Source organism: Lagopus leucura, unplaced genomic scaffold (genome assembly GCF_019238085.1).
Source record: "Lagopus leucura isolate 7727_CA_CO unplaced genomic scaffold, USGS_WTPT01 97-20_obj-0_obj, whole genome shotgun sequence".
Taxonomy (NCBI): Eukaryota; Metazoa; Chordata; class Aves; order Galliformes; family Phasianidae; genus Lagopus; species Lagopus leucura.
The window spans coordinates 1-61,616 of NW_024964936.1; the positions used below are offsets into that span (position 1 = coordinate 1).

The following is a 61,616-nucleotide window of genomic DNA, read 5'->3' on the forward strand; positions in this document are numbered from 1 at the left end:
GGGGGGGAGGGAAGCGGGCCGGGGGCGCCGCGGGGAGCGGCAGCCGCAGCGCGGGGGCGGCGGCTGCGGGAAAGCCCCGGGTCCGTAGGGCCTCGGCGGGGCCGAAGTCGTGTCGGCGCGGGGCCGCCGAGCGCTGCCCGCCGCCCGAGGACGCCGCCCGCGCGGCCGGGGCTCGGCGCTATAAATAACCGTGGGGCTTCGATGCCGTCATTGACAGCCCGCGCCCGGCCGGGCCCGGTACCCGCGGCGCGGAGCCGGGGCCGCGCCTTTGTCCCGCGCGGCGGCCGCCCGCGGGGCTCCCGCACGGGGCCGGCGTGCCCGTGGCTCACACGGCGCTGCGGTCTGAGGCGGAGGGGACGCGCGGAGCGGCGCGGCCTGCGGGCTCGTGGCAGCGACGGGCGAGCGGCGCGTTCCGTCCGCGGTCCCCAGCCCCGGGGCGGCCTCTCGTGCCGCAGCGCTCTGTCGGCCGCGGCCTTCGGGCGGGGAGCGGAGGGTTGAGTTTCCGGGCTCGTTAGACGCAGCTGTGGCGGCGATGCCGCTCAGGGCGCGACGCTTCGGCGCTCTCGTTGCTGTGCCCCGGCGTCGTGCCCTGGCACGCGCCCCGCGCTTCTCGTAGCGCACGCCGGCCGGGCCGACGTCCCGGTTTGGCTGGGTGGCTCGCCGCCCCTCTGCGGCCAGTGGACGCTTTGCTGAGGGCTGTAGTGAAGAGGTTTGACCTCCGGGCAGCTCCTGTGTAAGGGTCCGGCCAGAAGTCGGTATTCGAAAGCATAGGGAAGTCAGAATCCCAATTATTTTGTGTATCCTGAGTCGGTCACGTGGTCTAGAAGAAAGACATCTGTCATGAGGTCTTCTTTCTTGTGCCCCTCGTGTTTCTTTGTAGTTCTTGCGCACGCAGCTGCAGGACAGGTGAGCTCTTATATGCTGCTCACTGTAAGGAGCCTGGCAGCATTGCTCCCAAAGAGCTGCTTTGTGGTGCCAGTCCTTCAGGTCTGCCTTCTGCTCCTTCGTTTCCACTGTGTCCACAGGGCTAGTTATGAGGGATGTATTGTTGGCTGTGGCTATCAGCCCTGCTCTGGGTACGCTCCCCATGGCTTTGGATGCTAACGCTGCTTTTATTCTGTGCCTTGCTGGTATGAACATCGGTTTCTGTTCCTTGCTGTGCTGCGTAAGGCAGCAGGAGCCCCTTGTCACCTTCCCCTTTCGTTATCTGCTGTAGCTCCTGCAGAAGGTGCTTGAAGCTTTTTTTTTCCATGGAATTTCTTAGAATAGAGTGAGTGGGTGGAGAGGGCAGTGGAAGAAAGAAAGAAAAACTTAAATTCATGTTCACCTGCAGAAATAGGTCTTTCTACTTATCAGTGCTATTTTATGTTTAGCGAGCATTTTTTACCTGCACCTGTCTTTAGCTTTTTACTTTCCAGACACAAATAGTTAAACTTACCAGGGGTGAAGCCTTCTGTTACTTCTTTGTGCACTTCTGTTCACCTCTTACTGCTCCACCAACTGCCATTCTCATTTAAGATATTGGTTGCTGTCATTGGGGCTGGGCAAACACAGGTGATGTTGAGCCTTGTCTCAGCTGGTTGATGCCTCTCCTCGTACCACAGCTCACTCTGTATTGGAAAAACATGAGGAACGTGAGGGGAAGTATCTGTGGTTCATTAACACTTGGAGTTTGGAAGATCTTTTCCAGGTGTGATTGGTGATTGGGCATGAACGTCAGCTGTGGCTCCTGTGCAGTTGACAGCAAATGTAATGTATGATCTGTTGGGGATAGAAAGACTTTTCATTTTGTGTGGTAGGTTGGACAGGCTCGCCTTAGTGGTACCCTCAGATATCCTCACTGTGTTCAGGGCATTTGGGGAAATTTTAAGTGTTTCTTCATAATTCTAAGGGCAAAGAGAAGGAGCTTTCCAAGGGCTTTCTCAGAGAAATAGAAGCAAAGCCTTTGGCTTCTGAAAGGGACAGGTTGTGCCTGTGCAGTGGTAGGTGTGCTTTGATCCAACTTGCTGCACACCTGCGTTTTGCTTTCCTATGAAATCATGTGTTGCAGTGTGGGATTTGTCCAGCCCTGGGGTACCATTTCAGCACCACACAGATTCCACAGCCTGAGCTTTCTCATTTTCTTTCTAATTCGAAGCATTGCAAGTTCTCTGGCCCCTCAGAGGGTTCACCACTGCTCTGTGGTGCACACATGCCCAGGTGGCATTGTGCACCTGCCTTGCCACGTCACCTGTATCCAGGCTCCATGGGCAGTGCTGGCAGAGGGGTGGCAGTGGTGGGCCTCCTCTTCCTTTCCTAGAGTAGATTGGTGCTCTTGCTTTATTTGGGAAGGGCATTCAGAAGTACTTCCATTCAAGGGGAGCGGAGGGTCTTACGGTTTCTTTCCTCTATTCCCAGTCGTGAAGGAGAAAATCCTCCAGATGAGAAGGCTTCCATGCAGAGCATGTTGGTGTGACCTGCAGTGCCCACATGTCAGCTCACATCTGTCAGGTGCACCAAGCACTGCTGGCTGCAGCACAGGCCGGTAAACTGGGGAGGGAAGAATGGAAGTGGCATGATTAAAATCCCTTTTTTAATGTCTTTTGCCTTCATGGGCAAGAGATTATGGACTTGGATTTGGGATGTGCTTATAGTGTCACTAGGAAAGCCATCAACTGTGTGTTTGCAGAAATGGAGGCTTGGAAAGTGTCTTTAATTGCAGTTCTGCTCTGCACAACACAGATTGTCATGCTTTGAGCTCAGGTTTGTTTGTATCAGGGACAGACATTGATACCACAGCTCCTATCGGGGTATGAATATTTCAGTGACTGAAACGATGCCTGCCTGCTCCAGAAAAGAGCTGCTTACATCCGCGTTTGATCTTCTAGTGAGCCTTGCAGGCTTGGCTTGGCACCCTGATTATTTATTTCCTGCAAATGTGGTCTCTGTCACCATACTGTTACTTGCCCCTCTTTGTTGCAGATGTTCTGGCTATCCAAGATGGGAAGAGGTGAGATTTCCAGCAAGAAAAAACACCATAGCAGCCAGAATTTGCTCCCTGTTATATTGCTGAAAAAGCACTTTGCACTTTGTAGGATGCACAAACCAAATGAAGCGGGTTAAAATTTGTAAGTCTCTGCAGTAATCTGAGGGAACAGTTTTCTTTTGCTTCTGCCCCACATCCTGCACTCTGTGCCTTTCCACATTCTGTCAGTCTTTCCCTACTTCTTCCTGCTCCGCAGGAATGCGCAGTCCTCCTCTCCAGAGAAATTAATAATGAAAAACGACTCCAAAACACCTGATTAGGGGGCACTGCCTTCCATGATCTGTGACGCGGGCAGTCACAGCTTTGAGTGCCTTGTTCTCCAGGCCATGCTCTGTCTTCTATAGTCTTGGAGCACTCTGCATGCTCAGGGTCAATGCTGGGCTCCATATAGTGGAGAAAAATGATAGGGATCTGGATATGGGGTGGTTTTCCCAGAAGAAAAAAGGTTAGTTATCTGTTGTTGTTTCTTTCAATTTTTTATTATTTTTTTAGTTGTATTTCACATTGTTTGCGTTGCTGTTCTCCAGCAGAATGCAAGAGCTTGGCCTTGTGGGTGCAGCTGGACAAACACGGTCCTGTCTGTTTGGGGAACATGTCTGTTGGAGCAGATATCCTGCACCCTGAAGATCCCAAAGCCTGCTTTTCTCTGAAAACTGTTATAAAGGTTTGCAAGAAATGGCTAAAATTGAGGCCTGGAGGAAAGGCAGCGGAGTCCGGAGGGCTGGCTGCCAGTGACAGATGCTGTGGGTGCACAGCTGACTGGGGATGCTTGGAAAACCCAAGATGAAGTTAGATGGCTGCAATCATCAGCAGGGAGCCAGCAGAACAAGGGAAGGTACCAGAGAGAAGTAAATGTGATTGGATTTTTGTGCTGTCTGTGGGGAGAGGGGGACCTGGTGTGGCAGGGAGCACACAGGCCTGCAGGTGCTGAGATAACAGACTGTGGGCCAGCAGCAGCTACTGTGAGCGGCTTTATGTGGCATGCAACTTCGTGTGTCCTTTCTGAAAGCAGAGCTGTGGCACTTCTCTCTGGCAGTGCCTGCTGGCCTGAGACCCTGCTGCTCGTTTGGGGCACGTAGCTGAGAAGGCGTGCTGGGTGATGGGTTGTTGTTTGATGTACTGGGTGTTAAATGCATCCGATACGAGGAGCTTGTGGAAGGAGATTGTGCTCATGTGTAGCAGAAGTCTTGTGTTTTGTGACTCCCACTCGCTTCTGCTGAGCTGCCCCTGCAGGCCGCTGTGATGGCGTGGTGAGGTGGCTGTGGGCATGTCATGTGGTGGGTTTGTAAGGAGAGAGATGGGGGGAATCTCTCAGGGCTGGGGATTTGAGGGCTTTTTAGATGCTCTGCGTTGCGTTTCACTTGCACGTGTCTGGGAGAGGCGTCCCTGTATGCATGTATCTCATATGCAAATGCATTTCGAGATGCTGTGCGTTTTGTCTGTATTTAGAAAAGGAACGATTTGGAGAAAGAATCCTCCAGGAAATGTTGATTTTTTGCAGGCACGGGGCTCCTGGCAGTGGTTTGGGGGGGAGGGAGGGGTGGGAATGAAGCTGAGGTTTTTCTCTTGTAGCATTTTGGGCCAAGACCCACATACAGTCAAATGAATCAGCCTTCCATTTTGCCATAAGTAATTGGCAGCTCTAGCTGCAGTGCAGTTTTGATGTATGTCTAATACACTTCTTCTAGGTTGATTGAGGGGAAAGCCTGCAGTAGCTGCTTGATACTGAGTTGGCCTTTGTACTCAGAAGTCTCTGAGCTGGTAGGGAGACATTGTGGGCATCTTCTTGAAAGGCAAGCATTTGCTGCTCTGGTGTTAAGACTGTCATTGATGTTCGTCAGCTATAGAAAAGACATTTCTTGTTGCATGCAAGCACAGAGGGCAGGCTGAGCTGGCACACGGTACTGTTGCTTGGCACAGGGTTTCTGTGGAAGAGTCTCATTTTATAACAACTTCAACAGAATATTCATGTTCTTAGAGGAATGACTGTTCCTGTGCTGACAAATGAAGCCTTTTGGCCTTCTCATATTCCTGTAGCAAAATGAAATTCACTTGTTTTCTAAAGCATCTGGTGCCAATTCAGACTCAGAGCCCTCTGTGTCTGCTGTGGGATTTCCAGTGGGCTTGGGAAACTTACCAGACAAGCTCGGCATTCACCGCTGGAAGTATCTGGGGTAACTGGAAGGCTTTCTTGTCCTGGAAGCAGGACATGTAGGAGCTGCCCTTGGCAGTCTAAGACTTGCCAAATGCCTTTTATTTCCTGTTGGGAGCATAATTTTACATGGGAAGATTGTATTGCTTACATGACCTGAGTGTCTGTTGGTAAATATTGACTTTAATAGCATACGCTTCACCTTAACAGGATAACAACAGTGAGGGATGAATGCCCAGCAGTGTAACTTCTGCATTCTTTACAGTATTATAAATAGTAAATACCATATGTATTTTTTTTTTTGTTGCATTTGAAAGTCCATTAGAAACAAGTTACTTTGAGTAAGCTGTAGTCATCTATGTGATTAGTTCAGCATTGGGGTTTTAGTCATGGCCGAGACTTTGCCGAGCTAAATACTGGCTAAACAGGGGAAAAACAAGGCTAGCCTGGAGGAGCTCTTCCATGGGATCGTCTCATGTGGGCAGCACGTGGCCTTCCTCCCTCTGTCATCTGTGGGGGAGGAAACATCCACAGAAAGTGCTAATGTGTAGTCCTCGTGGGGACCAAATAACACGGTTGTCTCCACAGCATTTTGCACCTGAAATGAAACACAAAAATGGCTGTTTTTACCATGCCCCTTTATAAGGGAGAGAGGAGATTCTTGGATCTACAGAGAAGCAAACACAGAGAACACTCTGCTTGTTTGGGTCAGTGTTTTTTGCGTAGCTGGAGACAGATTGTAGCCAGGCCAGTTGGGCTGAAGCTTGCTGTTTCTCTCTCCAGTTCATTGGACAAGTGTTTTATGTTTTCTTCAGCATAACTTTAAATGGGCATTGCTTTACCCTGTTCTGGAAGGGAGCTGGTGTTTCTGCAACTCACGCTGTCATGTAAGTAACCTTTTTCTTTTCTGAACGAGGTCATTACATCACGATGCAGTAATCCTCCTGCATGTGGGATAAACCATCCTCTGTCTGTGTCTGTCTCCTGCTCTTATCTGTGTTTGTTCTCTCTTAAAGTGTTTGTGGGGGGAGGAGAAATGAGTGGAGAGCAGAAGTTCTGATTCTGCTCTGTTAAACTACGTTTAGAGAGAATAATGCATGGGTTGTGCCTGTGAAGGGCTGTTGTCTCACAGAACTATTGCTTTGATACTTTATCTGCAAAGTGAAGTTCCAGAGCCTCAAGTCAGAAGAGCCTGGGGATGAAATTACACCTTGGCCGGGCTGTGACAGGTTAAACTTTACAGAGATGCCGGTAGCAAATTATCCACAGGCTGAATTGCAAAGGAGGGCTTTCAGATGGGCTCTAAAAACCTGTTGAGGAGATTGAGTGGATAAAAATAGTAAGTTCTCACGTCCCTCTTTTTGTCTGTTGAGTTAAAAGCAATCTCCAAAGAGGGGACCGTATCATTATTGTGCTGTCAGCCCAGAGGAACCTGGGGCTGGAGCAGTGGGGCAGGTCAGCATGGAGCCGGCGGCCTGATCCCCTGTCTGGCCTTCAGACCAGGTTTCTTACCTGCTCCCTGCAGTTTCTAATTTGTTTGGGTGCGCCCGTGTACTTCTTCCAGAGTCCGCTTACACCACAGTGTAGCATTTTTAGCCAGTCTGAGGTGTGCCCAACGAGGTATGGTTCATAACTTATTTTCAGCTCATTTATGAGGGGATTAGGTCATGTGGTTGCCTGGACAGCAGGGACTGTGCTTGGTGACCCCACACGTCTCTCCCAGTCCTGTGTTTCTGTGTAACTGGAGGAGATGCCATCTAAGCTGCATCAGTATGCCAGTGATGTAATTTCAGCCTGTCTGGCCTGAACACCACAGAAGTCAGGGAGGCTGCACACGTGTAGGGGACTGAGTTTTGTCTTCTCTGTTTCAATAGAGAATAGCAGGGTTTGATTCAAAAAGAAACTGGTTAACTGAGCAGAGAAGGAATGGATGTACAAGTGCTTGATTCCACCTTTTACCTGCTCCAAGAAGAAATAGCCCCTCAAAAACTTCAGTGCAGCTCTGAGGTCTCTTGGAGAGTGTGGTGAATAAGTAAGAGATCAGGCGATAGGGTCTCCACAAATGGCTTTAAAAGGAGTCAAGCCCTCGTTGTTAGTAGATGTTACAGTGTTGGAGCTATTGAGATAACACATTTAGAATCTTGTGAAGACTCCGTGGTTACTAGCATGCCATTCTGTACCAGTTCTGGGCATTGTGGTAATAGAGCATGTATCCAGAAGCTGGAACTTGTGGACATCCTGAGCTGTCAGCAGGACCGGGCTCTGCTGGATGCCACGCGGTGCATGTTGGTGTGGGAGTGGTTCTGTGCTCGTGTGCCTTCGCAGCCATCAGAGCAGATGCAGGCAGCAAGTTGCTTGGAGTGCGAGCAGAGGAGCTGGGTTGTGCTGTGCCCATCTGTGGCTGAGCAGTCCCCTCTCCAGTCCATGGAGATAGTGGTAACAGCCTCTGTATCCTCATGGTAACGTTTCTGTCCGGGAGCCTTCCCATAGATGTGCTGCTGACGTGGCCTCTGTCCGTATTTCAGCTGTGCCGCCTCCGTTGGTGACAACAGATTCTGGTTTTGTGGAATGTCTGAACGTTTCAGTGGAGGAGGGGAAATTTCCTAATTAGATTAGTTAATTATCTTCTTCAATCACTGCCTGTTATTAGAAAGATTATAGCAAATTGGTTTGTTCTGCTTCATTTGTGTTATTGGTTTGCTTCGGTTGAATTCTGGCGGAACTGTTGGATCCAGGTTCCAAGGGGATGACCATGTTGTATAAAAAATAGAAAATAAAAGAAGTGATCACAGTAGGACTTTGCAGCCATCAGTTATCACGGCTTTGGCTTTTCTAACAGGGTACATTTCAGAGAAGCATTGATTTTTATTTCTTAGTGTAATTTGTGATTTGCTGAGTTATAGCTGTGACAGCAGCTTCTCCCTGTCCTTAAGGGTCATTCTCTAGATGCTTGTGATTGAAAACTGCAGAATCACAGCTTAAAGTCCTCTAAACATGCTTAGCTGAGTGTAATACCTTTCCTTTTGCACGCAGTTTTAAAGCCAGATGTCATGAAAAACAACTTCTGGTGCTTTCATGTGGGCTCATAATTTTCTCATTGATGCTATTCATATTGCATGCCCACTGCTTTGTGATGGGTGTGGGTGTTCGCTGACTGCAGCCATCTGGGGGAGAGGAGCAGCTTCCTGGCGCAGAGTAACATCCCAGCCAGCTGTGGGTGCCAGAACCACATCTTGGACACTGTCCCTCTGGGCTCTCCCTTCCTTGTGCTTTGCCTCAGACAGCGCTGAGCAGTTCCTGGTACTGGGATCCTGCAGCCTGCTGAGCTGCGTTTCTGTGCTTTGCACTCCAAAGACAAAAGGTAGAGCCCAGTTCATGATCACACTGGGCTCATGTCATCATCCTGGGAATTCAGTATCCCTGAATTCGAGGGACTCTTGTAGTTAGAGCTGTTTGACTGTGAAGCAGTTACCAACTGCAGTTACCAATGCCCTTGCTTTCACTCAGGCTATAGCCTGAGACGTGGCATCTCTTTCTGTACCCTTTCAGCACAAGTGGTGCTTTATAGCTGTGCTGAAAACCAGTGAGCCTGGAGCTGCAGCTCCTGCCTGACAGTTTAAGGGGTACCAACTTTTCTGCATTTGTTCTTGTAACATTGGAAAAATGTCATTGCTTTGCCCTATAGCTTTTGTTCTTGTAAGTGTGAACAGGTTAAAATTGAGAGAGGTGAAAATGAAGCCAACTCCACACAGCATCCCAGGTAAGCTCCACCTGTAGAGAGTTGTTTTTTTTCCCACATGTTAAATAATTTTGCAGTCAAACTTCTGAGAACTAAATGGATTTGCAAGCTTGTGTCAGAGCTCACTGGTGAGATCACTTTCAGCAAAAACCAATTTGTCGTTAGTGCTCTCTTAGTCTGCAAGGGGTCTCAGCACAGCCGCTGTCCTGGGAAGCAGTCCTTACAAAAAACAATGGCCTTTGGCCAAACCCTGCATCCAGTTGTGGGACCCGACCTCAAGTTTTCATTTAATTTTCAGAACTGATGTTTATAAAATAGCAGTGTGAAATATTTGCATCAGTTCCCCTCTCAATCTGACACCTTAGGAGTGTTTGCAGTAGGAATGTGGTTTCAAGATGTCTAATGTTTCCCAGCACACATTCAGCCTTTCTGTAGTGCCCGTTCAAATTGCTCTCCCTCTCACAATGTTTCCTTTCTCAAGCAGAGTTCTTGGGATGGGTGTTCTGCAGATGGCTGCAGGTGTTGGCCAGTCCTTCAGAAGAGGTATTTCCTTATAGACAGGAAAAGAACACCCAGTTCTGCCATCCAGACAGCCCGTAAAAGAACAAAAACTTATTTCCTTGTGGGCAAAACAAACCTTTTGTAAAGACTTAGGAAGAGATTTCATCTCCATTTGTGCAGACTGGGAGTGTGTGTTGCACTTGGATATCGTGCTGTTGAATGTGAATCAGATCAAAGCATTCATCTACAGTTTGCAGCAGCCAAAGTTACATTAGTGCTGATGAAAACTGCTAAAAAAGGTGTAATGGTCTGCTTGGGTAACCATGTCTGAGGTCCATCAGTAATGTTGAGAACTTTTGTTCTGACAGTAGCCCAGCAGTCAGTGGTGAGTTCTGCTGAGCTGAGAATGGTGCAAGACAAGAAAACTGTCCCAGAATCTGCCTGGCTGGCCAGTCACATTCTAGCACAGACAGACCTGTGGGATCAGAGGCGGATGATGTTAGAACTGCTTGTGCTTCTCTTCTCCCTCAGAGAAACTGATGAAACTAGTCAAAGGTTTAGGGTAAGAGAAACCTCCCTCTTCAGCCCATCAGGCATCAGAGATCTGTGCTGTGTGGTAAGAATTCTGTTTCATACTTGAGGGAATGCAGCCCAGGTGCTTTAGCAGCGCCTGATGTTGCCATTGGAAATACCAGAACCACAGCTTAGCCCCTGCTGTGCTGACCACTGGGGGAGGCTGGGAATTGGATGGGCTGGAGAAGTGCTGGTACCCTCCTTACTCATAGAGGTGGCTTCTTGGCACTGAAGACGTCAGTTTTGGCCGTGCCCAGAAGCTACGTGAATATGTGCTGAGTGAGTCTGAGGAACTCCTGTTTGGCAGTATTTGCTCTTCATGTGGCTAGTGGGAGCTGAGCTCCGCTTTCTGCGTGCACCTGCAGCAGCTGCTGCCTTCTCTGCTGCATTACCACATCCTATTATATTCTCTGAAAGCAAAGGAGTGAAGTTACAGCCATAGCTGTCAGGAAATTCGGGGAAAAGATGTTAAGCACGGACATTTTGTTTCAAGGATGTCTAGGCAGTAAATGAGGGAATGGTTTGGCTGCAGGTGGAGACCTTGCATGAGCAAGCGAGGTTTGGTAGTGCTGGCAGGTCAGGTTGGTATTTCTTTCTGTGTGAAGGTTGATGTGAATTTTGTTTTGACCAAGAGAGCTTGGAGGACCTCTGTTTCTTTGATTGATTGTGTTTGTTGTCTTTCTAAAGACTTTGACAGAGAAGGAATTAATATGGTGAAAAGTGTACGTGCTGAGTAAGACATGAAGAGATGGAGGCTTGAAATATAGTTGAATATTCCTATGAGAAGCATTCTGTTTTCAGTGCACGCTTTAATGCCAGATCTTAGATTTTCCTTGATAGCATTCCTGCTGGATAGTGTTGGTAATCATCAGGCCCTTATCTCCACCAGTATTAGTTGCAGCTTTATGGCATGTTACTATATTGGTTTGTTATCACGCAACTTGCCAAATTATTTATCTCTTGGAAGGAAGGAGAGAAGAATGCATTGCATCTCTGTCTCTTGTTCTGTAGTGCACGTGTGTATTTTGCCAAAGCCTTGGGGGAGGAGCATAATCTGGCATTGTGGGCAATGCACACCTAGGAAGGAGGTGTTGCACACTGCCTGCACTGGTACTCCAGCCAAATATCTTAATACCCTGTTACCCCATATCTGCATAATTTGGTAGGAAGGAGATTAATGAGGTAGCTTGATGATGTGCAGTAATTTCTGTTCTGTGAATGTAGGGCATTCACATGCACGCCAGTTGGATTTTGGTTGCTTTTGCCAGCAGGTTATCACTGGGGATTTTTCCTTGGGTACAGGCAGGTGAACAGTTGACGTGAGTGAATCCTGGGGAACTAGAGCAGCTGCAGTACAGCCTTCTGGGGGCTGAGCTGATGCTGCAGCAGGAGGGGGGGCTACAGCTTTGCCCCAGAAGCCGGCCCAGGCCGGGGGCTCAATGCAGGGAGCAGGCTGTGCTGGCAGCCTGCTGCGTCTGAGAGCTGCAGGGACAGCTGGGGCTGCAGAGCAGGCATTTGTTTGGTCTTTTGACTTACAAAGAAATGAAGGCAATTCATCCTGTCAGTCTGGGAGGAGTAAGCTCTGAGCTTGTCAGAAAAGTGGCAGTGGCTTAACTGATTCAGTTGTAAATCACCTGCTCCAGTGGTGTGGATGACTAGATCTAGACTGGGTCTAAACGTGCTTGTGCAAATCCCAGCCTTTGCTTCAATCCACTTTGTGCTGTTGTGTCATCAATTTAAGTAATGCTGACTGCTGAAAGAATTAGGCCTGCTTTAAACATGTCAGCCATAAAGCTTAGATTGTAATTAAATGTTTTCTAAGGAGAATCTGACCGGTGTCCTCAGTGGTGTCAGCTTGGGTGTGGAAGCTGAGGGAAGGCAGGTAAGCAGATCCCAATCCTGGTGGTCCTCTCCTCCCCATCAGGGGAGTTAGTATGCTTAGGGCCAGGCTGGGTGAATGTGCACCCTGCCTGCGTCACAGCCCAAATCCCATCCTTGGAGCTTCAGGGTGAGTCACCAGGTGCTGCACATAAGTGGTCTGGTACAGACACACCTTCCCTTCTGCCGGCTGAGCAGTAGCTTTGGTGCAGATGTTTGCATGGGACAGAGCTGTGTAACGTGGTTGTGTCTGTGTGCTCAGAGCACGTGGCCCTGTGCCCTCCGTCTCCTGAGCACTTCTAAAAGGTTCTAGGCCAGAACGTTGCTCACGCTGCGCTTGGAAGAGCTGATTTGTGTTGAGTCCAACCTTACAGGTTCTCTGGAAGGACAGATCCAAGTTGCCTGTGGCATATTTGTCAGAGATCCACAGTAGAAATAGGAAATAATGGCAGTAGCACCTTCTACCTCTTCCAAGCACTCCCCGGCTATTAGCTAACTAATAATTTGCAGGAGATCTCTGGGAGAAGGCCATGGGCTGCAGTCCCTTGTTGGAGAAAGGCTGTGCAGAGATCCCAGATTCTGGGGGCTCCTTTGGAGCGCAGCATGTGGTACTGCGCTCACTGTGTGCCCTGAGCTCTTCTCCTGTGTACAGGAGATGGTTTTCTCTGCTGTCTCCATTGCTCTAGGACATTTTAAAGCTTCTCAGACAAGAAAGAGTGGAAGAAATTCTATTATGAAACTTACACAAAGGACTGAGGAAACTATTCCTGGGGAATCTGGAAGCCCTGTGACAGGTAGGAGCTCTGAACCCAGCTTTCCCATGTTCCTGTTAACGGGAACCCATTTTCTTCTAAGGGAGCAGAAACTTGAATTTCTCTGTTGCATCCAGAGATGCACCCTTCTGACAGAGCCTTCCTGAGCAGTAGCAAGTTCCCATGAAAACTTTCTTTTCCAAGCTGCTGACATGTAACTTCCTGAAAAATTAATGACCAGCTCCAGTTGGAGACCTTGGTGCTCCTAAGAGCGCCTGTGCCTGCTGGATGATGATGTGTCTGCAGGGAGGCAGAAGTACAGCATTGCTCCCAGGTGGCCTGGGATCTGTTACAGCATAATTGTAGTCACTGAGAAATGAGGGAATTGAGGCACATTATAATTATGCAATTGGCTGGTGCTCCCGTGTTAAGTTGCTTTCGGAGTAGGAGAGGGCATCCAATTCCTGGTGTTTCCTCCTGTGCTCTTACGCAGGGAGACAGGATGGGAAAAACCTTCTCATTTTGGATCTATTTGAATATTGAAAGCAGTATTTATTTATTTATTTATTTTTTAAAACCTCAGCTCCATTTGAGAAGAGTAAAAATTATGGGAATGCCAATAGTGGAATGAATCAGTGATTTGAAAGTAGTGAGCCACTGAATGATAGAGCTGAAGGGGACCAGAGGCTGCAAACACACAGAGGGGATGTGGTCAGTGCCTCTAGCAAAGGAGCATTCAGTGGGTGATATGAACAGCTACACCACCCTCTGTGGATAAAGGCAGGGTGCTTGAATGCCACGGTATCAAGGTGATAGAGCAGAGAGGATGTGCCTGTACAAGGATGGGACAGCTGTGTGGCACTAGGACTTAGAGCTGCAAGCTGACTTGATTGTTTGAGGAGAGAGGGATGATGGAGCTGATTTCTCCATAGATCTTTGTCTGGACTGGGGTGTTCTGAGTGGTGGGTAGCTGGCAAGTGCAGAAACATGCTAGAGCGAAAGATTTCACTGTCTTCAAATGGCAGTGACTGCTGTTCTCTGGAGTGTGGGAGATGCTTTGTGCAGTTGAATTCAGACTGTAGGTTTGACACGCGAAGGGTTGTGCATGCAATTTGTGGAACCTGGGAACTTGGCAGGACAGCTCACAGTGCTGCTGGTCAATGCTGGACAATAAGAGGGGAGCTGGGCTCCTGGGGCATGTGGCAGGGACAGGTGATGGCATGTGCTTGTTAATTTATCTTGGTTTTACATCCACACATTTATTAGGCCATTCTGAACTGTAATTTAATCTCTGTGCTTTGATTTCCTACTTTGCAAGCTGTGTGCAGGCCAGTGGCCATGTTCTGAAGAACACACCTATTGCTCCAGGAGTGCGTGGGGATTATTGGAGGTAGGGATGAGCCTTACTGAAGTGTACCCATGTGGTGGTGAGGGATTTAATTAGCTATTGCTGCTGTACAGCTTCGTAAACCTGAGATCAATGGCTCACCAAGTGCACAAAATGTTATCATTCTTTATAAATCTTTTGTAGATAGTAGAAGAAAAATATTTTAGAATGTAGAAAGTAATACAGAAACAAGTCTCAGGAAGTGCTGCGTTTATTGTGGAGCTGTTGCGGACTGAATTGGAAGATAATGAGCTAGCCATAAACCATGGTGTGGTGGCCCCGTTTCCCAGCAGAGGCTCATTCAGCATGCACGCCATTCTGCGTGGACCAGCTGGGGCTCTGGGCTGAGCTGAGCAGTGCCCAGTGGAGCGGCGGGACATCATGTGCCTGGAGCACACAGCAGTGATGCTGGGCTGCCTGTCTGGAGGCCTGGGCTTGCCTTGTGTTTGCTTTCTTCCCAAGGTTTGTGCATTTACTAGCTGGCATCCTGGCACTTGGCCCTGCTGTGGCAGGCAGCCTGCTTTCAGCATGCTGAGCCTTAGAGATGCCCTTGACTTCAGTGGGAGCAGGGGGAACTGTCCTCGGAGGGCCGGGCCAAGTGTCTGAGTCAGGGAAAGGGCAGGCGGCCAGGGCCTTCCCAACAAGGGCAAGGAAGAGGAATTCAGTTCTTAAAGGAGCGTTTAGCTCCCCAGCTTGAAAGAGCCCATAGGAACCTGATCCAGCATTGCTGGAGTCTATTCTGTGACTTCAATGGGAATTGAATAAGACTCTAAGTGTGTTAAAGTCTTTGCACTTTTAGCCATAGTGATGATGCTGATAAGCAGAACTGAATTAAATGATACACTGTTATCTAGTTTCTCATGACAGAAAAGTCTGCATTTAGATTATTTTTGGTTTGGTTTTGTTTTCCCATGGTATCATACTCTGTTTAATAAATAATTTGTGGTTCTTTGTGGCAATTTTCTTTACTCCTGAAGAGAGCAGATCCAGTTTCGTATCCTTTCTGGCTTCGAGGTGTGTAGTTGCAAACAGCTTCTGCTCTTTCCCTCTTACCATTGCCTCCCGTTTACAGTTGTGCCTGCACCTTGGGAGAAGTTTGCTTACTATAAGGTAAATATTTGCTTTTCTCTGTTGTACCAATCTTTTATTGTCTTATTTTGTTTCTGATGGCAAATAAACATTTGAGCAGCCAGGAATGATTAATTTTGTGAAAGAACCTGCATCTCTTGTCAGTGAGGGGATGTTTGCTTCCAGGGGTGGAGTCTGAACAAGCAGTGTGGATGGTCACTGCCCCTCTGTAGAGGCTGTTCTTGGGTTTCCCTCTGAACTTACTGCAAGAGGGGGGAAAAAACAGTCCTGAACATTGGCTTTTGTACATCCTTGGCCAATCTTCCCCTGCAGCACTCTCCCAGCCCAGGTACACGTGCTGTGCTGCAGTGAGGCAGAGCCCCGTCCTGCTGAGCGGGGCTAGCAGAGCTGGGACTGAGCAAATGTTTGTTGTTGTTGCCGAAACTTGTTTCACCTGCAGCAGTGGCACACTAATTAGAACAGTAGGCAGTGGTGCATATTATCAGCATAAGTTCTGAGGACTTTACTGGCTGCTATATCATGACATGCAGTCTTGCAAAGAGAAGATAGTATTTTCTGCCTGTGATCTGGCCCATCATGGAGCCAGTGCTTTATGACTGCCTCCAGAACTCTGAAATGCCTGGAGTCTCCTATTAGAGCAAGGCAGTAATTTGGTGAGTTTATCTGTTGTCATCTTTTCCACTGAGATGTGAGTGTTGTGTTCTGTTCAGCCTCTCATTTCTGTGCATTTGCTGCTGTTAGTGACCATCTGGGCAGCACCCTATGCTCGTGCACTGTGAGAACAGGGCAGTTATCCTGTGGATGTGCTCCTCAGAATGTTTGCGTTGTCTCTTCTCCTGGCATGAGACCCAGACAGTGCCTGTGACTCCAAGGTATGGATGGAAATGTCTTACTCCAAGGAGCGTAGCCGGTGGCTCCTTCACTGTCTGAGCAGGTGTCCTTTGTGACCTGTCAGCATCAGCAGATAATGGGGATGGCTCACTGTTTTCCATAGCTCTGTTCTCAGGCTTGCTTCTAGAGGCATCTCGATGCTGCTTGGAGCTGCTGTGTAGGGACTCGGGTACCTCAGGACTGGGCAGGGAGAAGCAGGCACCTGCTTTGGGCTGCAGATCAGAGAGGAGCTGACACGTCATGGTGGCAGAGCAGCTTCTCATCCAGCAGCTCCTGATGGCAAAGAGATAGATGTACAGCCCCTAGCAGCTGCCCTCTGCCCCCGGCTGCTGCCTCCAGGCTCACCTGCATCACAGTGCTAGTGGTGGCTGGGCCTGCGGCTGGGATGTGGGCTGGCCCTGCTGGCTGAGCTGCTGCTGAGCACCTGAGGACTGCACTTCATCCCTCAGTGCTGTGGGTACCAGAGCTGTGGAGGGGTGGTGCTGGGTCTGCAGGGCTCTACCAGCTCAGTACTGCAAGGTGCCCATGATGCCTTTTGCTCTAGGAATTCCTTCGTTAACCTCAGAGTAAGCACAGGACTGGGGATTACTCTCAATAGAGATGGGCTCACTCACTGGTAGTTTGTATTCTTCGAGACCTGATAATGTGGTTTTTAATTTGTTTTGTGTGATCTGTGGTCTTCTTTTTGCTGTTTGTCTCTTAACCAAAGCTTCTTGTCTTCTGAGGCCTCAGGATTCTTCCTATGACAGTGACATTATTTCTACCTCAGATAATTCCACGCTCGCATGGCCTTGCTGTCAAGTAGTGGATGGCTCTGTGTGTCAGTGCCTGTCAGGCTGGAGCAGTGACGCCACTGGTTTTGTTGGGTTTTATCAACAGCTCCTATTTGCCCACTGACCTCAGAACAGCCCTTGTTCTACATTTTCAACACTTGGTGGCATTTCTCTAGTCTAGGATTGCCTTTTATCTCTGCAGCTGGCTCTACAATTCATCTGGAATCAAATTGGGCTTTGATTTAATGGCACAACAGCACACGTAGCCTGGAATGGCTGGCAGCTCGTGCAGAGCGTAGCAGAGCCTGTCTGCCTGCCCCACTCCTCCTTTTGCAGGAGCACCCCCAGTCACTGCATGCACTGTGGGGAGCTGCATCCTAAGATGCTGTGTTTCCTGTGTCCATCATCTTGTCACACTGAGTTGAGTGGGTTTTTTTGTACTGCATTCTATACTGTGCTCTGGACCACAAAGCCCATGTGCTTCCAACTCCGTGTTTCCTGGATTCCTCTCCCCACGTTCTCACCATGTGCAGATGCTACTGCCCTGAGCTCTGGCCCTATTCTGCCCCCCAGCTCACTGCTGCGCTGCTCCCAGTTTCTCTGAAGCTCCCCCGGTTCCCATTGTTGGCACAGGGCATCTCAGGCAGTTGTCTGTTTCTCTGGGAGACCTCGAACCCCTCTAGAGTTACATGCAGACGCTGTGACGCACAGTTCTGTAACCAAAGCATTCATTCATTCTTCTGCTTTGTGATATTACCTAAACAATAGTGCCTTTAGACAGGTTCATTTTGTCTGAGGCCAAACAATATATCACTTGTTCTTGTTCAGCTTTTGTAGCCACTGTCCTTGGCAACAGTGTCTTGCTCGTTCCTCTTAGTTTGCTGCCACTTAATAAAATAATTCCACTTCCATTTTTCTTGTCTTCTCCTCCTCAAGGACAGCACAGTGAGCAGGTTCCCTTTGTGCTGCTACTGACTGTCCTTCCAGCCCAGCAGTTCCGGAGGGCTGAGCCTCCTGCTGGCTTCCATTTGCTCTGTGCCCAGCTGGCACCTTGTGGGCCTCTTCCCTTTTTTCTGCTTGCTGTCCAGGCTGCAGATGCTATGTTGCATGTACTGTGTGCTGCCTAGCGACCTGAGTACCTGAGTAGTTGTCAGGGTCCTGAAACTAAATCAGCTCATTATTAGGTTCCTTTAAGTCTGATCTGGAGATATGGAAACTGCACTAACAGCAGGGGGAGAACTGAGTTCTTTGTGGGGAAAAATGGACACGGTGTGTGGCTGTGTGATGCCTGCAGTGGGTGCCCCATGCTCGCAGCTTCTGCACGTGATCCCACCCTGTCTGTGTCCTACAGGGAGAGGGCAGGGCAGCTCTGGGCTTCTGTGCTTTCATACTGCTGCTCTGTTTCCTTGCTTCATCAAATCCTTAATCAGTTTACTTCAGTTTTCTTTTAAGGCCTGAAGTTGGTGTAAATGGGAAGCAGAGTGTGTCGAGCGGTGATGGGCTCCTTCCAGCAGTGGGGTAAATGCTGATGAGCTGTTCGAAGAACAAGTGTCTTTGCTGAGCTTTTATGCTATAGATCTGACACGTGCCTGGCACCAGGAATCTATTTTGGGTCCTGCTGTTGTCCTCTTTCCTGGCTGTACCTGTTTGTTTACTTGTTTCCATGCTTTTTGGTGGTTCCTTGTTTTTGGTAGTTTCTTTGACAATATGGGATTGCATTGGTGTTAGTACTGCTCTGGAGTTGGTACTTTTGCAGGGATTTGTGTGAGGAGCTCGGGCTGCTATAGGAGCACACAGTGAGCACTGGAGGAGGTTCCTTATGGAAGCAGCAGGTGCAGGTGGTTCTGTATGGTCTGGACAGGTGAGCAGATGTAGCTTGGCTCCTGACTGCTTACATCAATAGATTTTGTGTCCTTTTGTGTTGATGACTTTACCACGTGTTTCCATGTTCCCCAGACAAGGCTTCTTTGGCTGTAAAAGCAGCAAAGCGTTTTTTTCTGCTGAGAAGTTGTGGGAAACTGGAATGTTACACAGAAGTGAGAAATACTTGCCTGCCTGCCATGGTTTTTAGCATGGACGCTGCCGTGTTCCAGAATCAGTGCCCTGCTGGCTTGAGCATTCCAGTACAGTGCCTGGGGCTGGGATGTCCTTGGAGTGCCCTGAAGTGCTGCCACCTCCTGTGGCCATGCTTTTCTGCTCCAGTGTGGCATGGTAGCTGAGAGGGCTGCAGATTCAATGTGAGGGCCCTATTTAGTTCTCTGAATGCAGGTTTCATCTCTCCGTAGCCTATTCAGGAATGGCATTTGTGTGTTGCTCCTTGGGCTCCTTGCTCTTCTGCTCTGAACCAGGGTCCAGCAGGTGCTGGAGGCATGCATACAACTGCTGCAGGCCCGTGGTGCCCCGCAGCAGACATGCCATTACCCACGATAAGATCACTGACATAGCAGACAAATATTAGATATATGAAGCTAGTCAGCTGTAAATAAAGGGCCTGGCAAAGAATAAAAGGCAAAATGCTGTCCCTGGGGAAGTGAAGGGGATATGAATGCCTTCCTGCCCTAGTGCCCTACAGAGATGATGCGGAATCTGGAACACATCCACCTCCTGGTGAACAGCATGTGACAGCTGGGGCTTTGGCACCTCCTCACCTGCGGGCAGGCACTGGGTCCTTCCACTGTGCCTTGCTGCATTGCTGGGACAGCTCAGCACAGGCTGTGCTGGTGGTGTCTGGAGGCCTCTGAGTCCTCCCTGTGCCACCTGTGGAGGGGTCCTGCCCTGGTGTGGGGGAGCAGAGGGCTCCCATTGGGTATTTCTCTGCCTTGGCCTTAGGTACACCTTTCAGACATGGCTTCATGTTCTTCTTCTGTCACATGGGCTTAAATAGCGTTGTTTACTACAGCAAGGCAGACTGGACATTGCAAAGGCAAAACAAGCCAAAAGGTGACTTGGGAGGTGCTGGGAAAAGGCAAGTGGTGATCATTTTCACTGGCATTAGACTGCTGCTTCCCAGTCCCTCTGTTCCACGGTGCCCTGCAGGTGCCTAGCAGGAGCAGCCCAGCACTCTGGCTGTGCAGAGCTGTGTTCTGCATGGAGCAGGGGTGTACACAATGTCCCATTGCTCAGTGGGGCTGTGTCCCTATGAAAGAGATAGGGCTGGTTTTTGGCACACAGTGTTTGCATGGGCCGGGCTGGAGGTCAGCGGGGCCCTGTTGAGCTTATTGTGATGCATCTGCTGTGAGAATGTCATGCAGAGAGCAAACGGGAAGAGTGGAGAAAGCACCCGTGCCTGCATAGAACACAAGAAACAGGGAAATGGAGCCTTTTGTCTTCTTCTTTCCCTTGTTTTCTTCAAAATTCTGCTTTTTTGTTGTTGTTGTTGCTTTGGTTTGTTTTTTTTGTTTTTGTGTGTGTGTAAACAAAATGAAAACCATTGCAGGCAAGATGCCAGCTGGTATATGAAAAGCAGTCTCAGTGTATCAGCTGCAGTTCAGTAGGAATTTAGGGTGCCCAATAAGTACGAAGTCAAGGACTTAGGTGTATATATAGAATGTTTGCTAGAGAAGCCTATGCAAGGAGAGGCTTCCTTGGCTATTGTTTAAATGTGAGAGAGGACAGCGATGGGAGCAACCTGCCAGACGCTGCGACTGGCGCGCTCTGCCCGGGTCGCTGTCTGTTCACACAGGCAGAGCGGGTTCAGAGCTGAGCCTGAGAGCGGCCGAGTGCAGCTCCGTGCCGTCAGCCTCCTGTCACGGTGGGCTGCAGGGCTCTGCCTTTATTTGGGGTGGGTGCAAACTGTGGGGTCTGTGGGTGAATGTGTGCCAGAGACAAACCGTGCCTCCCCCAAAAGCACAAGCACTGGGGAAGTGAGATGGCAAAAGGAAAAGAACTATCAGTTCTGCACGGCTGAGGCACGAGCTCTGAGGTAGGAATAATGAAGGCTATGTGGAGAATTACTTGAGTGTATTTACAGAGATTTAAATCCACACTTCATTTCACACAGAAGCTTTCACGAGTGGGCAAGGGATGCTATCTGAGAGAATGTGGGATATTTGATGGGCACAGTGGGTTTGGAGACATCCTCCTCTACTTCGTGGAGTCCTTCAGCTGTGTAAATAAAAAGCAAAAAAGGGGTGGAGTGGGAAGAATGTTGTTTTTGTTCCTCGCATGTGAATACCTTCTCTGGGTATTTTTCTCATTGTTTCCGGTCAGCCTCTCATCAGGTGGTTCTGGGAGCTCTTGTTCCATTTTGGTATCCTTGTAACTTGTAACCATTTTGGTATCCGCTTGTAACTCCTCTAGCTCTGTCTGAAGTGTCTGCAGTGTACACAGGCAGTGGCTTAGAGCACAATCTTTTGGGTACGCCCTTTCTTTTGCACGTTGTGCTCCACAGCACAGTGCAGAGGTTCCCTAGTGGCTGCTGGGCTGGGCAGCGGAGCTGGCCCCAGTGCAGAAGGCTGTTTCTGCCCACACTCTCTGTGCATGTGCTTCTTCTTCCCCATGGTGAGCCCATCACGAGGCTCAGGCCAGGTGGGTGGCCAGGACCCTGGCACAGATTCAGCCTGCTCTCTGCATTTTACAGCCTGATTGGGTGGCTCCTGGGGTGCAGGGAAAGGACAGAATAATTTAAATCTGTAAAAACGCGTAGTGAAATAAGGCCATTAAGTTCACTGTTACTGCATTCACACCCCCTCTGCATTCATTTATTTCACAGTGTTCCTGTGCAAACGCACTGTCAGGAGGGAATTTCAAACCAGTGTTAGGGAGTTGCTTAGTAAAGCTCCAACAGAGACTTGGTTCTCAGCATCCCACCTCAGAAAAGCAGCAGTTCCAGGTGGTGTCAGGGCAGCCCTAGTTGGGTACAGCCTGAGCTGAAAGCAGTACCTGCAGGCAGAAAGCAGCTTATGGCTGCTGCTGTGGGGGCCAGGAGTCCCTTGTAGCAAGTTTCAGAGGTAACTTCTGTGTAAGTGAATATTCTGAAGGAAGTCGTAAGCTGCTTACAGGGTGTTTGCAAACAGAAACAGAGTGCACTCATTGAAGAAATGGCTCTGTTTGAATAATTGCTCAGCTCAGCGCTTGTTTACCTGCCAGTAAGGGGAACAGGAGGAGAATTGGAGAGCAGTAGTGCTGTGCTGTGAGGCTGTGTGAGAGGCAAGGTGAAGGTGAGGTGTTGTTGCCTTGGTTGCTGGCTTTTAACTCTGGCTGCAGTTTGCATGAGCCCTGATATTTCAGGGTCACAGGTGGAAGAGATGAGGGCTGTCCTGCAGCACACAGATGTGAAAGGGTCCACAAAGTACTCCTGCTCCCCACAGCACTGGGGCATGCACCCTGTTCTGCTTTGCTTCTGCGCGGCCCTTCTTACTGAAGGGATTTAGGGACAGTCTTGTAACTTAGCCAGGCTTAGCGGGGAAGACAGCAAACCCTCGTGCATGTAGTGATGCTGTGAGTGCATTCATCCTGTGCAGCTAAGCAGCTGCACTTCCATGTGGATTTTAAAAAGACTACAAATGAACACGCAGCTGTAGAAAAACATACAGTCCTCCAGCAACTGCACTGGAAAATACTGTGTAAGTTTCTGAGCCAGTATGTAACAGGGCATCTCAGCGCTCCATACCTCAAAAGAATTCTGCTCAGTTACAGCAACACTGATTCCTGGGGCATGGATGAGTATTGCTGGGAGCAGAATGAGGCCCGTACAGCTCAGTAATGAAATACATTTTTCAGGAAGTATATTTATAAACAAAGATCTCAGGGGGAAAAAGAGCATTGCTTCTTCAATTGCATTTGCAAAGCTGCTACTTGGAAATTGGCACGACTCCGTCCATTCAAGGATCTTAGAAACAATTTTGTTGCATCACAAGCTGCAGTCGTATCTCTGAGGCTTTGAAAGCGAACACCAGTGTCTCTGTGAACAGGATGCTCTTTGTGAGTTCTAATTGGAACCAGACCTGTCTGAATGCTGCAGCCTTTGACATAACGTGACTAACCTAGGGGAGCGATTCCAGGCCTATCTGTGAGCAGTGCTCCTCGAAGGGCTGTCTGGGATAAAGGCGCAGCAGGAGGCTGCTCTGAACTTGGAAATGACTTTTTTTTTTTACACACTGGCAATATTGTGTGTGTGTGTTTCTGACAACATTTGGATGCTTCCTCTCCTTTCCCTAGCCTGGCTAGAGCTAGATGCAAAAAATATTAAAAATTAGGCTGTTCAGAGGGGGACTGGATGCTGTGTACTTAAGGTCCATGTTTGTCTTTGCAGCTACAGAACTGATGACTGCAAGAGGTGGGATAGGGAAGGATGTCAAGTCTTCTTCCATAAACCTGCAATGGAGAAGTGACTGATCTTGCTGAGAATTCAATTTTAGTTTTGCCGCTTGGCCATGAAGCGAATGTGCTCACATGTGCATTTGTTTCTGTGTTTTCAGTATAACAGTCTATTCCTTAAAGCCAATGGGCACCAAAAAAAACCTTCTCTGGAGGTGGGTGCTGGTGCCCATCTCTGTGTGGCACTCGTATTACTTCCTCACCAGTCTGTCACCAGCACTGCCTTGGCTGCTGTGAGAGGGGCATGTCTTAGAGGAGCAAGGTGACAAGATCCTGATGACGGTGCTCTGCTTTTGGCAGATGTTAGCTGGCCTCTTCCAAAAGCTGTTCTTAAGGACAACCTGGGGGCTGCTGCAGTGGCGAAGCGATTGATGAATGCATTGTCACAGCACTATGAAGGCAGGGTGAATGGTTTGCTGGGATCTCACCTCTGCTGCAGAATTGTTATGTTTTTGCTTTAAATTTCCCCTCTAGCCATCAGGCCTGTGGGAGGATTCTAAAAAATGAGACAGGAGTGAAAACCAAGAGCATGCTGGCTCTTGGCAGGAGTTGTGGAGTGTTAGCTCAGAGACCTCAGCACTGCTCCCATCTCTTCAGTCTGGTGGGTTTTGCACTCCTTTGGGCATGGAGCACCTCACTGCTGCAAGCTCAGCATTATTCTCCTAGAGCTTGTAGTTCTGATACAGGTGGGAGATTGGTTGTTTCTTTCTTTGTCCTGCTGAGGAGCTTCTTTGGAAGGCCCTTGGTGGGTTGTAAGCTGCTTGTGTGCTTGTTGGCACTCCATTTTCTCTAAGTTGAGGTGAAGTGAATTAGTACGAAGTTAGGTATGAGAGTGAATGTTCTTTGTCCATGAAGTGAGTGGTGTATGGAAATTCTTAAAATAAGGAAGAATGGAAGAGCAGATGGGCTCTGATCAGGAAAACCATAAATTTCAGTCTCAGTGTGTGTGCTGCCTCGTGGTTTGCTGTCGTTTTCCTTCAGACCAGCTCTGGGAAGTTAATATCAGCCATTAAAGCTTTGAGGTTATCTTCCCCCCTTTTCTCTTCTGGTTCAGAAGTGAATAAAGGAGCTTTGTGCAGTTCTTGAAACTGAGCCTGAAACAGTGCTGAACAAAATATAGTGTTCCTTTCAAGATCTTGGAAATAATTACATCATAGGCAAATTGGGCCAGGAACCGTTAATAGTATTCTTTGTGGAGTGAAAGCCCACGGGAGGACCTGTTTGAGCAGAGCAGCATTGTTTACAAACAGATACAGTGACAGGGGCAGTTGTCCCGTTCTGAGGGACAGCTGAGGTTGGTGCCATGTAATAGACTGCAGAATGGCGGCCAGCTCCTGCCTGCAGGCTGGGCTGTGCCTGGCGGCGGAGCGGATGCTGGAGAAGTCCATGGAGGTGGGCTGCAGGGCAGACAGAGCCTGCGCTGCCGTCAGCTCCTGGCCTGCTAGGGCTGTTTGTGTGGGGGAGAGCGGGCTGTCAGTCTGCTCAGAGCACCTCTGTGGTGTGCAGGGATGTGCAGCTGAGTGCACAGCAGCCCCACTGCGGAGGGAGGTTGGGGGCACGCGGTGCTGTGTCTGATGTCTGCTGTGGGAGCTGGGTGACACCCGGCCTCGTGTGTGCTCCTTCAGTGGGAGAGGATGTGGTCTTTCCTGCTCCTTACAGCGGTTTTCAGCCCTGGCTCTTTTTTCGCCATTACCTAAAGACCTCTTGCATTTCAAGATAGAAATTGCAGAGGTTGTTGATGGCAACTGTTTGACCTGAATCAACACGAGCGTGTGGTTCTCCGGGTGAGTGGCTGTGGTCTGCATTGGAGATCCCGGTCTGTGGAAACCTGCCCTGTGCCCAACTGCAGCTCCTCCCTGGTGACACAGAGCAGCACATCGTTGCCTACATCCATGCTATATCCATAGTGTGTCTCTCTAGGACTGGGGCAGGTCCACACCCTGATGGCAGGGTTGTTGGCAGGGCCTCTCACTGGGACCAGACGTGCACCAGGGCTGTGGCACTGTCCCAGATAGTGTGTTCCATTGACAAAGCATCTTTCTGTCTGAGAGTTGCCTTGGTGCACAGCTTTGTTAGTGAAAGGTGTGTGATCTCTTCCACACTCCTGGCACAGAAGCTCCTGGCACAGAGGCTTCCACACTCCTGGCACCTGCGGTTCTGGCTGCAGGCTACAGGTGCAGTGACCAGCTCACAGGGCAGGTAGGGTCCAGCAGTTCCACTGGGCTGCAGGCTCTGAGCTGACATCCTCTGCTGAGGAGCACCATGCTGAGCTGCTTATGGAACAGTTCTTCGAGCCTTTCCTAGTTTGTTATAGGCAGAATCTTGCAGGTTGGCTCAGATCACCAGTTAAACTCATTGATGAAGTTGGCTGGGAAGCGTGTGCTTACAGGCTGCTCCATAGGGGAGGTGGGTGTCAGTAATGCTGATAGGTGTTTATGAATCAGGGCTCCAGAATCCCCACTCAGTGTGTTAGGGAGGGGGACAGGACTGACTTTTGTTCAGGTTTTCAGCTGTGTGACCCTGGGATGGCTCCCTGGGATCCCGTGGGCACCAAGACGTTCAGTAACCTGTCTTTATGTCACCTGCACCAGCGCATAAGAGAGTCTATGTATTCCATTTATTGTTCTTGACTTTAAGCAGATGCTTTGAATGTCTCATCCTTGGGAAGTGCTCAGGCCCTGGGCAGTCTGGTCTGGGGGCAGCCAGCCCATGGCAGTGATTGGGACTGGGGGGGCTCTCAGGTCCCTTCCAGCCCAACCACTCTGTGATTCAGTGATTCTCAGTTCTGTCATTTGTGGGTTTTGTTTAGGTCAAATTAAAAACGTAAGTACAGTAGTAAAAAATAAAATTATTTTATGTGTAGCAATTTGAAAATGGTAACAGGCCGAAATGCCCATGTCATCGTGAAAACCTGAGCAGAGTGAGCATCTTTGCCTTTCACAGTTGGTCATGTAGTTTTTGTTTGGGAGGAATGCTTGAGCAGGGCAGTGTGGGTTGATAATCTCCTGCTGATCGATGGGCTGGAAGTCCTGGCAGAATGTCAGCTGTGCTACGGTCGGTGCTGTACTTGCAGGCTTTGCCTCAGCCCTGTGCTCGTGGCTGCAGCTGGCCGGTGGTGCCCATGGCTGTCGTACCACAGTAATGGGCCTCACTGTGACTTCTGCAGTTAAGAAACAAAACAGAACATCGGTTCCTTCATCTCAGATTTAAGAGAGTGGCTGCGGGAACGTGTGCTATCTGTGAATCAGTGCAGGGAAGGCTCTGCCTGACGCTCACCGTGGGTCTGCACATGCCTGCCATAAATGGAGCTGCTGGAAGGCAAGATGCTTTTCGAGCTGTAACCTTTAACAACACGCAGCGGAGCCCACGTCACATCTGATCCGTTTGAAATCATACTCTATTTTCAGGTCCTAAAACAGTCAGAGTTCGTTTTACTGAGTGTTGCTTATTTGTGAAACCAGCTGCTTAGTCCAGGCTTGAATTTCAATATTGAAGAAAGATGGGGAATTCCAGAAATGTTACCTGTGTTTCTTCAGTATATGGAGCTTGTACAGCAGTTTCTGGGTATCTTTTCCCTTGGTCAGTACAGCTGTCCCTTGAGGCTTGCAATGCACTGTGCCTGGGCCAGGTGGTGCCTCGGGCAGCGTGGTGACAGCTCAGAGAAAGAAGCACCTCAGTTGTTTTCAGGGTACCATCATTTTCCTACTCGGGGCTGTAGGGGATTTTAAAGTATATGTATCACTTGTTTCTGTGTGTGAAAATGTTTTTAGTTGGTTTCTGTTTCTGTTGGGAGTATGGTTTCTTTTGAAGCCCCATGCTCAGGAGTAAACCCTCTGCAGAAACAAAGCTAAGGGAGAGCAGAGGTCCCAGTGCTTGTTGCCTGCGCCGCCCTGCGTGCTCCCTTTGTCTTATATCACACGGGTGGTACCCCTGGGTATGAGGTTGTTTCAGAAAGCCATGTAAACATTGCTTTGGAGGTCTGGTTTTAGAAAGGGAATTGGTAAACAACTACAGGACATAAAAGTTAATTTAAAAAAAGGTAGGACTTCAAGAGGGATTTTTAAAAAGGAAAATAAAAGTTTGTTTTTGCTACTGATGCAATTATTTTTGGGAACGGCATGTATTTATGGCAGTCAGCCTTCTCACAGACAGCCTTCCTTCCCTAGCAGCAGGTTTTCCACCCCTCCCCATGTGCCAGCACCTCACCTGACGTGCGTGCTTTGTGTTCTGCTTTTGCAGGAAGCTGTGAGGGCTGCTGAAGATGTCTGATAGTCTGGATGTTGAAGAGAAACCTCCAGCCCCGCCGTTGAGAATGAACAGCAACAACCGTGATTCTTCAGCACTAAACCACAGCTCCAAACCGCTCCCCATGGCCCCCGAGGAGAAGAACAAGAAAGCCAGGCTGCGCTCCATCTTCCCGGGAGGAGGGGATAAAAGTAAAGTATCAGCATTGGGTGGCTGCATCCTTCTCTCGCTCTCTGTTGGTTGCTGGGTTTACGTTCTGCCCGTTTTCTTTCTGTTTCATTTGCAGAACATGATAATTCAAGTCCTGAGGCCTTCTGTTCCAATTACTCTAGTAACATGTTTCAGAAGAGGAGGAGGTATTCAGGCAGTTCCTGCTTTGTCTCTGAGAAGGCAGTGGGACGCACGCACACTGTGCCGCTTGCCTTTTAAAAATACCCCTATGGTTCATTTGGGGGAATCCTTTTCTTTGGATTTTGCTTTGGGTTTGCAGTAAAACCAGAGATGAGATCGTATGCTTTGCAAAACACGTTTGCAGAAGTGAGAAGGCAGTATGCCTGACACTTTATTTCAGTGCTCTTGCATCCCGTGGATGGGAGCAAGGCTGTTCTTGTTTATTCCTATTGCAGTGATAATGGATGCAGAATGGCTTGTTTTACAACCTGCTGGATATGTTCACAGTGTCTCTTAAAAATGCAGGAAACAGCATTTCAGTTGCATTCTTTGAATTGCGTTTGCAGAAGGAAGTGAGTCTTGAGTTACTTTATTTGCAGAATCAAGGAGGTAAACTAACCCTCTTTTTTTTAATGCTGTCAAGCTGATGGGTGCTGAGGGAGCCGACTGATGTCTCTGCAGGGCCACTCTGGATTATCTTTGAAAGGTGGCACATTTCCCAGTGAGAGGGGAAAAAGATGAATGTCACTTCTGTCTTCAAGGAGAAAGTCCAAGGAGCTACGCAACAGTCAGCCTCTGTAGGTGACTGGGAAAACAGTGGAGTAAACTTCCCTGAAAACCATTTGCGAACGTCTAAGGGATAAGAATGTGACCAGGAGTACTGAGAGAACCTTGTGAAACACAATGGTGGAGGAGATGTTGCACCTGGGGGCAAATGGCCCCATGCATCTGTGCACACTGTGGTCGTCCTGTTGGAAAGCACTTCTGCAGAAGCTGTGGGGGTCCTCACAAGCAAGAAGCCAGTCCTGCCAGCAGTGTGCCCCTGTGTCCATTCTGGGCTGCATGTGGAAGTGCTGCCAGCAGGTGAAGGAATATGGTCGACCCTCCACTCCATGCTTTGTGGGAGGATGTAAAGAAGACAGGGTCAGACCTCTCTGCGTGGTGTCCGGTGCCAGTACAAGAGGCAGAGTGACCAGTACAAGGCCCAGTGACCTTGTCCTGAGTGCTCGTCTCTCATAATGTCTGTGGTGGGACAGACCCAGACCTCAAATGGAGCTGGCTGCGTCGCATCCCAAACCGCTGCCTTCTGGGAACAACGTGAATTTTCAGTTGGTTCATTTTAAAGGCCAAAATCAAGCAAGCTGGGGGAGATTTTAATTCCCAGAATGACGTGGGTCACTTCTTCCCCTGACCGCTGGCACGTCAGCATGTCACTGCTCTGAGGGAGCATCTATAAAACAGGAGGTGCTGAGCATGACATACAGAGATGGGAGATCTAGAAACAGCCCCTCCCAGAAATGCTTGGTGACATTAAAAATAGACATAATTAACTATCAGTCAGAGTAGTCTTAGGAAACATGCAAGTATCATGATTTTAAATGTTATTGGGAGTAACATTTAAGAAAGCTAAGATTTATTGCTTAATTTTGATGAGTGAAATAATAAATGGAAGAAATTTAACTTATCTGGCCAAGGCCCTGGAGGTGGTTGTGTGTCATGCTTGTCTGGTGGCTCAGGGCATCAGCTGCCCAAAGCGTGCTCTGCACACTCAGTGACACGGTTTTCAGAGTCATCCTGCTTATAAAACCAGAAGATGATTAATATGGCTGCTCTCATGGGTGCAGTGCTTCGCAGCCTCACGGATTTACAGCAGTAGCCCAGTGCTTGTGCACAGAAATGAAGGAGGTGCTGTGGCAGGGTGTTTGTGACCCATGTGCAGGACCTCACTGGCCCGCCAGGCAGAGCGCAGGATGGCTGTGCTGAGGTGCAGGGCTGTGCAGGGCGGCCAGCACTGTTTTGCAGCACTCTTGCAGTGTCTTGGTATTCAGTTGTGGTTTGAGCACTTCTGCGTTTAAGGCCTTGCTTTGGTAAGCTGCTGATGTCTGTGGGACCCTCTGTGCTTTCATAGCCACATCCCAGAGCACTTGACCTGTGTGCCTTGGCCCAGCTCCTCTTGTCCCATCCTGAGGAAGGTGTCCCCAGGAAATGGAGGCTGAGGAAGCCAAGGCAGAGGTACTGAAACACCTTTCCAGCGTCACATGGGCGTGAAACCCACTCCCCATAACCTATTAAAGCGTGAAGTTGGCTCTTCCCTGTAATGCAGTGGTGGGAGCTGTAGTGGAGTTCACAGTGTTAGCTTTTTCTTCCAGCTGAGAGCTGTTTCCTCAGGAGAACTGAGAGCAGGAAGAGCTGACTTGTGCTCTTCAGCTGTTTGAATACGTCCTTGCTGTGTTGGTTAAGCTACCTTAGTTACTGTGCTGGGCAATAAATCAACACTGTGCCTGAACTGGTGGCTCCACAGGGGCCCTACAGGATATTGAAGCTAAAGAACAGTGTAGTCAGCAGACCCCCATGGCTCACAGCCTCCTTGTAGCTCACTTCTAGTGCTTACCTGCAGATGGAAATGGAGTCTGACTTTAAGTTTTCTGGATGCTCCTGGATCCAGGGAAGAGGGAATAAATAACAGGATATGGTGCTGGACTTGGACATGAGGAGAGCAGCAAGCAGGAGAAGGGAAGAAGAGCAGGCTTGCAGGAGAGGGGATGAAAGAAGAAGCAGGGCAGGATGAGGAGGCGAGCAAACAGGAGGGCATGGCGTGAGGTCAGTCTTCTCCTCTCTGGAGGAAGGCTGCTGCTCAGCTGACTCACACTTCTCTGCTGAACAACTGTTCTTTTAGAGTAATAATAATAATACAGATGATGATGCAGCCTGTGGAAGACAGCACTCTTTGCTTGTTCTCTTTCCATGTAATAGCTGCTGAGGGAGTGTGGGTGGGCCCTTGTGGCTAACTGCTCTGCATCAGCACCGCAGTGTGGGGGGCAATTACAAGAAAATAAAATGCAGTATAGAACCCTTGAATCCAAACAGTCCCTGCTCCAAAGTATTCATGCCCTATTGTATTGTTTTGCCAGCTTACATAAAACAGGAGCAGTGTGGGTTGCAGGGCACAGACAGAAGTGTCAGAGCTTTTAAGTAGTGAAGGAGATAGACAGTGTTGAAAGAAGAATCCTCATTCTGTATCTGGTTGATGCCATGTTGGTGTTTGGAGCATAGGCAGTATGTGTGCAGTCTGGCTTGTGAAGCAGGAGCAGACCATGGGAAGGAGCTGGGATGCATGTCCTCTGTGGGAGTGCTGCTCCTGAGGAGCACTTCCTGTAATGCCTTTGGCTGTTGCTTTAAACTGAGTTTGATGGCCTTTTAAATCCAGATTTCCCTGCATGTGCTTGCCACTGGATGAGGTAGGAGTAGCCAGTTTTGTTATCTACAGTGAAAAATTATATATGCTGAACAAAAGTGACGTCTTCCAACTGGCAACATTTATCCTGGAAATTAAAGCAACAACACCTTTGAGATAAAAGAAGGTTAAAAGCCTTTATGTTATATGTGATATATTGCTGCTATCGTTACTGAATGTCAAATGAAAATAATTCATCAATTAACATTGTGGAGGAGCTTGCAGTACAGATGAAAGGTGACGTTAAATTATTTAATGAGGATAAATGCAACAGTGCAGAGGAAGGATTAGAAACATCCTAAGGACTTTAATTAGGATGAGCAGAGTATCTTCCTCTAAATGAGGCTGTAAGGTAGAAGAAGAAAAATGTGCAAAGAGAGCTTTCCTTTCTTGTTAGATAAAACATTACTTACACTGATTTGCTCCATGAAGCTGTGCTACCTGTGAGCAAAGCAGACGTGAGGGGTGCTGGTACAGCCCAGGGGTGAGATGCTCAGCAAGTGGGCAGGTATAGTAGTGGGACACAGCAGAGTGGTGATTGTATGTCCGTGAGCAGAGAATTGCTTTATGTTAGAAGGGCAGTGCACCACAAGGTGGGTTTTACCAAGCTGAGTCCTGGCTGATGTTGGTAGGAAGGGAAGCTGGAGTCTGAGATAAGGAACAAACTCTTCACGCAGCTGTAATGTGTGTAGCATGGCTGTCAGCAGCGCCGCAACGAGGAGTGTGAAAGGTGAAGATGGGAACTGAGCAATTGCTCCTTTCTGTCCTGCTGATGTGTCACTATGACACACGTATACGCTTTCATATTGCCCTTAATCGTGGTGACGTGGTGGCGTTTAGAGATGCTGATGGAGTACTTGTGGTGAGCACAGCACAAACCTGCCTGGCTCGGGGGCTCTCACAGTCATTAATGTGAAGTCACATCAGCACAACAGAGTGTGATGAGGGCATGTCACCAGGTGGGCAGGGGGTGGTAGGAGGGGCAGCAGAGGAGAGGTGGGATGCTAAGGTGTAGATAACTCAATGTAGTGACACGAGTTGATGTGATTTATTTATTTTCATTCAGTGTGAGCTTTGTGTTCAGCTTTCTGAGTTCGCGTTAATAACTTCCACATTCTGCAAGCAAGCACCATGATATTTGCTCTGCTCCAGCTGTGGGCACGTAACTTCTCACTGAAACAACGAACACATTGGGTAGCGTGGCATTGCCCTTCAGCTGTGTGCAATCTGCCCCTGGCACGAAGGGACCCAGCAAAGAGCTCCGCACAGTTATGTTCACCCACAGCAGAGAAGGTGCTTGGCAAGCCAGAAGCTCAGTGCCTGCCAGCAGGCTGGGGTCTGAGCGCAGGTTGCCTTCGTCTGTGTGTTTGGGAGAAGTTCAGAGCCAGCGTTGCTGTTGCCCAGGCCTGTCACTGTTGCACGTGGATTCTCAGTGCAGCCTCTCAGCCTTTCTTCTGCTTGTTCTTTGTCAGCTTTCTTCAGCAGCTGGGCTGAAGGGAGGTTTGCTGGTATTGAAAGCAAAGGAGGTGGATGACCATAAGGGATGTTGTTCCCATAAGGTATTAGATAAGGAAGAGAGGAGAAATGTGTGGGCTGACTGGCTTCCAGGTCTGTTTCCCTCAGTAAGGTACTTCCCAGTCTGTGAAGGCTGGCCAACAGGCTTCAAAAATATGTTTATATTCCTTGAAACCTGACTTTTATGGATATATATCTATAGTTAGTTGTAAGCTCAAATGAAGCTTTTCCAGTGGCATTTATGGAATTTTGTTGCTGTGCAGATGCTGTGGTTCCTTATGCAGGAAAAGCTGCTGTGTCAGTCTTCTGCTTGAGTGAGGAGCAGGAGCAGGGCCTTCGTCTCCTTCTGAGCTGCCTGCTTTCATTGAACTTGCAGGGACTGGTTATCTTCATATCCTTTCCTCTCTGATTTGGCTGATTCTGATGGATTCACAGCATGCTGGAGAAGACAAACTCGTACAAACAGGCACTGTGCACATCCTGGGTTCTTCACTTCTGCAGAACCCAGAGTAGGAATGTAATGGCTAGAGATGAAAACTCCAGTGAAGAAAAGAACTGATAATAGAATCCATAGTGCTCAGAGGTGACCTAAGAAGGTGACTCCATGACCTTACAGCCCCATGCTTTGGCAACCTCTTGGAAAAAAAAAAACAAAATCAGATATATCACCTTCTAGACCTTCTCAAGACAAGGGCTGACAGGCTGGTATTGCATTAACTTGGGTCTCATGGTCGAGTAAGATAAACTCTGAACTGTTTTTCACACGTAAAATACTGTTTTGAGTGCACGTGATTGTGAAATTTCTGAAGTAAAAAGCTGTGCAGAAAATAAGTGCTTGTTAACACTTTGCTTCTAGCCAATAAGAAGAAAGAGAAAGAACGCCCTGAGATCTCTCTTCCTTCAGACTTTGAACACACGATTCATGTGGGGTTTGATGCCGTCACTGGAGAATTCACAGTAAGTTACTGCTGTGTTGTATATTTATTAAAACTTCCAGTTCCTTTATGGTAAAATAGCTGCCTGTTGCCAGAAACTACAGATGACAGCAGCCAGGCTGCAAAGAGAGACCTTTATTGGTTGAGCTTAGGGCTTGGAGTGTTCTGCTTCTGATTCAGGCTGCTTTTTCCCCAAGGATTATTGGCAATGTTTGCGGAAAATGAAAGCTAGGAAGAGCACAGGTGTACACTTCTGTCAATCCCACCAGCTGTTACAGGGCTTGGTTATTCAGTCCTTAGAAAAGCATTGAAAAATCCCACACATAGTGCATAGTGTGTCTCTCTGCAGACAGTCAGCCCCAGTGTGCAAAGTCCAGCTGCTCTGCAGACAGCTCTTGGAGGTGCTCAGGAAGTGGCAATGTTGTCCATTCATTTTAATCCCGTAATCTTCAAAATACATCCATGGGTTAGGTGCTCAGATGCATTTCTGTGCTAATAAAGTAGCAGTCAGCTTGCTCTACTTATATCAGAAATTACATGAAGCGCTGGGAAAAATGAGTCTGATAGAAGCTCCTTGAAGTCTGCAGGGGACTTCAAAGCATTTTCTCTCAGTCTGTTGCCTGGTGCTGAAACCATTTGTTAGTGAAGTGAGGATGGCAGTGAGTTTACATTTGATTGAGCTGTGGAGGTGCGAGCAAACACGAGCAGTTGTGTGTGCCATCAGCAGTACCCTGTGAGCTGAGTGGTCGGACCGCGTTGTCACTGTATGCCACACTGGTGTGTGTGCTGCATACACCACACAGGATGGGACAAATCATCTTCCCGGACAAAGTACAGCTGATTTCTGGAATTTATTTATCACTTTTTTACTTTTAGTGCCACTTCTGTTTACCAGAAACATTCCCAAAGGCCAGAGGGTTTCTGTACACTGCAGCAGCATTAGCAGCAGTAAAAGGAAAAAAAAAAAAAAGAAAACTTAACGGTAGCTTGTCTTCAAAGGAGTGAAACTGAAATATTCTTGTAATTAAGAAACACAATTACAGTTAAAATATGTAGAATAGTTAATCGGCTTTTTTAAAACAGATGTCACTTGTAAACACTTCTTACAGCCAAAGGAATAGTGACTCCTCCCATGCAGCTTGCCAGCACAGGTCTCATCCTGCAGTCCAAGCAGAGCAAAGTGTCAGCCAGCAAGGGCACGGCTCTGTTAGGGACTTGTGTCGGCCCCTGCAGGGTCTGTGTATGCAAGTGCTGCATTTCATGTCACGCAGGGCATGTTTGATTTGTCCCAGCCTGCGTACAACTGGTGTATCAGCTGGGCAGTCCTACCAAAGGGGCTGCCATGAGCCGTGTCAGCTGAAGTGTCTCGCTGTCTGGTGATCACGCTGTCTCCTTCAGGAGTTTGGAAGTGCCATGGGAATGTGCAGTAAGCGTGTGAATGTGTGGTTTCTTTTGTTTGCTTGCTTTTGTGTTTCTGTTTGTTTGTTTCAAATGATGACAGTTGCTGTGTGTGTTTGCTCTGCTGGTTGTGCAGTGCATTGAGCCATTTGCTAACAGCCAGCAGTCACCCTCCACTGCATTCCCTGATTCCCCACAGCTGCATCTCCAGTCAAAGCTGGGAACACCTGCATGGGCTCCTAAGCTTTGGCTTTCAGGTTTGAGCATCAAGCTGTGTTGTTGCTCCTGAACATATATGTGTGTCGTATGTCCATTTCACTGTGCTTGGGGCAACCACATTTGCTAAGAAATAGGACTGAAAGTTCCAAATAAAACTGGCTTGAAGCTGTTGGGTGGAAGCATGCTTCTAGAGGGTCTTATTGATCTATTTTGAAGAAACATTTTCTGAATGGAGGAAGAAGCGTGGTTTGCAAGGCTTTGGTGTGAGTTCTGTGAGGCATTCATTTTTGAAATGGTTTCCTGATCCCCATTCTAGAACAAAACATGTTCCAACTTTCTGAGTTTCACAATGATAATATTAGCAAGTGGGAGAAAGGTGTGGTGTAGACCCAACGAAGTTGAACACTGTTCCTCTAATAAAGCCTTTCTTTTGAATTGCCTCATTTTTGTGTGGCACTTGCTGATCATTTGGGTTATGACAGCACACAGCCTCCTGGTGTGAAATCTGGATGTGATCCCATGGCTGCTTTCTCCATGGCACTCTGTTGACTCATGCTCTGGTCTGTTGTGATGTTGGGGCTGGAGAAGCATTTTGGATGTGTAGAGCCATTCCGAATTGCTTTATGAACTGGACAATCAGCAGAAGCCTGGATATTTATCTTTTTGCGTTATAAAAATTTTTAAGAATGAAATCCTGAGTAATTTTTCCAGTCACTTGCTGTTGATCCTCAGCAATGTGTTTTTTATAAGGGAGAGAAAAACTGGTATGAAAAAGAAAAGAGGGGAAATAATGCTTCCAAACTTTGCAATGATTGTGATTTTTCTGTTTTCCTAAGCCTGTCTTCCTGTAGCCTGTCCACCACCCAGTCTATTTGATATCTGCCTCAGAGCTCCCATTTTAGATGGGTCTTTCCCCACTTTGGCCCACTGGTTTCACCTCCTACCACCTTCTAAGTTGTCCCACATTCTGTTTTAACTTTCTTTTCTTTCTTTATTTACGTCCATTACAGCCAGATCTCTATGGCTCACAGATGTGCACAGGGAAGCTCCCAGAGGTGCGTCACAGGCCCAAAAGAAGCTTGCATCAAAGTGCTTCTTTGAGATGTCATAGCACTGCAGCAGCAGGTCGATGTGTGTGCAGTAGATTTGTTGCTTGGCTTATCCCACTTTTTTCATTAATCCCAAACTCTGGAGGCCCATGTCACACATTGTTTTGCAGAGAACTTAGGAAGAAGCTATATTGAAATGTTTGTCTCTTGTTGGGGTGGCACCAAGGGTTAAGCTTAAATGCACTTCAGGTGTAGTGTTCCATTCCCAGGCCCTACAGTTTGCTGGTAGATGGTAGCCGTGCAGTAAATGGGGAAAATTACAGGCTCTCAAATTTAGGAAATTATACTGGATATTTAAAGCAATCTTTTGTTAATACAATTCCAATGCAGAGCTGCAGCTTTCAGCGTTCAGATCAATTTTCAAATGCCTTCCTTGTTAGCTGTTTGAGATTTCATACGAGGCATTGGCACTCAGCCTGCATCCTGAATTTCTGCATTTCTACAATGGACAACTTAAAACACTGCAGGAGCTCAAAAAAGAGGCATCCTTTGCAGCAGCAGCTGCGGTACAACTCAGTGTTACAATTTTGAGAATTTAAATGCAGAGGCTTAACCTCTCTGTGGTATCTGATGTGCTGAAAATTATTGTCAGGGTGGGGTTTACCTTTTGATCAGACAGCAGTGATCATTTCAGCCATGTGTTTGCATTATTAAGCATTAAAAATCCAGTGTAAAGCTCCTAAAATACACGGCGTTGTCCACAAATATAGAATAGTCTTGTCATGTCTGCACTGAATCACCAGGAAAACAAGCTAATCCTCAAATCATTATTCCATGGAAGAGCAATGTTGATTGAAAGATGAGATTCATGCACTTTTTTTCCTATCACAATCATAACTTTCTTTTCTTTTTAAAGTCGGATCCTGGTTTTAGCTCTGTATTTTGATAGAGAAGAGAATGATTGCATCTACTGTATATGCTTCTAATTTTAATTGTAAAGCATCAATCAGAATTTCTGAAAGTAATCTTACAGGTAGCATGGGATCTTGGTAAAGATCTGTACAACTGCAGCTGTAGTATGCTCTTAATTCACGTTCTTTCCACTTGACATCTGCAGGGCATTCCAGAGCAGTGGGCCAGGCTACTACAGACCTCCAACATAACAAAACTAGAGCAGAAGAAGAATCCTCAAGCAGTTCTAGATGTCCTCAAATTTTATGATTCCAAAGAAACAGTTAACAACCAGAAATACATGAGCTTTACGTCAGGAGGTAAGTGAACATCCTGCTGCAAAAAAGGGGACGTCCAGCTGAAGTTCTAGAATGTCCAGTGGTCAACAGTCAACCTCAGAAAATCACACTGTGGGATGCTCCACGTGTGAGATGAGTTCATTTGCCCTTTTGTCCTCTGACTGTCATTGATACTCTGACTTCTCGTTTTGGGAACTAAATAAGACACCAGATGGAGCGGTTGCTGCCATCACAGGCATTTGTGGCCAAAAATTGTGTTTACTTTTGTTTCTTCTTTGCATCCTTCTTTCTTCTCAGTTTGGGGTACAAAGGATGTCTGTTCAGTCCATCAGTTACTGTTGGCACCTAAGAGCAATAAGCTCTGAGGAATTTTTGTGTTATTTTATGAAGAATTTTAAAGCTTTTTACATGAGATATTTTTATAGAGAAGATAAGGCTGCTACCTGTAAATGCGCAAAGAAACTGCAAATGGCTGCTTCAGCGGAGCCCAAAACGGGCTCTGGCCACAGGGGAGAAGAAGGAAGGCAGTAATGATGTCCAGAGCAACCTCTGCAGCATTCCAGGAAGATCCTCATGAGCTAGGCATTACCTTGCTAAAGCCTGCAGACATTGGTGTCATTTTTTCTCTTGGTTGTGTATAGTCTGCAAAATTGTAGTACAGCACTGCAAAAACAAGAAAGCAAGAGCAAGTCTGTGCTGTGGTTTGCTCTTTTTTTGTTTCCTTTGGCCTATTTTTTTCATTTTGCTTAACAAGCACTGGCTTGCTATAAATCCAGCAAAAAAAGCAGAGGATTTCCTAAAAGCAGTGTATCTGAGTTCTGTGTTGATGTGTTCTGCTGTTTCTTAATAAGTGAGACACATTCAAAATGAAAATATCAGCAAGGTACATTTACTGTGGTAAAGCCTGTGTTGACATGTTCAGCTAATGAGGGGCTGTCTGCCTCCAGCAGCATTGCACACTTAACCTGCAGCCGTTCAAATCCTCCTTGTAGAAGTCTGGCAGCAGGGTCTCTCATTTCTTCCCTTTGCTGGTTCAACCCATACAGCCTCCAAAACACAGAGTGGGGCAGCAGCTCTGAGCTCCTTCTACAAACTGTGCAGTTCTTTCCAGAAGGTGTTAATATTTGCCATTGTTTGTAGGGAAAGCATCTTTTTCCTAAGGTTCATAATTGAAGAATTTAACTGTCTGTCTTGACACTTAATGTCCATTAAGGTAGCAAGTGCTTCTGTGATGAGTGCTGAATTCACAATAATTAGTGTTTGCTCCCAAACTCAACATTACCCACAGTATGAGGGAGGAGTGTATCTGTGTTCAGCATTGAAAGTAGGACTTAACATCTTGACAGAGCTGTTACTGCACTGAGTTGCAATAAAGTGCCCAAACCATGGGGCTCCCCAGAACCCCTGGGGGTTGTACACTTAGCAAGCCAGAGAGCATCACTGCGTGCAGCTTATTAAACAAACAGCTCTCGGGGGAACAGAAGCATTGGATGTTAAAGAACAATTTGCATTTCTTTTTTTTTAACCATTTTTCTTTGTATTTTATTTACTGGCAAAGCCGGGATAGCAGTAGACTGGAGGAACAGAGGAAAAAAAAACCAACACCCTGCTATATTGTTACTTTGCTTTCTTTGTGAAATCACTCTTGCTACTGCAAGGATGTTGTGAAAGAAAAACAGTGTCAGTGTGAATATACTGCTGTGTGGGATTCCCCATAGCAGATACTGCTTTGTAACTGTGTTGCTTTCCATACACATTGCAGATAAAAGTGCCCACGGATACATAGAAGCTCATCCTTCGGTGAGTGTGAATGTCACCTTTTCCTTCTGTAGTGCTTGGCTGCAGAACAGGCAGTGAGCTTTGGCTTCCGTGAGGTCGTGCTGGCCTGGTGGGCTGCAGGGAGGTACCATCTCAGTGTCTCCCAGAGCACCAATCTTCTAATTTTCCCTTTAAGAACTTTCCTACATATCAAAGTCTGGGTTTGCAGCCAGAAGATTGCTTACTGTTCTTAGCCGTGGTGGAATATATAATTCACAACAATATGCAGTACTGTCTAATTAGCCCGTTTTAATATAGCTTTAGCAACTTACAGTTCGTTTCTATTAAATTTCATGATTTGTCCTCAGTGCAGCTGGTTATGTAGCTGAATATGAATAAGGTTATAATTGATATGTAACTCACTGGAGCCATTGAAAGAAAGTTTTAAGTAATGATTCACTCTAATTAATACTGAATTGCCATAGCAATCCCAAAGATGTACTCATGACATTCGCATTAATATTGACCAGATTTATTAGTGTTAATGTTGCTGCTTTAAATAGCAAATGATTGAGTGGGAATTTGGCCTTTATTTTCAAGTGCTAAGCAACATAATTTTAGATCTGTGATTACACAGCAGAGACGGTGTAGAATTAAATGAAAATCATCTTTGTTTACTTTATTTGTTGTTGTTGCTTTTCAGTTGATGCCTCTTTCATAGAACAAAACTTCTAAAGGCAATTCAGGTCCCACGGGGGCACTGTGGGGCCTTCCAAGTATCTGTCCCCATCTGTGGCATCCAGAGGGTGCTGCAGTGCTCCAGTCTGTGCTGGGGCTCAGCCCTGGGGAGGTGCCCATGGGCAGCATGTGGGCTCATGCTGTCCTGCAGAGCAAACTGCTCCGACAGGAGTGAGCAGCCCTTGCAGTCACTGTAATTTCATTTCACTCCTTAATGGGGCTCTGGCATTAAGTAATATGACATTGTATATGTTCTAGCTGCACAGTTCAGTTCTGTCAGACCAAATGTGGAGCCCAGTGGAAAAAGTAGTTAATAAGAGTTGAACAGAACAGAAATGTGATTATTCCCTTCCTTATTTTTTCCTAGATCATCTTTTCCCCATGTAAGCAAACCGCTCATGATGTACAGAAAGAGATACGCAGATTTAATATATGACAGTGCCATACACCTTTAACACTGCTCTTTAAACCAGTGTTTAGAATATCTTATGTATCAGTCTCTACTTATACATGCCATATTGGTGGCCTTTTTCTCCCTTTACCATTAAAAGGCTGGTGCTGGAGCAGGGTCTCATGGAGCACGCTGTGTGTGTTGCCAGGCATAGCACAGGTATGGCGAGGGGCTCCTGCTGCCTGCAGGGCAAAGCGAGGCAGAGGTAGTGGGGAATCTGTTTGCTGCCTTATGATTAGGGAAGGAGGACAATAGCGAAAAAGGAGCTGCTGAACAGGGAAATTTGGCTCTGTGAAAGCATGCAATATGACCACCCCAGGGGTGAAATAAAAGAGAAACAAGCAGCCTTTCCCTGCAAAATAAAATTCCTGGCAAGACAATGTGGGAGGCTTTGCGTGTTGAAGTGTGTTAATTAACCTAGCCAGCAGACACCTGTTAACTTAATTAACTGCTACCATTTTTGCAATGCCAAAGCAATTAACTAGTAGCCAGGTGGGGTTTCTAGTGATACATTCAAACATTACTTTTGGTAAAACCAGACTTTGAGAAAACTGATGGGAATGTTTTAGCTGTTTTCATATAATTTATCGCTCCAGTGATGTTTGGGCACAGTTCAGGAGCCCACACGTAGTTCACTATGAATAAGTATGGAGTGAAAATATAAAACACTGAGGAGAATTAACAAAGCATGGTAAGCTTTAACCTTTAAGTGGTGGTGGTGGACTGAAGGGTGTGGGCCTTGCTGTAAGGATGCAGAGGCTGTTGGTGATATCTGAGCAGACAGAAGTTGTTCATACTTACCAGACCTCCCAGTGCCCAGTGGTGGCTGTCACTCATGGTACTGTCTGTCTGCAGAGCACAAAAACAGCATCGGAACCCCCGTTAGCACCATCAGTTTCTGAAGAAGAGGATGAAGAAGATGAGGAAGAAGAAGATGACAACGAACCTCCGCCTGTTATTGCACCGCGGCCTGAACACACGAAATCAGTAGGTCCTGGCTTTGGGCAGCACTGCTGTGGTGCCATTCTGAGCTGTGTGTTTGTGGGTGAGGGCTGCAGTACAGCCATGGGCTATTGCTTCACCCAACCTACTGATGCCAGGAGATCTGCTTGAGCTTAATTGTCTAGTTGGGAGTTTCCTGTGATGCTGATTAAAACAGTGAATTTTATCTTAGTGTCAGATAAGAGGTAGCACTGTGTCGTTCAGTGCTACTGCTGTAACAGTGCACAAGTTGGTCCACAGGACCTGTGTAGGGAGAGCAGTCATCAGGTGCCTTTCACACTCCTGTGGGATGTGTAGAACTGTCCCCTGGAGGTACCCCTCCCTCTCCACATGTAAGGAGTTAAATAAACTGCTTAGGGTTGCACTCTTGCATGACAGAAGTTTGGTGAGAAGCATCCTACCCAGGTGTGCATTGTAAAGAGCAGGCAGAAGTCTAAAGGACTGGAATGCAGTTCCTAGTGGAACTTAAAACTTGAGATCACCAATGAGAAGTTAGTTGAGCAGTTGAGATTAGTTGCGATGAGAAAAGGGAAATGCTCTGTTTCTGTTCAGGCACCTGTCCTAACTGATGAAACCACTCCTAATGCTGAGTATTTCTGTTGCAAAACTGTTGCCTTCAGTGCTATGCTGGTGCCATCCCTGAAGTTTTTAAGAGTTCCATTAGATCAGTCATTTTGTATCCCACATAAACAGATGAGCAGAAGGGAACAAGGCTCTCAGACCCCAATACATCTTTATCTCTAGTCTGTCAACACAGTAAATTAACCATTTGTCACCTTCCAGAAAATAAATGAAAATTGAGCCCTGACCCTGAACTTGTATAAAGCTAGCCTTTGTTTTTCCTTATCCACTTGGAGAAGCGGAGAGTGAAAATGAACGTTTGAAGCCCTGGATGTGGCGGGTAGCATCTTCTGGCACCTCTGTTTGAAATACAGTTTCAGGGCACCTCTGCAGGTCACCTTTTTGACATGAACTATTCATTGTCACAGATCTACACGCGCTCCGTAATCGAACCTGTCGCTGCACCAGCACCAGCTAAAGAAGCCACCACTCCCCAGCCTGAAAACTCCAACACAAACACTTTGTACAGAAACACAGACCGGCAGCGGAAAAAATCCAAGATGACAGATGAGGAGATCCTAGAGAAACTGAGTATGTATTCTGTATTTCCTGTTTGGTAAAGCAGCGTCCTGTGTGCATATCTCAAGTACGTGGAGAAGCGTTCATCTCCAGTTCAGTACCACTGGGTCTCACAACTCAAACTGTTACTGTGCCTGTAGGGAGTGGGAGAACACTGTGGGCATTCCTTCTGCCTCCAGGGGCAGCTCTGACTGAGTTGGATTTGCCTGAGCTTCTGTCTGTGCTGAAGGCTAAAGAGGAGATTATTTCTGCTTCAGCAGAAGGCTGTGGCCTAGTGAATGTCCTAGTGAACTCCAGTGTGCTAATGCCCAAAGTTAAAAGAATATTTGGCTTCCTAAATTATCTTAAATTCCTGACTTCTCCCCAGTCATGAGAGCCAATGTATTTTGCAGAAATTTCTTGGATTTGTTTTTTTTTTGTTTTTTTTTTTTTTTGTGTGTGTGTGTTGTTGGTTGTTGCTTTTGTTTGTTTGTTAACCTGTAGACAGTTACAGAATGAAGCAGATTCCTTCAGCCTCCATTGGGTCTCCTCCCCAGGATGTTCTAGTGATGTAGTTACTGGGGTTACCATCATTTCTACCATCGTTTCTGAGCTTCCTGTTAGAAGAATTCCCATTTAGTCAGAGGACTCCTTTGAAGGAACCGTGGGTAGAGAAGAACAGATGTTTTCAGTGTACCCCAGAAGAAAATACTTTTTATAGCAATCCTTATTTTATTTCTTAGCTTTATACTTATAAAGATGCTTCAACGAGGCACACATGTGACCTGACCAGGTAAAACTGCATTGCAGGTGTTTCTCAGGAGCTATAGCCTCCTGCGTACCCACTGTGTATTCCTCAATTTTTGTGGCACTGTGACATAGCTAATTCCCAGTGAGTTACTACTGGAATCCTAGCTGTTGTCCCTAAAGCCCTCCATGGATCATGTAAACACATGAAGCTCTTAGTGATTCTATAGCACAACCCATTTAATCAGCTTCTTGCACATACTAGCTTGCAGCTCTGTGTTATCAGACAGTAACCTGTTGGGTTCTTAAGATACCTTAGCTCATTCTGTGTCTCCTGCTACCTGGTAGCACAGTCAGTGGATTGACTCCTGCCCTCTGTGTTTATCTCAAAGCTGTTAATATTATGCCCAGGCTTCTTCCCAGTAATCCTTCGGAGGCTAATTGCTGCGAAAGCCAACCGTGGTGTCACACATTCCTTCCCTGCCACCAATGGTGCATGTCACTGCAGAGGCTGAAGCCTTTCCTAGCTGTGAGTGCTGCTGGTGTTGGGGTGTTTGTGCCTGCAGGACTGCGTAGGACTGGATGTCACTGCCGGTAGGGGGCGGTGGCGGGACAAGTTCCATGGCTTTGGCTGGGGAGATAATTAAAGAATTAAGGTGTTTATTCCAGAGCAGGAGGTTCACCTGCAGGTATGTCAGCTTATAAGGGGAGAGAATATAGCTTCTTCACCTGAGGCTGTTTGAGGCAGGCTTCTGCCATGAGATCTGCAGGCACGTGCATACTTGAGTGTAAGCATGCGTATTATTTATTGACACTTGTGGACCTCAAATGGAGGCTGAGCCCTTAAGTTACTGCACGTTATGCCTCTGAAGTGTTATGTGCTCTCATAGTTCATTTTTTTTTCTTAAGAACTTGATTGTTGAACAAGGTCTGAAGATCTGCCTTGGGCAAACTGAGATGTGGGCAGTGAAAATCTTTCTTTGCTTTCATGAAGCTATCTGAAATTGTGGCCAGTGCTTGTTTGCAGTAGTCCTGGGCTGATTACATCGAAGCATGTGTGTTGTGTTGGTTTTTGTTTGCTTTTGAACTCACAGCACCTCTTCACCTTGCCGGCTTCCTCTGCAATTGATTTCATGCTTCTTTTATGAAGGTGTCCCCTGCCTTCTTTTATCTTAAATTGCTTTCCTAATTCTTCTCTGCTTGAAATAAGCTGGGCTTTTGTAGAGACAATTTCATTACATGTTTTCCTAGGGAGTAAAGCCTGTAATATTGAGATAAGATCAAACAAAACTCTCTGTAATGAAATCATGAATATGTTCTGCTGCAGTTATAAAACAGAAGTGGCCAAATTGTGCTTTCTTATCCATTTAATTTAGGACTTGATAAAAGAAAGTTCTTAAAGACCTCACAGTAGTCAGTGTGTTAGTCTTGGTCCAGCACAGGGAGCGCTCCTCTGAGCTGGAGCTGCACACAGTCAGGCTGCTGCTTTCAGTGCTGTGCTATTGGACAGACGTTGGCTCTGTCACAGGAAATCAGCCACAATTAACAGGCAGAAGCAGCCGCTCAGGTTTTGAACTGCAGAAGTTTGAGCTGCAAAATCGGTAGTAAGTTTGGAAAATGGTTATTCAAAATGTCTTTTTTTTTTCAGTCTTTTTTTCTGTATTCTTTTCTAACACAAACCTCCATGAACTTCTGCTCTTGGTCCTGATGGGGAAGCAGTTCCATTCATTAGCTGAGAATAGCACCTCACCAGACACTGACAACACAGGGTTTTTCCTATTACCTGCCTTTGGTTAGAGAAAGGGGACCCAGAATCCCCTGATCATATTCCTCTTGGCTGAAGAGAGAGTTCACTGAGAGGGCCCATTTTTGTGCAGCAGACTAAAAGCTTCACCTTCTGTTGCACGTTTTGGTGAGTCCCACCTTGGTTGTGGTGCAGACCAGGAAGGTGGCACTGGGTGAGCTCTCGCTGCATAGGTTGCCTATTGGGAAGGATGGCACAGCCCAGGTCAGCTGCTGGTGCCCACACAGAGCTGGTGGTGCTGTGACTGTTGGAGGTGAGGAGGAGGTCGTGTGCAGGGGCAGCAGCACATCCCTGCCTCTGCTGCAGCACTTGTGTCTGTGAGCACCCTGTTCTGAGGAGTGCTTCAGCTGCAGTAAGGAACCCAACACTGAGGTCAGTGTAACTGAGGTGGAAGAAGCAATGCAGTTGCACCCGAAGGATGTGGGTTACATTGTGCTGATTATAAAGAAAAAACAATTGTCTTCTCTTGCATGGCCTTGATGCCGTTTTTATTTTCCTTTTCGTTTTGAATTTCCATTTGGTCATCAGCTTAGGTGTTGCCATTTGTATTTTTGGCAACTACTGGACCAGAAAAAACAATAGTGTTTTTGAATTACTCCTTCGGATTTGTTTGAGTTTATCAGATTTTGGCTCTTTCACTTGGTACAAGCATAGTATCCTAATTACTGCATTCTCTCCTTCCCACTGCCTACATCTCTGAGTGGGCAGGAAACCAGCAAGCTGTGCATGTTGTTGTTGTGCCTTCAGTGGCACACGTGCTCCAGACTGCTTCTGGACCTCGGCTGCCCCATGCCCCTGGCAGCAGCCCACCTGCCCTGCTTTGTGCATCCTGCACCTGCCCTGGTGCAACCACAGCATCTAGTTGGTGCAGCTGTCCTTGTAGTGCCAGCTCCTGAGGAGTACTGCTGGTCTCCTTACGCAGCATGGCTCTCCTAATGGTGAAGATCAGCATTTGTGCACGGCCGAGTCAGACAAGATGCTTGTTGCCTGGATCAGAGTGAAGGAAAGGAGTGCAGCTGTTAGAACGGCACAAGCAAGGTCTCCTTTGTAACTTAACCCAATAATCAATTATGAGGATCATAGTTTCTAAAAAATAATGTTACAAGATGTACTTTTTTTTTAAAGGGTGGGACCAAAATTTTGGCAAATGACTGAAAAGCTGAGAAGATTTCTACCTGGAAAAACTATACTGTAGGCTTTCTATTCTAACAGTGACATCTGTTTATAACAATTGGTTCCAGAACCCTAGGGGCATTTAATCTTTGAGAACATTAAACCTTCTGTAGAATCAGAGAGTATTTGTCTATAAGGAAGCAAGGCTCTGTTATTTCAGATCTCATCAGTGTTTGTAAACAGAGAAGCACTTGCACTGATACTTGCTCATTTCTGATTTCCATCTCCTATCAGTTTTCTTCTGTGCTGTCAGTTCTCTGTCACACAGAGCAATCTCTGAAGGACTGTAGGAAGCCAGTTTCTGTGGGGCTGCCTGTGCTGCTGCCTGCTTTGCTGTTGTTACCCAACAGCCCACATGCAGCTGGCAGCCCTGTGCAGTGTGGCTGCATTTCTGATCTGTCTGAAGGTGGTATCTCCATTTTCAAGTGAACATCTTTTATCTTTTCTTTCTTTCAGGGAGCATTGTGAGTGTGGGAGACCCTAAGAAGAAATACACTCGATTTGAAAAAATTGGCCAAGGGTAAGTCCAGTCATGGTAACTTATACACAGACATGGGCTGGGCATTTTGCTGCTCTAATAGCAAAGTGGGAACCAGGGCAAGCTCCAGCGCGCTCAGACACTGGGTTAGGATTCTCCAGCCTCTTGCTTCTTACCAGTATTTTAACTGTGGCCAGAAGGAATTGTCAAAGACCCCTTGCTGCTGCTGCAGCAAGGAATGGGACTGGGAATCTGCTGTCCCTCAAGTGTGCAGCATACGTCTTTTAGAATAATAAATCCACACTAGGGAAAGGACAAAAAAAATCTGCTTCCTTGTGTGAGGGAACAACTTACCAAATGATACTTGTCAGCTGAATAAAAGCTCTCAATAACTCTTTAAAATACAGTACTAATAAAAATACTCTGACTGAGCAAATAACCACCCAGTTTAGAAACTGAAACAGACACAAACAAAAACAAAAACAATCAGTAGTAAGGATGGTGTAGATGTGCAGTGTACTTCACATGGAAACTCACTGCCTGCCTGATGGATCACTGCTGAGATCCTGCAGGATTTGGGACTCTATCAAAAATGATCTGCTGAGCTGTTCTCTTTGGAAACCTTACTTACTGTAATTGGGACTGATCTGCAATGCTGCCTATGTGAGGAGGCAAGAACAAGAGAAACACCCAAGCTAGATATCTGAGACACATTTCAAATATTGGCAGATTCCCTGCTTGATCCAGGTTTTCTTCCTTGGCTGTGTTGTAACTCCATGTAATGCCATTTCTGTCAGACCAGGAGCATGCTGTTGCCTGTGCATGGCAGAATGCTGCTTGCTGACATCAGGAGGTGTCATTCTGCCTTCACAGTGAGGTTTGATCTCAGAGTTGCTGACCTACAGCTGATACATACTGAAAAAAGTCAGGCACACTCATGCTCTTTTTCTGGCAGGCTTTTCAGTAGATAAATCTGATTTGATAGGACACTTCTGGGGAGGTGTTTCTTCTCCATTCACTGCATAAAACCCTTTCTGAGATTCTGGATTGCTTCCTACCTGAGTTTTGGTTCTTATTATCACTTGGAAAAATATCACTGGACACTCAGAGCCATGCCAGTATCCAAAGATAAGTGTCAGCTGAAGAAGTGAGATTCAGAATAAACGTGTGAACAGATTCTTGTTGTCAGTCACAAAATGACCGTCGTCCTCACTGTCTTGTTTTGACACTGCTAGGAGTGAGGTTGTACAAAAGTGCCTCAGCAACTGGTGGAAAGGCAAGTGGCCCTGAAAGGACATCGAGATAGGTTTCCTCTGGGATGTTGTGCAGCCAGAAAGTTGCATACCCTTCTTACAGGGGGGCTGGTGTGCTGTGGTAGTGCTGTGGGTTGAGTTAGATGGAAACAGCAGTCCTGGCGGATAGCTAGACCTGTGCTGGCTATCTTTCAGACCTTCATTGGTATTGCAGTGAACACATGAATGTGGGACTGTTTTAACACCTGTTCTCGGACTTCAGCTGTGCATGAAGGTTTTATTTAAGACTTGCTGTAGCTTTTATAATTTAAATTAAGATAGCTTTTCTTCTTGATAGTAGAACAGCGGCTGCACTCAGTAATGTACTTCGTCCCACAGTCCGTAAAGGAGTTGGGCTGGCATTTAGGCCCTCAGTGTTACACTGCAGGGAAGTGAGCAGCTTTTCAGTAGCAGCACTGAGCGGGTGCAAGGTTGATAACTGAGGTGTGGTTAGGAGCAGATTCTTACACTGGGAAAAGTGAACTGAGCAGCCCGTAGTGCCTCGTGGCTCCATGCCTTGGTAAGCAAACAAACAATGGGATGGTTTTTTTAGCCTCGTTCAGTGAACAGCAGCCAGCTGAAGCACAAGTCTGATTCAGTGCTGAATCTCTTCTTTGTAATTTGAGTCCAGTTTAGGACTGAAGGTGCTGCTGACACTGGAGGGAACTTCGTTAAGTGGTGCTTGATAAAGGGGCTGTGTTTGCTCCAGCTGTGCTTAGCTAGGAAAGACAGAAGCAGGACGGAGCCACGAGCAGTCTGGTTTCTGGTGGCTGGTTTGTTTGTAGGCTTTAGCAGTTTGTATTTCACTGCATCTTAGTGAAGCAGATCTCATGGTAGGTTCTGGTACTTGCCTGACTGCATTAAACTGAAGATTCCACAGAAGAGTTTTAAAGTTAGATACAGATCAGAAATTACAGCTGCTTCGAAGCAGAAGTCCCTAATGCAGAGTCACAGAGCCTTTGCAGTTAATTCACAGCCTCACTTAAATTCCTCCCCTTTATCTGAGCTCTTCACAGATGGCCTGCAGCATACCAAAAGGCATCCTCATTTAAGTAACTGTTTTTAAATAAATCCTGACAGGACTGTACTCAGGAGGTACAGCACGGTGTTAGAAAATCTAAATAAATGGTGTTGGCTTTTTGTGAAAACAAATTGGATTAATCTCAACAATTAGTCATAGAAAAACGCATTTGCATTTATATTAAAAGAGTACATAGCATGTCCAATGATAGCATTGTTCCCAACAGCCTGTGCAGGGCTGCTGGTTGAAGTAAGGCTTTCAGAAATATTTCAGCCTGAAATAAACAGAAACAAACCAGGCACTGGGGCAAAAATGAGAAAACTGATGTTGTGTTTTCAGATACTAGGACACACATTCCCACTTCTCAGATCTCCAGACTCTCCCTAGCCTTGCTGCCTGTGCAGCAATGGGTTTCTTAAATGATGGCAGCACACACCCAAAGGAAACAGTGGAGTTTAGAAGGCCACACTGTCTGATAAACTCAAAGGGATTTCCTCTGATGATGGACCTTCTTAGCACTGCAGGGGAAGAACCTCTTAATGAGAGGCAGATGGCAGGCAGTGCATAGCACTGTCTGGTCTGCAGGTCACCTATTTCTGGTGGCTCTACACCACCACCTAAGTCTGCTGTGGAAGCACAATGCAGACACTTCATGTCTGGTGCACCTAACAGAGCAGCTGCTGAATGGCTCTTGACAAAGAGAAGCTGCATTAGGTTCCCCTGTTTTAGGTCACACTCAGGTTTTATGTGGGAGGTCATGTACCTTAACCTGCTCCAGCTGTGATGTCAGGAGGGCTGGAGAACTTTTCCTTGCATGCTAAGAAAGCTGTCTCCAGATCCTTTCTTCAGAGGGCTGACATCTGCGTTTGGGTTCTCAGGATGACTAGAAGCCTCAATTTTGCAGATAAATTCAGATAAGTAGTCTAAGAAGGTGTAGCTAGATTTCTTGTTAAATTTTGTGGGGCAAAAAAATAAACAACAAAAAAATAACAAGAAAGCAAAACACGGGAATTTTTTCCACGGTTTTTTTTTTGGCGGGGGGGGGGGAAGTGAAAACAACTTCCTCCTTAAATTTTGAACTAAAATAACTCAGGAGGTATATTGGAGATGTGCACCTGCCCTTCCTCATCACAATGGACACTGATCTCAGATTCCCCTCCTGGTGGAGGGTGGCTGGCTGTGCTGTGTGCTGCTGGAGGGCTGAATGAGCGAGGGAGGGGTAGGACCACTGCAGGCAGCAGAGATGTCCTGTCAGGACTTGTTCTCACTCCAAGGCACAAAACCACTTCTCATTCTTTGGTTGCTGTTTTGTTTCTAGGGCGTCAGGAACTGTTTATACAGCAATAGACATTGCCACAGGACAAGAGGTAAGCACCAGCTGCCCCAGCTGATTTTGCAGCACTGTGTTTTCCCCTCTGGCAGGAGCTGGGGATGGGTTCTCAGGGTGCCTGTAGGTCTGCAGCACACAGGCTGTTCCTCCTCAGCGCGACTGGTGTCAGCTTGCAAAGTGCATCAGCTGCTGTCTTCGGCTTTTTGGAGAAAGCCCTTCAGTAGCACTGTGGTTCTCTGCCTCTGTAACTGAATGCTTATTGGGCTGTCTGCTGTCCTGCAACCACTGCACAGAGGTGCTGATCAGCAATTGAAGAGGTGCCCATGAGTTCCTGGAGAGGGTTGTCCTGGTGCCCCTGGGCACTCAGTGCCTGGGCTGATGCTTCACCCTTAGCATCTAAGGGCGGTCCTAAGCGACGTGCTTCCTTTGTCTTCAGAACAGGTCGGTGCTCTCCATGGTGTTGTTGGTCCCATCCCAGTACTGTTACGTCTGTCATCCCTCAATGAATATTTTTTAGAGATGTCTGTAAATAAATCTGAACAAGCTTTCAGGCCTGGTTAAAAAATGTTGCCCGTGCCAATGTATTAGGTTAGAAATTTTCCAAATTTCTTTGTTCCCAAACACAGATGACATTGTGCTCTTAGTGAGAATGTTGTGAGTGTAATTTAACTCTGTACTAAAAACTGCCTCTGGGCCTGACCATGTCAGTTAGCAACACCAATTGTAAAACCGAAAGATCTGTGACTGTGGACCTCCAGTGGTGGTCACGGTTTCCCCTGTTGCTGTGAGGAATAAATTGTGTTGCATTGCTTGCTTTCAGGCAGAATTTGTAAGAACTGCCAGAAATAATGCCAGGAGGGAAGTGTTGTCCTTCAGAGAAGGGCACACTGTTTTCATTGCTAGGTACTTGGATGTAACAACTAGCTAATGGATGCTGCTGTCATTTGTTCCCTGTTTATCTTGAGCACTGATTCAGACAGTAATATTGTTTCACTTTTTTTCTATAGTGTGTGTAATCTTCAAAGTATTATAAAAGAACTCATTAAGGAGGAATCGTATTTAGAATGCACTTCTGTTTTGTACATTCTTAAGCTGGTTGACGTTGAAAAGTGAGAAAACTTGGGTCAAGGGCAACGATCTCTGTTGAACAACAAGTTGTGTTTGGGTGTGAGGTCAGTGACAGCTCCTGATGCTGCCTGGTGACGTCAGCCTCGGCCTGGGAAGGACTGGTTGTGGGGAAGTTGGGGGCCCAAGGGTTAAGAAACAGATCTTGAAGAAAAGCAGTGTTAACTAGGATAAGTCTGGATAGTGGCTGATTTAAAGTGATGTCTTAACATTTGTTTCCTTTTCTAAGCTAGAGGTTTTTGAAAACGATGCACAAATCCTGTTGGAGAATCTGTCTGACATCAGAAATGAGAGCAGGGGGAGAGGGTTGTCGTTCTCATTCCATGTTAAGAGCCAGGATTAGATGGGGGTGGCTGAACAAATCCCCTGTGGGGGAACTGGAGTGTCTTAGAGGCTGCTCGGGGCTGTCAGCAGGCACACCTGATCTCTGGTACTGTGAGATTCCACTGATGCTCCACCACCTCCAGTGATTCTCTGTACAGAAGGATGCTTTGTAAGCACTCTTAGAGGTCTGCACGTGGTCTGGCAGCCATGGACTATACTCATAACCCTAGCTGTGCCCATAAAATACCAGTTTTTGAGATGCAAAATCAAAATCCAAGAAGTTAGGAAGTGCAAGAATTTGTGTGTGCGCGTGTGTGTGCGTGTATGTAACCTTAATGATCTCAAGTCAGGAGTGACAGCAATTGCTGATGTAATCATTTGAAATCATACAATTATTAAAGAATTTCCAACAGTTTTTTACGTATTTTCATGTTAATAAAATCATTTGCTGCTTGCAAAATGTGCATGAATAATAACAATGGGGGTAATAAATTGAGGCCATCTTAGAAGAGTGAGTGCAAAGAGTGACCTTTGTGATTTGTGACTGATAGTTTAAAGATGGCTTTCACAGGTTTATAAGGCAAGGCACATATGACTGTGTGTCCTGTAACTGTTACCCAAGCAAGCACAGAAATAGGGGGTTCTAAGTTACTGACTTGCAGTGCCTAATAACAAGACCCTCTGCACAGCCCTGATACATTGTTCCAAGAATGCTGGCTCCATGTTGGTTCTGGGCTTGTGCAACAGACTACTTGAGTTAATGCACTGTTTTCACCGTCATTTTAGGTGGCCATTAAGCAAATGAATCTCCAACAACAGCCCAAAAAGGAACTAATTATTAATGAAATCCTGGTCATGAGGGAAAATAAGAACCCCAATATTGTTAACTATTTAGACAGGTAAGTGATTCTGGTATTCCCACGTAAATGTTCATTTATATACTTCAAGTCAAAGACTGAGAAAAGCCTTTGGTCATTGACAGAAAACTGACCTCTATAAATGTTTGCATACATATATGTGTGTGTGTATGTGCAAATAAGTGTGTGGGAAAAGGTTGGTCTTTGTATGTTGATCCCTGGCATGCCACAGAAGCCCAAACTAGTTGAGGTTGGCAGGGAGCCCTGGGTTCAGCTGCTCCCACCCCTGCTCCAGCAGGGCCAGCACAGCAGGGTGCCCAGGCCCATATCCAGAACCTTTTGAAGATCTCCAGTGAGAATCCACGACCCTCTCTGGGCACTGTTCTGTCACCTGTACAGCACAGAAGTGCTTTTTAGATAGAATATGCTGTTCTGAGAGTATTTTCAAACACTTTGACCACCCTATCTTACTAGCACAACTGCTTGTAGCTCCACTACCTCCCTGTTCTTAAGTTGATCATATTTTTGCATATTATGCAAATATATCACCATAGAAATTATGCTCTTTGGCTTTTCTGGCTGTTTTCCATTGCTGTGAGTGCCAGAAAGACTAGGTTCTTGTTTCCAGACACACATAATTTGCCAGTTTTTAGGCTGTTTTCCCTATTTCTGAATGTATTTATGTAAGGTTTTCCAAACTGTTGGCCATTCCCTGTCCTCTGTGGTACACACATCCCTGCTGTGGTTACTATGAAAGATATGTTGTCTTACTCTTAATTTTTCTGTGTTTTACAATGATGAACCAGGTGATCTGTTATATTCTGATTCAACATTTACCTAAAAACTATGTTTTTCACTTGCTTGCCATCTAAGATGTATAATTTTTTATTTATCTGCCTTTCTCATTTGGACTGCACAGTTTTTTAGCACCATATTTCAGTATTTTCTAGTACTCCATGGCCTAGAAGGAACGCCCATTCATTTTATTCTGTCTTCATTTAAAAATGAGCTGGTAAGAAAAATAACTGTGGTGATTTTCCTAAGACAATGTAGTTACACACATTCATCTTAATGAACTCTACTGTTGTCTTCTTTCAGCTACCTAGTAGGTGATGAGCTCTGGGTGGTTATGGAGTACTTGGCTGGAGGCTCTCTAACTGATGTTGTTACAGAGACATGTATGGACGAAGGGCAGATAGCAGCTGTCTGTAGGGAGGTAAGGGATCCCAACTGCACTTCTGATTACTGGGACAGAATGGTACTTTTAAGCAGGTGCGAAGAACAGGAGTGATGTTGTGTCCAGATCTTTGTTTCTGTGTTGCTTTTTCAACATGGGAGAAGAACAGAGTGTTTAGTGAACTACCTGCCAGTATCACTGCGCTGTGCTTTGGAATTACACTGCTCTCTAAGTTTTACTGTTCTCAGCTTTGCCTCTTCCAACATTTATCTGGAGCACGTCCATACTGCATTTCTTGCCTGTAAAAGCAGACATGCTGGTGGCAGAATTTTAAAATAATAAAGAAAAACAGAGAATCATTTATCACAGTCTTCAGCTTAAAAGGGTGGCGTTCCACCCAAAATGGTATTTGCCTCTGAAAAATGACTAATATGTTATTTCCAAATCCGCTGTAGAACGTAACAGTAAAATCTTTGTCATGCAGCCTTCCACCCAAAAATGATCCGCTTCATCCTGAAGAAAATGACTTTTTCTTTTTGGCAAATAGTAGTTTGTCAAATGGATGAGAATGGCACATCATTTTAACAGCAGTTGTTTGGTCTGTGCTTTTAGGGGACAGTCAGTAACAATAACTGACGTTTCTTTTTCCAAAGTAAACATGCCTTCATTTAGGAAGTTATTATTCTAGTAGTGTTGAAGCAGCAAGCTATTCCTCCTGACAACACCATATTCTGCCATTACTGTCAGTTCTGCTAGAAATTAAATCTTTTATAGCTATTTCCTTTCTTGTGTGATGAATTCAGGTCATTAATTTTTACCCTTGTGTTTTTTTTATATCTATCAGTGCCTGCAAGCACTGGATTTCCTTCATTCAAACCAAGTGATTCACAGAGACATAAAAAGCGACAATATTCTTCTCGGAATGGATGGATCTGTCAAATTGAGTAGGTATTCCTGGCCAAGCACAGCTTTCCCAGGATGGGGTGCAGGGCTGCATCTGACTGACTGCTAGTTACCCAAAGGAGTGCCTGTGATAGTGTACTGAGCACTGCTGCAAGCTAGGAGCTCAATTCCAACACACAGAGAAATATGGAAAGGAGGAAGGTGTAATATCTGTCCTTTATTTGTGCATGCCCTTTCCAGAGACCAGAGTTTATCATCTGAAGTCTTGAGTGCATAAAAGTCACTGCAGTGTAAACAGCCGTGACCACTTTCCCAGCTAGATTCAACAAGACGTTCTTAGGCATAAAGTGGGTTCATACTTTGGCTTCATACATTGGCTTCATACTTCTAGATGGCTTTAACAACACTTGTTTTTGTCCTCAGCTGATTTTGGCTTCTGTGCTCAGATCACCCCCGAGCAGAGTAAAAGGAGCACAATGGTCGGGACTCCTTACTGGATGGCACCGGAAGTGGTGACAAGAAAAGCGTATGGCCCCAAAGTTGACATCTGGTCACTTGGGATCATGGCAATAGAAATGGTGGAAGGAGAACCTCCTTACCTTAATGAAAATCCTCTCAGGGTAAGGTACAAATAGAACCAGACACCACTGCCTACTTAAGCTGTCCCATGTTTAGAGACAGAATCCCAGTTACGTCAGCTTGGACTGGTTCCAACAAGGACAGCCTGTAAGAACATCACTGGAGCACATCAACATGAGGGAACCCTAACAGACCAGTAACGTGGAGCCAGTTCAGAAATCCCTTGGCTTTTATGTTAATGATGCAGAATTTCTCAGGCAGTTTGTGAAATCTCTGTTAGCTCCATCTCCGACAAGGATTTTTCTGTGGCAAATTTCTCCACTGATGAATCTGTATGAAAAGAGTTTCAACTATATCTGCAGGCAGAAGTATTTTCAAGCACAGGTCAGTGTAGATTGGTTACCTCATCCTTTCAGGAAGTGTCATTGGTTATTGTAATGCTATAATTTGTATTACCAATGATTTTCTAAAATGCATGGATACTTGCAATAAATAAATGAATTTTTATTTTGAAGTTTTCAAATTTATCCCAGCTCTTAAAATGAAGCTGTAATAGGGGAGGAATGTATACTAAGGAAAACACTGATAACGGATAAACAGAGAAATGCTACACAGTTAATTCCTGATGGGAGACAGGAATTTGAGGAAATTAATCTTGGACCTACATATATACATGATTTTTAGTAAGGCTAGAACTGGTATGCAGCAGGAGCTTTAGTTATGCTCACAGTAGCAAGGATGCACTCCATCTGGCACCCAAACTCTATGATACAGACTGAAAGAACAAACAAAAGCTACAAACAGCTACCTGGCCATGCTACTTAAGAAATGCAAATGGTAAACATACAAACTTCAGTCTTGTGTTCTTTCTGAAAAAATGTTCCTGGGTCTTCTTGGAAACAGGTGGAGTCTTGCATTTCTGTTTTTCCTAGGCACTGTATCTGATAGCTACAAATGGGACACCAGAGCTGCAGAACCCTGAGAGACTCTCTGCTGTGTTTCGTGACTTTCTGAACTGTTGCCTGGAGATGGATGTGGACAGGCGAGGGTCTGCCAAGGAGCTTTTGCAGGTGACATGGGAAGTGGCTGCAAGTAAAGTGGGTGCAATATGTAATGGCATTCTCATCAGTTAATAAGTGAATGTCAGGGGGGCCAATGGTGAGAGTACTCAGGCTTATCCATCCTGCCCCACTTCTGAGGGCTTCTGCCACTGAGATAAGGACAGCTAAGTGGGACTTGTTACTCACTGTCTATGTCTATGCCTGGCATAGCTGGGTAGGTGAGAACTGCTACTGTTTTACTGCCAGGTTTTGTGGCAGGCATAAACTGGTAGACAGTTTTGCAGCATGGAGTGTCTGTGCTGTGAGTGTCAGCTGGGCACAAGGAGGGGCAGGTTGTCTCCTTACTCCAATCTCGGTGCCTGAAAGTTGGACCTCAGTAGCTTTCACAACTTCTAGTGGTATTGGAGTTCCCTCAGAAATGGCTTATGTTCCCAGTATTCCTGGACAACTAAAATAGCCTGTGTCTTTAGAAAAAGGAGAAAGAAAAAAAGAAAGCTAAGTATTTGAAGTTCCATGAAAGGAACTAGGCTCTTAGGACAGCAAGTAGCCAGCCATGACTTTTCGAATATGGTGGAAAGTAGCTTGGCAATCATACCAGTCAGGTCCTTTGGGACCCTAGGTTGCATTTCATGAAGCCCCATAGACTTGTACAAATTCATGCTCATCAGGTGGTCTTGATCTTGCTCTTGCAAAGAAGGTCTCCACAGTCCTGTGTATCCCTAGTGAATAGAAAAATACTTCTTGAGCCTGTAACTGACTTTGGAAGGTAACGTTTTATTTCTCTCTTTCCTTTGGGCAGCATCCATTTTTAAAATTAGCCAAGCCCCTCTCCAGCCTGACTCCTCTGATCATTGCAGCAAAGGAAGCGATTAAGAACAGCAGCCGCTAGTGCTTTGGGCTGGTATTCTCCCGTGCCAGCTCACTCCAGAGCAGGACTGAGAAAAAAAACTCTATAGAACCTCAACTCTTCTGCTGCAGGACGGACGGACGGATGGATGGATGGACAGACCAACAGTCGCAGTCATGGTGGTAGGAGTGGAGAACAGCTGTTCTCCAGTCCCTCAAGGAGTAAAAACTTACGTCTTCTTCCTGCTTTCTGGCTCCTTAATTTATTTTTAAGATGAAACAGGGCTTAAGACAGAGGTAATGACAGAAAATGCTTTGCTGCCTCAGCCATTTCCAAGGTAAAGCAAATTCAGTTGGAAGATTCCCTTCCTTCTCACCCTGTGAATAAGCTGTACATTCACTTTTAAATTGTCAGTTGTTTCTTAAAGATGCAAAGTCCCTTTTATGTTTTGGGGTTTTTCTTGTACGGTTTGGAATTGGAGAAGGGTCTTAATTTATAACTCCAGATTATACTGCCTTTAGAATACAGCCCACTCACTGGTATTTGCCTAGTCATTACACTTCTCAATGAGGAAGAAAGTGAAATTGCATTTCCAATCAAAAACAAATCAGGAGTGGAGCAGTCAAAACATCCTGTTGAGATACAGGCTCAGCTGTGAATATATAGTGTTTCTGTTCTTGACATTTTCATTTGTAAAACTAGTTGTAATATGGGTGAGAGTCTTACTAAATTGAGAAAGCAGAAAGATTGGTTTGCTCAGAAAGGGCTTGTCTGATGCAAAGCTGTAAGAGAAATGTGAAGTGAGAGCAGGCCCAGCCTTGTGCAATGCTGAGCCTCATGGACCCCTTTGCAGAGTTCAGAGCAGGCTCAGGTCTGTGAGCCCAGACTGGAGGAAGGTGCTTGCAGCAGCAGGCCATCGCTGGGCAATCGCCTCTTCCTGGCACTGCTCTGATCATAGTGTCAGCTCCAAACTGGCAGCAGGCAGCTCTCGAAGTTAATCGTAGCTCTGCTGCAACATGTGCAGAGTGGTGGGAGTAGCCTTCTTCAGTTTGTGCAGGAGTTGAAGAGAGGAAAACAGCCTGGGTGTTGCTGTCACTTCTGAGGATGTCTGCTCTCCTGGTCCTCTTATAGCTCCCAGGAAAGGTTAGTAGCATCTGTGCTCCTCTTAGCAGAGGGGACGATGGCCAGGCTACTCTGCAGGCTTTTGGCAGGTGAGTGTCCTTTTCATGGCAGAACTTGCACGCCTAAACTGCGACACTGATGCAAATGAGTGATGGCTTCCAGGATTTGGTTCTGCCTGAGTCAGTCCAGCAGACAACTCTGGAAGAAAGCGCATTTAAACCTGGAGCTCTGCACTGAGCAGGAAATACACAGCAGGTTGCAGAACTATACAGAGCCACAAAACCAGCCTGCTATATGTCCTCCTCCACACAGCAAGCACTGCTGCAAGCAGTTCTGAATTTCTGGGAGAGAGTGAGCCCTGGATGTGACAGGATTGTGCTTGACTAGTTTGCTGATTTGCAAGAGAGCAGAACCGTTTTAGTATGCCCTTTGTGTTTTATTTTTTTCTGAAAGAAAGGAGTGTAGCTTCACTCAGAAAAAGCATTTGTATGGATTATTTGTTACTGTATTTTAGTAGTACAACTAATCAGAGACCTTCAAAACAGCAACTGAATCAACACCTATATCCGATGAGCCAAAAAAGGAGTAAAACAGCTTTTTGCTGTAGTTCATGCTTTAGGCTTGCTCCCACAAAGGGCAAAGCAGCCTTTAAGGTACTAAAAACCTTCACGTTTTGCCGGTACGAATGAAGGATGCTTGGGCTATTCTTGAATTAGGCCATTAGGTTGTCTGGTTTTGTCGTCTTATTTAGTTACTATCTTTGTGTTGAAAATGTCATTAATACTGCTAACCATCCCACCCCCACTCACTCTCTCTCTCTGTCCCAGTCTCTTTGCTGAGGCAACAGACAGAGGCAGTGCTCACTGAAGTTCACAGAATCATAGCATGGGTTGGGTTGGAAGGCACCTGAAAGCCCATCCAGCTCCAGCTGCCTGCCATGGGCTGGTTGTCCCAACCCAGCTCAGGCTGCCCAGGGCCCCATCCAGCCTGGCATTGAGTACCTCCAGGGATGGGGCACCCACAGCTCTGGGCGGCAGTGCCAGTGCCTCACCCCTCTCTGAGTAAAGGATTTCCTCCTAACATCTAACCTAAATCTCTCCTCTTTAGGTTTAAAACTGTTCACCCTTGTTCTGTCACTGTCAGACCATGTGAGAAGTCAATCTCCCTCCTGTTTATAAGCTCCCTTTAAGTAATGAAAGGCCTCAAGGTCTCACCTTCCTGGGGAGCACAACAGGTTTGATTTTCAGCTGTCAAATAAGAAAAGATGTTTGTTTCTTTTGCAAGCCTACGTTCTTCTCTGTCAGCTCAAGCTATCTATCTGGGAGATGGGCTTCCCTGAGAAAAAAAGAGGCATTTGGACTTGAGAAGAGCTGCCCTCAATCTGTAAAGCATTAATCGGAATAAAGCATTTTTATTCCACGTAAGTAATGAAGAAACTAGTGGTAGTTTCTCCTTCCAGTATAGCATTTATTTTTTTCCTACCCACAAAGGAACAGATGGCCATCTTTTAGAAGGAAAGCACTTTTTTATGGCACACATTTGCTGGACTTACGATACCCTTATGTTAACAGATCACACTGCTTGTTCTTTTTTTTTCTGTTTATTTTCCTTAGCACATATTTCAGCATCCCTACTTTATCAGTTCAGTTTCACAAAAGATAACAAATAAATATAGAAAATTTGATGATAGCATTATTCTTTTTCTGATCAGTGTATGCTCCAGCATACAGAATATTGTTGGCACTGGCTTTTTAAATACAACTTCTTTAATAAGAGGCCTTACTTTTTATTTTATTAAATATTTATTTTTCTTTGCATTTGCAAATCTAAAGATGTTTCTGCTAAAAATAAATCCTGTGAGGCAGATGATAGGATTCAACAGGAATCATCTCTGCCAGTGGCTTTTTTTCAACGTGACTAATTGCCTATCTGGGACTGCTTCACATTCAGGGCAGTGCACCTCTAGCATCCCTGCCCTTCAGACAGCCTCTGGCACAAAGTTCTCAGTCATCAGGTACTGAAGGACGGCAGCTGCTTTTATCATTTCCCAACTCTGATGGGAAATGTGGAATAAAATAGTAATTAAGAAGTCTGTCCTGAAAGGGGCAAGTCTTGTACATTATTTACAAGTAGGAAGCTAGGACTGACAAAAGAAGTAACTTTCCACGAAGAAACAAAGCAAATATAAAATCTCTGGAATCATCTCGGGTGTTTCTGGACTGCTATCTTCAGATTAAGCAATTAGTTGTTATATATATTTTTGAAAGTATTAGAAATAGGCCGTTTTGTTGCCAAATGCATAGACAAATGTTGTATGTTTCAAACACTTTCATTCCAAGGTTATAAAAAACTGGTTAATTGTCTTTATTTTTAAATTCATTAAATGGTGGAAAAAAAAAAGCAAACAACTATCTTAGAGCTTGACTATGATTCCTATCCCTGCAATGAAGATGTGTGAAAATGACTCGTTAGCTTGCTGTGGTTTTAATGAGTTCCGGGACAGAAGTATGACAGCAGTAACGTCAGGGAAGCTTGAGAAGCACAGAAAAGATTATTTATTTAACAAAAAAAGAAAAAGAGAAAAAAAACCCACAAATGTACCTATTAAGAATTCCACACACGCTCCTAGGAGCCTGCATGGGGGTGGATCTCACAGTGCTCTCAGGGTTTGTTCACAGACTCGGGCCAGGGTTGCATTCTTACTTCTGTGTCCTGCACTTCTGTAAATGTGTCTGTTCTCCATCTTTGGATACCATTTGGCCGACTTGCGCTGCACAGAAATGAGCTCAAGTATTATTTTTTTTTAGCTGCTTGTGTTGGATTTCTCTGGTGCCAGCGGCTGCACCTCAGCAGGTCTTCAGTTAGTGCCCCCCCATATCCTGCCACCAAAAATAAAGCATGGTCCAGTCACCACAAGAAGGGAAGTACCTTATTCTCTCCTCTCTGCTAGCTGTATCCTGTTATCCATGGTATAGTCGCTGTTTTGGCCACAGAGCATTCCTCACGCTGAGCTTGTACATGTATGCGTTTGTCTGCTCAGTGGCGTTGGTCATCACAACTGGACAAGGATTCAGAGAGACCTCTGCCAGCCCCTATCATGAAACACAGGAGTCAGTTGTTCTTTGCTTGGCACCCAGAGTGTATGCTAACCAGCTTAGCCTTGCTAAGAGATATGGAGAGAGTGGTCCACAGACCTTCTTGGCAGACTGCTGTTAGTACACATGCAGTAATTTAGTGACGGGGCAAGCTGACGAAGACACAGATTTTGTTTTTTTAACTGAGTGGATAGGTATCCTTAATTCTGAAGCTCTGGTTTTCAGGAAACAAGCAAAGAACTACCTTTATTTTAAGGGAAAGCATTTGAGGTTTCTTTGGATGCAATATGCAATTCTTG

General features: G+C 46.4%; 1 protein-coding gene across 1 annotated transcript; it reads left to right on the plus strand.

Moving 5' to 3' along the window:
* Nucleotides 1-27,319: 27,319 nt before the first annotated feature.
* Nucleotides 27,320-57,345, plus strand: LOC122191915 (serine/threonine-protein kinase PAK 3). Its single transcript, XM_042892319.1, has 14 exons — nucleotides 27,320-27,514; nucleotides 33,320-33,420; nucleotides 37,182-37,335; nucleotides 39,077-39,114; nucleotides 41,117-41,248; nucleotides 42,253-42,415; nucleotides 46,563-46,626; nucleotides 50,216-50,264; nucleotides 52,463-52,575; nucleotides 53,632-53,749; nucleotides 54,555-54,654; nucleotides 55,037-55,233; nucleotides 56,125-56,262; nucleotides 57,053-57,345. Exons 1-14 carry the CDS (start codon nucleotides 27,340-27,342, stop codon nucleotides 57,140-57,142), a joined length of 1,632 nt encoding a protein of 543 aa, XP_042748253.1. The 5' UTR covers nucleotides 27,320-27,339; the 3' UTR covers nucleotides 57,143-57,345.
* Nucleotides 57,346-61,616: the final 4,271 nt, after the last annotated feature.

Bases quoted from the DNA above. Each gene is read 5' to 3' on its own strand.
- LOC122191915 (XM_042892319.1), top strand. From the start codon at position 27,340: ATGTCTGATAGTCTGGATGTTGAAGAGAAACCTCCAGCCCCGCCGTTG. The intron at 27,515-33,319 runs GTAAAGTATCAG...CTTTGCTTCTAG, and splicing joins CCCGGGAGGAGGGGATAAAA to CCAATAAGAAGAAAGAGAAA. The intron at 46,627-50,215 runs GTAAGTCCAGTC...TTTTGTTTCTAG, and splicing joins TTTGAAAAAATTGGCCAAGG to GGCGTCAGGAACTGTTTATA.